The 71,282-nt window shown below is 33.7% G+C and overlaps 5 protein-coding genes and 8 non-coding genes across 17 annotated transcripts; 3 read left to right on the forward strand and 10 right to left on the reverse strand.

The window, feature by feature from the left end:
* Positions 1-32,475: 32,475 nt before the first annotated feature.
* LOC133690000 (probable beta-1,3-galactosyltransferase 12) lies at positions 32,476-38,127 on the reverse strand. Of its 2 annotated transcripts, none has more exons than XR_009841374.1 (8): positions 37,834-38,127; positions 37,020-37,586; positions 35,064-35,216; positions 34,897-34,979; positions 34,723-34,822; positions 34,498-34,611; positions 33,437-33,586; positions 32,476-33,046 (listed from the first exon to the last, which is right to left on the reverse strand). XR_009841374.1 is itself a non-coding variant. In XM_062110131.1 (8 exons), exons 2-8 carry the CDS (start codon positions 37,430-37,432, stop codon positions 32,958-32,960), a joined length of 1,095 nt encoding a protein of 364 aa, XP_061966115.1. In that variant the 5' UTR covers positions 37,433-37,586; positions 37,834-38,126; the 3' UTR covers positions 32,476-32,957. The 2 variants fall into 2 exon arrangements, 1 of the variants encoding a protein (XP_061966115.1); XM_062110131.1 differs by having other exon boundaries at positions 33,437-33,579; positions 37,834-38,126.
* On the reverse strand, positions 35,399-35,493 carry LOC133690408 (small nucleolar RNA snoR69Y). The gene has a single exon (XR_009841439.1). It is a non-coding gene; the product is annotated as a small nucleolar RNA snoR69Y (small nucleolar RNA).
* LOC133690404 (small nucleolar RNA snoR69Y) lies at positions 35,551-35,646 on the reverse strand. The gene has a single exon (XR_009841435.1). It is a non-coding gene; the product is annotated as a small nucleolar RNA snoR69Y (small nucleolar RNA).
* LOC133690406 (small nucleolar RNA snoR69Y) lies at positions 35,695-35,789 on the reverse strand. The gene has a single exon (XR_009841437.1). It is a non-coding gene; the product is annotated as a small nucleolar RNA snoR69Y (small nucleolar RNA).
* LOC133690412 (small nucleolar RNA snoR69Y) lies at positions 35,838-35,934 on the reverse strand. Its single transcript, XR_009841443.1, has one exon. It is a non-coding gene; the product is annotated as a small nucleolar RNA snoR69Y (small nucleolar RNA).
* On the reverse strand, positions 35,981-36,075 carry LOC133690407 (small nucleolar RNA snoR69Y). The gene has a single exon (XR_009841438.1). It is a non-coding gene; the product is annotated as a small nucleolar RNA snoR69Y (small nucleolar RNA).
* LOC133690405 (small nucleolar RNA snoR69Y) lies at positions 36,172-36,266 on the reverse strand. The gene has a single exon (XR_009841436.1). It is a non-coding gene; the product is annotated as a small nucleolar RNA snoR69Y (small nucleolar RNA).
* On the reverse strand, positions 36,356-36,450 carry LOC133690409 (small nucleolar RNA snoR69Y). The gene has a single exon (XR_009841440.1). It is a non-coding gene; the product is annotated as a small nucleolar RNA snoR69Y (small nucleolar RNA).
* On the reverse strand, positions 36,539-36,633 carry LOC133690410 (small nucleolar RNA snoR69Y). The gene has a single exon (XR_009841441.1). It is a non-coding gene; the product is annotated as a small nucleolar RNA snoR69Y (small nucleolar RNA).
* Positions 38,128-47,991: 9,864 nt separating the features above from the next.
* LOC133689717 (pathogen-associated molecular patterns-induced protein A70-like) lies at positions 47,992-49,336 on the forward strand. Its single transcript, XM_062109715.1, has one exon. The coding sequence runs from the start codon at positions 48,155-48,157 to the stop codon at positions 49,100-49,102; it is 948 nt and encodes a 315-aa protein (XP_061965699.1). The 5' UTR covers positions 47,992-48,154; the 3' UTR covers positions 49,103-49,336.
* A 4,179-nt stretch (positions 49,337-53,515) lies between these two features.
* LOC133688971 (uncharacterized) lies at positions 53,516-57,141 on the forward strand. Its single transcript, XM_062108648.1, has 7 exons — positions 53,516-53,868; positions 53,970-54,069; positions 54,167-54,287; positions 54,590-54,711; positions 54,833-54,954; positions 56,408-56,567; positions 56,947-57,141. The coding sequence occupies exons 1-7, from the start codon at positions 53,709-53,711 to the stop codon at positions 56,978-56,980; spliced, it is 819 nt and encodes a 272-aa protein (XP_061964632.1). The 5' UTR covers positions 53,516-53,708; the 3' UTR covers positions 56,981-57,141.
* A 6,504-nt stretch (positions 57,142-63,645) lies between these two features.
* Positions 63,646-64,953, forward strand: LOC133689853 (NDR1/HIN1-like protein 13). The gene has a single exon (XM_062109926.1). It carries the CDS (start codon positions 63,915-63,917, stop codon positions 64,743-64,745), a length of 831 nt encoding a protein of 276 aa, XP_061965910.1. The 5' UTR covers positions 63,646-63,914; the 3' UTR covers positions 64,746-64,953.
* A 2,739-nt stretch (positions 64,954-67,692) lies between these two features.
* On the reverse strand, positions 67,693-69,322 carry LOC133688345 (adenylate kinase isoenzyme 6 homolog). Of its 4 annotated transcripts, none has more exons than XM_062107805.1 (4): positions 69,154-69,322; positions 68,485-68,693; positions 68,210-68,355; positions 67,693-68,075 (listed from the first exon to the last, which is right to left on the reverse strand). In XM_062107805.1, exons 2-4 carry the CDS (start codon positions 68,686-68,688, stop codon positions 67,889-67,891), a joined length of 537 nt encoding a protein of 178 aa, XP_061963789.1. In that variant the 5' UTR covers positions 68,689-68,693; positions 69,154-69,322; the 3' UTR covers positions 67,693-67,888. The 4 variants fall into 4 exon arrangements, with proteins under 4 accessions (XP_061963789.1, XP_061963790.1, XP_061963788.1 ...); XM_062107806.1 differs by having other exon boundaries at positions 68,485-68,696; XM_062107804.1 differs by having other exon boundaries at positions 68,485-68,705.
* Between the last annotated feature and the right edge of the window lie 1,960 nt (positions 69,323-71,282).

The raw sequence follows: 71,282 nt of genomic DNA on the forward strand, positions 1-71,282 counted from the left end.
ATATTGTTTTGATATAGTGTTGATATATGCATATCACATTATTAATATCATATATATATAAGGTCAAGAATAAAAAAAATTGTAAAAATTATGATATCAACTTCGGTGATCAAGAATTTGTAATAGGATTTTGCCAAATAGACTTGTTTATGACACCTTATAATACCCATACAACCTAAACAAACCTAAAGAAACCAAAGAAAACCAAGAAAAGATCAAGATATAAAAAATAGACAAAATTTGGATAGTAGCCAAAACAGTCTCACCGTTTTGGAACAGAAAGTCAGTAGCCAAAATAGTCTAACTATTTTGATAAACGGTTAGACTGTTTTTCAAACCGATCTAGCCGTTTCTCAAAACGGCCAGTCTGTTTCTGAAAAATTTCTAGAAACTCTCGAGGTTCTTCAAAATGATTAGAGATAACGATTTTCTAATATTAGTGAAAAGGTTTTTGGTCTTTATCCCACAAAAAGACTAGGGAAAACAGTTTAATTCTAAGCTCGGAAAAGGATTGGGTTTGATCTTGCACCCATAAAAATATCATGTATCGGTTTGGTATCACCCGCTAAAAAGACCGGTGTGTGATAGTGAAACTCTTGATTGGAAGTTTAAATAAAGGAGTAGACGGTTTGTTGAACCTCTATAAATCTTGGTATAATATCTCTAAACTCTCTCTCTTTTATTTTCACAATTATATTGTTTATTGCTTTCATATTTGGTTTAGTGCTTAGAATTGCATGTTATAAAGTAAAAAGTTTTTAATTTATAGTTTTACCTTGCATACCTAGATAACTTTCTCTTTCTTAGGTGTTTGTGTTGCCTTAATTCTATAACAACAATATTTACATTTAAGATTTTATCTCTATTTTTTATTTTATTTTTACTTTAGCAATTTTTTAAATTGATATATTTTTTTAATGATTTCATCCTTCAATATTAAATTGAGTTTATTGAATGAGCATGAGTCTAGGATTTAACAGGTTGTAAATTTGAGAGATTAACTCAGGTTTAGGAGACTTGCTTCAGTTTATTTGTTTTTTTAACTCATATTTTTCAGTTTCATCATTTAGTAGTTGATTTAATTGGAGATTAGACTCTATTATTTTTTTATTTGTTTTTTATTGGATTTTTACTAATTTTGAAAATGCCCCGGATTTTCTCATGATTTTTAATTTTTTATTCTTTATTAAATTTAGCTTCTTTTTAAAGAAATATTTTTGAATTAAATTAAATAAATTTCTAATATATTTATTTTAAAAAATATATTGTGTAATATGTGATCTCTTCTTTCTTTCTTTTTTTTTAAGGTTAAGAAAAATTATTCGATCAGCGGGGCAGCGAAGATTAAAAATTTAGTTTTATACTTAAGCATTTTGATTTAATTAGAGACCGTAATCTGAAACTTTTGTATATATATATATATATTTTTATTAATTTTGAGAGTAATGCCGGTTAAATTTGATGCCAGTGATTGTTGTCTTTATATTTCCTTAAATGTGAATTTTATGAGATTTTTATACTATTTGCAATAAAAAGCAGGGACTTAAAAAATAATAAAAACGGATGGAGTGATCTACGTGAGTTTTTTTTTTTTTTTTTTTCTTATAAACTGGACTCCGAAACTGAAGAGAAAAGGTTGAAAAGACTAATTAATATGTTATGACCAAATTGGCCATTACCAACTAATGGTTGTTCGAGCATTATCTATTAATTTATGGGTAGCCAGGAACACAGGTACGGTTCCCAAACAGAGGACAAATTAATGCATTTCCATCTTAAGTCATGCCCTGTCTCAATCTTTGCTTGGAATTGCACTGCAAGTTTGCCATGTCAAGCACTAGCAGCATTGCACATCACAGACCTGCTCCTCCTTTATGTCACAGGCATCAATCCTGCATTCTGCAGTCTTTATTAGAACTCAACCTAGCAAGCTACCCACCTAAAATCATCGACGTTGAAGCTTCATACCCATTTTCTATCATTAATTTCTCTGAAAACAATTGGAAATTCGATTTATATTAGCTCTACTTAGCTTTGCAAAGAAAATAAAAGCCTGCCGATCCAAAAGGGACCTTTGGTTGTAGTGTGAATTTGCGTTCATGGACGTAAAATGTATTTGAAGGTTGAAAATAAAGGAGGAGGAGGAAATGACTAGAAGAGAAAGGAAAGTGAACCATTGATTGCTTCTGGCTTCATCTGGGCTAAGCTATAGATCATCCACGAAGAACAATCTACCAAAGCTAGTCAGACACAGGAGGAGAACAAAAAATAAAAACACAAGAAACCCACTGCACAATCACAAACCATTGACTGAACACTGACATTTCTTCTACTAAGCTGCTATGACTGACTATCAACTGTACGGACACTCCACTCCAACTAGCCCTAACTACGACCCACAAGATCATAAACATCAATTCAAGTCCACCCTTCAACCTCTACTGGGCCCCATCCCATCAATACTCTATCGAGCCACTGATCATCACCTAACTCCACCCCATCACAGCCGTCCATCATCATCCTTTCCGCAAGAAACCCTTCTCCAAGAGCAAACCCTCTCCTCTCCTCCCGAAGCCTATTTCCCGGCAACCCCAAATACCCTACGGCGAGCTTCCCGGCGACCCCGACGAACTCCACTCCGGCCATCACCGTCGACGAAGAGTCCGACACCGACGCCCCACAGCTCTCGCTCTTCCCATTGTCAACAAAGACCGGAGACGAAACATTACCCAACGGGGCTGACTTTGTACACGTGATCTCCTTGTACAAATCTTGCATGACCTCCTCTATCATCTCTTCTTTGATGGGAAACTCCGGCGAGTGGTCACCGTCCAAGTCAAAATCCGTCAAGTACTCATCAGTGACGTCATTTCCCGGAAAGATCAAAGATTCTTCTTCCATGTGTTGAGAGAGGGAGCAAGAGAGAGGATCACTAGTGAGGTGTGTGTTTGTAGTGAGCAAGGTATATAAAGCATGGCTCTCTCTGAGATTTTGCGAAGAGAGTGCCACGCTGGCAAGGGGCAGTGCCACGGAGGTAGTAGGTATAGGTTGGCGACGTGGCAATTTTCTGCAGCAACTGATAAATAGACGACGCCCAGTAACCAGCCAGAAGTTTGTCTGTATTCAGTCTTGGGTAATGTAATCATGTTTATTTGGTGGTCTAATGTGTATCCATTTGGTTGTTTTGGACCACTGGATTTTCTTGATCTTGATCTATTGGTAATCCGGCGGCTAGGAGTAACGTAGATGGAAAGCTTGAGAGTGTGGTGGAAAGTTCGCGAGAAAGGGACAAGATTTGCATTGGGAAACGCGATATCAACAATTCACGAGACTACCCTTTAGTTTCGTTGTGTACGATTTCCTTTAATAACATAAATTATTAAAAATATTTAATAAAAGTAGATATATAAATACAAACATTCAATATTGGATTTTATAAAATAAACTTAAATGTCGTTATTGTTTTAGCTATTTACAAATTGAATAGTAGAGGTGAACAATATGGTTAATTTAGTTTGATTTTTCAGCAAAAATAGATATTATCTTGATTAGTACTTGTGTATCTAAGTTAATACATTCAATCATGTAAGAACTTTAAAGTTAAACGTGTTTGGACTAAAATAGTACTAAAATAAATATTTTTTTGAGAATTATTATGCACTCTAACCCATATATAAATGTGTGATTGCTAATGAACCTTAAATTAACGGATTCTTTCTCATCATTTGAATCTTGAAAGTGGTTTTTCACCTATGAAAAGTATCCAAAAATGTGTAAAAAATATTTAAAAAAAATAGTACCTTGATTATAGTAATCTTGGTTTTTTTTATTAGGTTTTCTTGACATATATGCTTTTTTTGTTTTATTTTGTTTTTATGAATTTTACTAAAAATAAAATAATCATGATGTACCTAATAAAAAATACCAATGTATTTAAAAATCAATGTTTTATCATAAATGATAAGATTGGACTCAATCCATTGTATTTTAACAAAATAAATCCTACAATTAAAAAAATAACTGAATATAAACGTTGAAATAAAAAAATCAGTTAGAACATATATTAATTTTGCAATCAACCATTACAAGAACCAAGTTTGTAATTAACTCTCATGAGATTCACAACATGATGAGCTCATTGTTTTGTGCCAATTTGTCCACTAGACGGATCTCGACAATTTTCAAATGGATTTTAAAAGCACTTCAAAAAAAAAAAAGCAAACATATAGACTTGAAAAATATTGCAATACAATTCGTGAAAATCTAGGATAACATATGTTAGGGATACTTCAATTTTTAAAAAATATTATATATATTATACAAAATTTTGAAAGTATAAATTAAAATAATACTTGAAAATTAAATATAACCAATAATAATGTTGTAGACACAATTTTGTGCACCTGAAATTAAACAAGCACACGTGTACAAATATATGATTTTATTAAATATATGAATGGGTACAATCTCTGTATAATATATTCTATCAAAAGAATATGGCAATCCTCTAATTCCTCCCTTGGATTTGATGTATGGTGACTTGATTTATTTGAGTAATCAAGCTAAGATTTGTGCTTTGCAAGAACGCGAATTTGGGCGTGTATTGCGAAGCGAGATGTTGTGATTTGATGCTTTGAAGAGTACCTTGATTTGTCTTCAAAGTGTTGTTGAAGAACTCTTATGGGGCGTTTTGGCTTGATCCAACAGAGCTTCGTTCTTGTTAAACTTCAAGCATAGATGAAGGAGGCTTGAGAACTCTTTGAGAGAGAGCTTCCTTGCTTGAAGAGAGAGAGAGAGGCTTGAAGAAAATTTGTATCCCTTGGAATCCAATCCTTTGCCTTTAGGTTGAAGCCCTCTATTTATAGAGATCTGTAGGGGCTCTCAGGTCCTTTTCCAATGCCCCGTGGCATAATTTTATTGGTTGGTCTTTATTGACAGAATCTTGCCTTTATGACAAGATATCTTGAATATCTCATCTCAAGTGTCAACTTTTCATTGGTCAAGAAATATTTGAAGGCTCATTTGTTTTCCATGTCATTTATTTCAATTTTATTTTATCCTTTATTTTAAAGAATAAAATAACACATGGTGAAATTTGATTGGTGGAAAATTTATGTTTCTACAGATGCCCCCTCGGGACAAGTTCACTTACTTTTGGAATAAGTGGGCATGTCTCGAAAAATATGGCTGTGAGAGTTTTATATTTCCGACTAAAATTTGATTTGATCATATTAGATTTTCACAACAAGCAGATAAATCTTATTGTGAAAATAAAATATAATAATCAAAAATTGAAAATTTATGGATCAATCTTGATTGAGATTTATCAAATCAAATGATAGAATATTCAGGTCCAATTGCTCATTTGAAACTGCTGCATATACAGGACCAAACAAAATTTATCTTTATACCCGAATAGCAACCAACACTTTGACCGGGCTGCATGAATTTTATTTTCACTGAAAATGGTCACTGTAACATCTTGTTTTAAAGATCTCGTTATTCTGAATCCAATAACGCAGTCTGTTTGTGATTCCGAGTAGCGGTCAACAAGTTATGAATTATGAAAGTTGCAACTCCCTTTTCTCACTGCTTTGGGAACCGTGCCCTCCATCCTTAATTAATTTCAACCTTTTCCTGGAAGAATGTCCAGAGAGCAAAATAACTTTTCACGTAAATTGCTTTGTTTAATTGACTTTCTTTTCTAAATGAATTGCTTAGAGTGAATTAGCTGCTAAGAGTAAACAAAAGATCCTCCCATACTGATAGCCTGACTTAGCTTAATTGACCCTTTTTTTTTTTTAATGAATTGTCCAACGTGAATGAATTACTAAGAAAGAGACCAACACAATCTCCTGTACTGGAAGTCGACTTTGCTATCACAGAATAAGAAAAGACTTTGTTTTAGATTAGGAAAGAGTCACTGAGGCGGCTATAAAAGAACATTACATTGCTCTTTTCCTGTTACCCACCACGCAGCACTTCATGTTGCTTTTTTATTAACCGCGTAGCATCCACCTGGTAACCAAACGTCTCGCTTCAAAATCAATATCCAACTTGATGCTTTGTGAAGATTGTCAAGTGTCTGTCAGTATCTACGGGCAGAATTGGTGATATCATTAAACCAAGTGTGGTATTGCTCAAGTTTGGATTTAATTAACGGTGCAGCCTCAACCTAGCAATACTTCTGTTTCTTCACTAACAGTGCAACCTTCACACAGCAGTCCTGGTATGCACGTCCTCATTCCTCATCTTGTTTTATTACAACCGCACCTCTTTTTGTTTTGTGTGTATGCAGGATATAATTCTGGGTTGTATATAGATTCAAAAAAAAACCTATAGAATTGGATGTATTCGTCTGTTATAGACAGATTCCACATGATTTATATGCAGAACCTCATCAAATATTAAAGTTTGGATGCGATACAGATTCCACTTAATCATTCTTCTTACTGTTGTCAGCATTGCAAAACTTTTAACTTGGATGTCCATTGTGCTTACAAACTAATCGGAGCAGAATTTCAACTTTGTTGTTTCAGCCTGTGAACTGGTTTCATTCACGTAGTTTCTCAGGCTTTATTTGTGAATTTACATGATCTTCGAACCAGTGGTCCAGAATTGCAAATTCCTTGCTCATCAGGCATATTCCTGGTTGAAGTTGTTGCAAGGGATTCAACATCCTTGTCGCCAGTGTTTCCTAATCACTGCTGCCATAAATTATGATATATTCTCGGCCCTGAATTGATAGCTCATGTGGTGTTCTCTCAGCTCTGGTTTATTTCTGCAAACATTGCTAGTTCAAGGCGAGTTCTCCCATTGCTCTAGAATTCATCAGACATGAGCGCCAAAGCAATTCTACCATCTCAGCCTTATAAATAAAAGAGCTTCTGCAAGTTTTTTTTTTTCTTCTTGTTTGCATCAGAAATCAACGTTGTTTGCGTGTCTAGTCTTATAAATTCTTCCTGCAGCTTTTCAATGTTGAAGAAAAGCATATTGTTGACATGTGCGTGTTAACCAAAAGCAACCTTTTATGCTTCTGCAATTACATGATCGATGGCGCGAACTTGTTATTGAAATAGACTTGGCTAAGCCTGATTGAGTTATTTGGTGAGCCCACCTGTTTCCATTAATTAACATCTATTCTTATTGCAGGGCCGCAGGTTTCTTTGGGTGATTTGAATTCTCTTGCCATAATACTTCACGAGCCTTGGTGCTTGCCGAGTTGTTTCTTAAGGGTCACGGTTGCTTTTTTTTTTTTACCACGTCATCAATTTTAGCAAGTCATAAATTTCTTAACATTGGAGCATTACTTTTCTTTGGCTCTTCATCAAGGTAAGTTCTTATTCTCTCCCTCTTTTTTCAAATATGCATCTAATTCATGCATTTTTATATGTCTTCCTTTTCTTTTTTAGATGGTGCTTTACAGGAATTCTTCTTCTTCCACTAAAAGATTCTTAGTAATTGATGAGAAGTACCGTCGGACAAGCCTACGCGTATATGAACCTGCTATTGGTCCATTTGCTAAGAAGCGGTCTTCTGAAAGCATCAAGCATTTGACTTCCTGGTCATTGGAGACTTCTTATGAACTTTATGGTCATGGTGGTTTGCCTCAATCAGTTTTACAACTTCAATCCTCCTTTCCACATTCAACAACTTTTCTAGCTGATCTGCCGTCATTAGACTATCATAAACGTGATGGAAATGCTACTTGCAAGGATTATTTCCCAATCTCCGATGCACTTGAGTATACTCCCAAGTATTGGGAATGGACAGAAGATGTTTTGAAATATTACGAGCCAATCCTCGAGAGGGCACATATTCGAGACGCTATTTTTGCATCCCTTTTTACATATGACTGGCAGATGAATGTTATCCTTTCTTTTTATAACCATTGGAATCCTGCTACCAACACGCTATCTACCCCGAATGGCGAGGAATCCATATCTCTTTGGGAGCTAAAATCATGTAGCGGCCTTCCTATTTTTGGCACTTTTTATGATGAAGTCATCCCTTCTGCTGATGAACTTAATGAAGCTGACAAGAAAGGACGTTCTTTTCTTCCAAAGAGCTGCAAGTACCTATTCATCGCCTTTCATAAAGAATGTCGGACCATTGATGGTGACCATGTAATGACCCTTCAAGATTGGGTAGATTTCTGGTTTCGAGATGACTTGAGATACAAGGTACCTTTTTCTGTGGGCAAGTCTAGCGGATCCAATAAGACTAACTATCCTTCTGGCTCAATTGATAAGTCTCGTGTTCGCTCCAGCAAATTCATTCATCCTTTTAAGGAGCTTAATGTCCCTTCTCATATTCAGGATGAAGTTTATGTAGCGGCTTTTCTTTCATGTTGGCTATGCAAATTTGTATTTCCTAGCAAGGATGTTGGTTTCATTCGTCCTAGTACTTTCAAAGTAGCATCCATGATGGCAGCTGGAAGGCAATTCTCTCTTGCGATACCAGTTCTAGCAAGTATCTTCAAAGGTCTAAAGGAAGTCCAATCTGCATTAAGTGTGACTGCACGAGACATCCCTTTTCCTATTCATTTTCTCAGCAGTTGGCTTGCAGAAAAATTTGGCACCCATCAAACAACAATTAGCCCTACCAAGTTAGTTGGGATGACGAAATATGCCGGCGTGGGGTTGGCAAAACATTTCAATGAATCTCAAGCTCATGCTCTTTTCAGAGATCCCAAGAGAGTCATATTTCCTGCATTACTTCCTCTGGCTAAAGTTGGGGTCTTATATGATGATGGCAACTTGTCAATCCTCGAGAGTGACTACTTTATGTGTATTCGATCCGGCTATCTGACTCTTCGTTATGATGATACTTTTATTATTGAATCTTACTGTCCTGATAGATTCAGTAGACAATTTGGGTTTTGCCAACATATTCCCCGTGACTTTGGAGGGAGAACTGGAGTCCCAACCTTGGAGGATGTATCTCATCTTTGGCATAGTTTTACTGAACTCAAAACTCATTCCCAGTGCAAGCTTCCGTTGCCCTCAAATGATAAACTTCCTTTGGTAACTAAACGTTACATGGATTGGTGGACTCCGAGGTGGTCCAAAGTTTGTTCTCCAGAGATGAAGATCATTCTTAAAAGTCCTGCTAATGTTGCCATAGTATCACGAAGGACAAAAGAAAAGAAGAATGACCCTCTCTTAACCAAAAAGAAACGATCTTCTCCTACCTATAAAAGAGACAAGCGGGTAGTTGATGTTGATTTAGGCAAGGAAGATGGTACTCGAACATCTGCCCACATAAATAGGACACCACTTGTGATTCCTAGTGTAACGAGAGTGAGTATTTCAAAAGATCATCTTAATAAGAAATCTTCTAACTCCTCAGGGGCAAAGGAAAGGAGTGCACAATCCTTTTCTCCGCAATTGGTAAATAAATACTCGTCTTTTTTTTTGTGCCTTATTAATTCCCTTTTTTTATTGAGGTGCTCATAAGGATATGCATGTAGCAGGAGGAGGAAGATAATGTTGAAGCAATCTTAAATGTTGAGGATAGTGAGCATGAAAACAGTGATCATCATTGGAAACGTTTAAAACGTACCAAAAAAGTGTTCAATCCTTGCAGCTCGGGTTTTCTCCATGGATTCCCTAGTGCATCAATCATGCCAGAAAATATTGATGAACTGGTTCGACACTTTCCCTTCTTTCTTTTTTCTTTTTTTTCATATATTAACCCCCCCTTTTTTTTGTCTCAGCTTGGTCAACAAGACTTGGGGAATGATTTTGATATGTATATTGGGCCAGAAATGAGTGTTGCTTCTGTTGCTAGCCCTAACCCTTTCAATATTTTAGCTGCTGGGATTGGAAACTCTCAATCTTCATTCAGTTTACCACATGAGCAGCCTAATCCACCTCAACCGATCTTTAATATAGCGACCAACTTGCATAATCTTGGATCTACTACTGCCTTTGAACCTTCAGGAGTCACTAGGTATTGTGCTGATGACATAATAGGAGAGATAAGATCTGAATTTGCTATCAAGTGTTGGGAGAGCATCAGAAATAAGATTGCTCGTACACCGATCCATTATATTCCTAACCTGGCTGGTGAAGTTGAGAAGATCCTCCTCTCCATTGAAGATATAAAGGTTGATTGCTCTTCTATCAGAAGAATGGTGACCGAGGTGATTGAGGATGCTAAAAAATTTATTCACTTAGAGTCTTCATTATCTCCTATGCTGACATCAGAGCAACGAGCCTTAGATGTTGAAAAGCTTGAAGTGCAACTTAAAAATTCAGAAGCTTTTGAAGAGGAGGCATCTACATCCATTTCTATTACTCATGCTGAGATAACAAAAATAACAGGACAGTTGATGGAGTTGCAGAGCAAGAAGACTGAGTTAGAGTCATCTCTCAAGGCGTGTGATGAAAAGCTTTCTGAGAGAAAAATCATTACCTCTGGCATTCGAGCAGAGATCACCACACTATCATCTTCCCCTGTGATAAGTGAAACTGACGCAGTCATTCTTCAAAAATTAAAAGGATTGTTGGAGACCAAACAAAAGGAGATGGAAGGACATAACTGGAAACCGTAGTATGATAATGGTTTATTATGCTTTGGAATTTTTTTGTTTTGGTAACATCGGCTTATGACTTTCTGTTGAGGCTACATACTTTATGTAATAGAATTCTTCTTTCTATTAATAAAGTCTATATTTTGCCTTCTCTTGTGTCTTGTTACCTAGATTTCCATGTTACGATTGTGTTTTGAGATTTATTTGTCCCTCTTCTCTACGTGAACAATCATATGGGTTCAAACAACTTTAAAGGATGGTGCGACTGTACTTAGAATAATTTCTAAGTTGCCTACGTACCTTTATGGATAAAGGATCAAGTCACAACGTAGTTCAAAAGATTTTTTTTTTTGCATGACTGTACTTGGAATGAATCCCAAGTTGCCTACGTACCTTTGTGGATAAAAGGATCAAGTCATAACGTAGTTCAATTTTATTTTTTTTTTATGCCTTTCACAGTTTTAGCTCGTGCGGGTCAGGAGCTACATCAGATTTCAAGCATAGTATCTTTTCAAGAATTTGCCATTGATAGGCCCAATCCTCAATCCATTCTCATCAACAATCTTGTAAGCTCCATTGGTGTAGACTTCTTGAACCACATAAGGGCCATCCCATTTGGAGAGGAACTTGCTGCCCATGCGTTTTGACATGATTATCGGGCGTCGTACTGCCAAGACAAGATCCCCTTCTTGAAAGGAGCGTGGTCGCACCTTCTTGTTGAAAGCTCTACAAAGTCGTGCTTGATAACATTCTAGTCGTTGTTGTGCCTCAAGACGTTTTTCATCTAAAGCTTCAAGCTCTTCAAGGCGTAGGCGAACATTGTCTTCACTGGAAAGTCCTTCTTGGATCGCAATTCTTAAAGATGGAATTTGACATTCTAGTGGAAGAACAGCTTCAACCCCATATACCAGGGAGTATGGAGTAGCTTGAGTTGGTGTTCGGAATGTAGTACGATAAGCCCATAGCGCCTCCCCAATTCTCTCATGCCAGTCCTTCTTTGAGCGATTCACCACCTTCTTGAGAATGTTGCATAAAGTCTTGTTAAAGGCTTCCGCCAAACCATTAGCCGGAGCATTGTACATAGAAGAGTTATGTTGTTTGAAACTGAACTGTGCACACAACTTGTTCATGGCTGTATTGTAGAATTCCTTTCCGTTATCGGTTATGATGTATCTTGGTACCCCATAACGGTAAATGATGTTTGTTCGGATGAAGCTTACAACTGTCTCTTTCTTGACCTCTCTTAATGCTGCAGCTTCTGCCCACTTGGAGAAGTAATCTGTTGCAGCCAATATGTAAAGATGCCCCCCGGAGCTTTTCGGCAATGGTCCTACCACATCAAGTCCCCAAGCATCAAAGGGCCAAGAGGCAACTGTCGGGTGTAAAGGCTCGGGTGGCTGGTGGATCAAATTAGCATGCAATTGACAACTTTGACATTTTCTAGCATAGTCTATGCAATCCTTCACCATTGTTGGCCAGTAATATCCCATTCTTTTGATCCGGAAGTGAAGTTTAGGGCCCGATTGGTGCGCTCCACAAATCCCTGAGTGAGTTTCTTCTAGTGCTTTTGTTGCTTCTTCTTCTCCGAGACAGCGCAAAAAGATTCCGTCAAAAGAGCGTCGATAAAGAGTGTCTTGGAAGTATATGAAGCGAGAAGCTCTTCGCCTCACCTCTGTCTTATGGCGTAAGTCTTTAGGTAGTTTTCGATGTCTCAAATAATCGATAAGCGGCTGACGCCAGTCTTCTCTTTCAATCTCGTAGACAGAAACTACGCCCACTTGTTCTTTCACTTCTATGTCATGGCTTAGTGGTGGAACGACCCATCTTTGACATACAGGGACTTTTATCTCCTCACTACATGATGCTAGTGTTGACGCCAGATTTGCCAAGGCATCAGCTTGCTTATTCTCTTTTCGCGGTACATGTTCTAAAGTGACACAATCAAGTGATGTTATCAGTTTAAGTGCATACTTGTGATATGGGATGAATTCTGGCTTCCTGACTTCATATAGTGAGAGGAGTTGTCTGATGACTAATTGAGAATCACCAAAAACTTTAAGGCGAGACATTTTTATATTCACTGCCATTTCCAACCCAAGAATCAAAGCTTGATATTCAGCCATGTTATTAGAACAACATTTGGTAAGTGAAAAGGAGAAAGGCAAAACCTCCCCTTCTGGTGTGATGAATATAACCCCAGCACCGGCTCCATCTTGTCGTGCTGCGCCATCAAAGAACATTTTCCATGGTTCTGACAGTTCAATAAACAGAACATCCTCATCAGGTAGGTCTTCAGAGAACTTCCATTCATCGGGAATGGGATGATCAGCCAGAAAATCAGCCAGTGCTTGCCCCTTGATAGCTTTTTGTGAGACGTAGACAATTTCAAATTCTTGAAGCAATAAAGCCCATTTTGCCAATCTTCCTGATAATACTGGTCTTGAGATGATGTACTTGAGGGGGTCGGCTCGGGAGATTAATCTTACTGAATGTGCTTGGAGGTAATGCCTTAACTTCTTTATTGCAAACATCAATGCTAGACATGTCTTCTCTATTGGGGAATAATTCAGTTCAGCCCCATTTAATGTCCTACTAAGGTAGTAGAGAGCACTTTCCTTGCCTTCATCATTTTTTTGTGCCAACAACACTCCTAAGGAACGTATTTGAGCCGCAATATAGAGGATAAGTGGACGTCCCTGTACCGGTGCTCGAAGGACAGGTGGGTTCAACAAGTATTCTTTTATCTTGTTGAAGGCATTAGTACAAGCTTTATCCCAATAGAATGATGTATCCTTCTTCATTAAGTGGGTGAATGGTTGACATCGGCCCGCTAAGTTAGAAATAAATCTCCGTATATAGGCCAACTTTCCTTGGAGACTCTTCAACTCATGGATGTTTCTTGGCTCCGGCATTTTTAGAATGGCCTCGATCTTAGACTGATCAATCTCAATTCCTCGATGTCGAACTATAAACCCTAGGAATTTGCCTGAGGACACACCAAATGCACATTTCAATAGGTTCATTTTTAGTTGGAATCGACGTAACCGTTCAAACACCAAACGAAGATCCTGCAAATGATTTTCCTTTTCTTTTGATTTCACCACGAGGTCATCAACATAGCATTCAACATGTTGGTGAAGCATATCATCAAAAATCTTCTGCATCGCCCTTTGATAAGTGGCACCTGCATTCTTTAAGCCAAAAGGCATGACTTTATAACAATATATCCCTTTTGGAGTTCGAAAAGCTGTTTTCTCCTCATCTGCGGGTGCCATTCGAATTTGATTATAGCCAGATGAACCGTCCATGAAGGTTAATCTCCCATGACCCGTGGTAGCATCTACCATGATTTCAGTAATTGGAAGTGGAAAGTCATCTTTGGGACAAGCATTGTTAAGGTCTCGAAAATCCACACAAACACGCATTTGGCCATTCTTCTTTTTTACTGGCACAATATTTGAAATCCACGTAGGATACTTGACCTCACGAATGAAACCTGCTTGGATAAGTTTATTGACTTCAGCTTCAATCTGTGATATGAGTTCAGGACGAAAGCGACGCTGAGTTTGTTTTACAGGTCTAGCCCCATGTTTCACTGCTAGTTGGTGGACAGCAACCCTTGGGTCTAAACCTGGCATTTCATCATAGGACCAAGCAAAGATATCTCGATATTCCATCAGAAGTTCCATGTAATTCGCTTCCTCTCCAGATGATAAGTTTGCATTGATGAAGGTTGGTCGTGGGTTTTCAACAGTTCCTAAGTTAACCTCTTTAAGTTCATCCATTGTAGGCTTATTTTCTGATTCAAGGGAAGATGGAGCCTCCTCAACATCTTCTTCGACGACAAACTTATCATTATCATCTTCTTCAATAGTGATATGATTTGAAGTGAGACATATTATTTCATCTTCTTCTTCTTCATTAGAGGGGTTTGTTATCACTATTGTGCGTGTTTTTCCTTTCAATGTCTCTTCAGCACTCACCACCCATTCACATTGTCTCTTCATGCGTGAAGGTATTTTGCTACGAAGAACCTTTGAATCACCCATCAAACTTGTTTCTTTTGACATGGATTGTCCAAGTCTTGCAAAGACTGGTGTGCGTTTTAGCACCCTTCCATTATTTTGGGTTCCAATCCTAGTAAAAACAGAAGCACGACTTGTAGTTCCACCAAGACGATCCCAGACTGAAGCTCTAAGAGGTGTCGGCTGACTTTGTTGTTTGTCCTTCACTTCTTCCGCACTTATATACCATGAGGCTTCTTTATTAATATGAAAATACAGTGGTGTGGAAGACTCATATCCAAGACCAGCCCTCAAAGTTTTGCTAGAAGTTTTCTTCTCTCTCCATGCCTTTCTAGTCCTTGCAGAAACTTGTTTATCTTCAAGTTGAGTCGTATCACCATCCTTTGATATCTCGTTGATGTCTTCACGACTATAGCCAGCCCTGGCTAAAAGCTTGTAAGCATTGGGATCAAAACCATTTGACCGTTTATCAGGGAGCCCTTTAAGATTTATCACCACCGACTCAGTTTGATGAACAAACCCTTTTAGTAAAGGTTTTGAAACCTTGTTCAAGGCGAGATTAGTAGCTGGCAAGGTCAAGTTTTCAAGCTCTTTATTGATCTTTTCTTCATCCTTTGCAAAAGAAGACTGACCCTCTTTTCTTGCTGATACTGGAATATATCGGAGTGTCGTGGCTTTACGTGGTGGTTTATTGTCAACAAAGTTTTCTACCACCTTTTCTTTTCCTTTATTCTTTGTTGGCTGAGACACCCCTTCATTTGCAGATGACTTATGCCCTTTTGAGCTTTTAGAGTCAATTATTCCCTCTCCTAAGTGGTCAGGTGGTGATCGTAGTTCTTCCATCATATTTGACTTGAAATAGAATTTTGCGTCTGCAAAGTGAGCTTCAGCTATTGTAAAAGGATCGGTGTCTGCCATTATCTTTCTTACTTGTCCATCTCGGCAGTACTTAAAACATTGGTGGAGTGTTGAGGAGATGATACCATTTTCATGTATCCATGGTCGCCCAAGCAACATATTGTAGGTAGTTTTGGCATCTATGACATGGAAAAGTGCATTGGATTCCATATCTTCCATGTGCATCGCAAGTTTTATCTTTCCTATAGCATTTTGCCCTCCTTGATTAAAACCTTGAATCATCAGATGACTTGGGAAGAGTTCATCCATAGGAATCCCTAGCTCTCTCATGGTCTTAAGAGGTAGTATATTGACCGCCGAGCCATCATCCACCAAGATGCGATTCACTATCTTTTCATCAACATATCCTTTAATGAAAAGAGGTCGGTTATGGAGTTTTGATCCAAGCAACAAGTCTTCATCGTTGAAGGATATCTCTGTTGTGCATACACCGTGAGATAAGTTTGAAGAGTCATCATGACTTTTCTTCATGACATAATCAATAGGAGTTTTCTCTTCATCAACCTGATAGCAAGCAACAGGTACATTTTCAATTCTTTTCATTTTTGTTGGCATGTACTCATTCAGTGTAACAGGCTTTCTTATACTTTGAGCTGAAAAATCCTCCTTTCTAACTGGTATGGATTTTTGTTGAGTTTTTCGGCGTATCGGCTCACCAATTAGCTTCCTCACCATTGAGATCCTCATTCTTGTTGGCTTTGTCATGTGCATGTGCTTCCTCCTTCCTCTTCTACGTGTGACTAAAGTCCATCCTTCATCATCATAATTTTCAGACCATTCAGGCTTTAAGTCGTCAACTTGAGGTGTGAGGGTTATACACGGAGTTTGACTTGAGGATGCAGTGAAGCTCATCGGGAAAATGGCATCAAGTCCTATAGGTTCACAGGAGCCGAAACTTATTGTAGAGAGTGATTGACATGGTCCTAAATTGACTGTGGTTGTGATATTAGAGGCTGCTATTTCATCATCAAACACGATATCTCCATTCTCGTGTAGCCTCATGATCTTGTCTTTCAACACAAAACACTTCTCTACGGGATGACTGATTAAGCGATGATATTTGCAATAATTCGGATTATCTACTTGGTTTGCTTCTTCAGGGCGTTTCACCTCCGGCAACTCAATGATATTTGCCTCAAGCAGATCATCCAGCATCCTAGATATGTCTGAGTCAGGGAATGGATACACTTTTTCTTGTCGCTCTTTCAATGATGGTTTCTTTCTTTCACCTTTTTGAAAAGTAGTCGGCGTTGTATGATCATTCCTCTTAACTCCAGTTGGTACCCTTACAGCAGTCGAGTTAACTACTAAAGATTGCTTTCCCTCGACCTTCAGAGTGCTCTTTCCGAATCTACGACCTTCAGGCTTATTTCTTTTAGGCTCTTGCATAGGTAACAATGAACTTTCAGCCGCCGCAATGCTAAGTTCCATATCATGTGCACGAGTAGCCAATTCTTCGAAAGACTTTGGTTTGATGCCTTGTAGGATATATCGTAGTCCCCAATGCATCCCTTGAATACACATGTCTAGCGCAGAAGTTTCGGTGAGTCGATCTCTACAGTTGAGGCTAAGGTTTCTCCACCGATGAATGTAGTCGATGACAGGCTCTTCCTTCCACTGACGTGCATTAGTGAGTTCAATCATGCTAACCACACGACGAGTGCTGTAGAAGCGGTTAAGAAACTCACGCTCCAACTGCTCCCAAGTATCAATCGAGCAAGATTCCAAGTCAGTGTACCAATCAAAGGCATTACCTTTCAAGGAACGAACAAACTGTTTTACCATGAGATCACCATTAGTCCCGGCATTGTTGCAAGTCTCCACAAAGTGAGCTATATGTTGTCGAGGATTTCCCTTGCCATCGAACTGTTGAAACTTTGGTGGTTGGTAACTTAGAGGCATCTTTAACAGGTCGATTCTTTGGGTGTACGGCTTCGCATACGAATATGAGGGTTGAATTGAGCTTTCCACTTGGTCTGTGATGGCTTCCTTGATGAGTTCTTTCAGTTGATTTGTGGTGAAGATGCCATCAGTAATACCATGTATATTCTTCACAGCTCCGATTGCAGACTCCTCAATGGCATCTAGTTGATTTACTTGAAAAGCCTTGGTAGTCGAGGTTTGGCCTCCTTCGTTCAAGCTCTCCAATTTGTTCATCAACTTTGCTATCTCGTGGTCTTTTGCCTTGAGTGAAGTCGAAAGCCCCTCGACGAGTTTTGTCAAGTTAGCCACTTGATCCTCTAAAGATGTTGTCTCGGTCATCATCACTGACATGGTGCTAGAACCCGAAGCCTTACTTGGTGATTGACACGGAGAAGTTTCCATAGGTGCATTGTCAAAGTCGCCTTGAGTGCTGAAGACAATTTCGCGCGCCTCACTTGACTTTTGTAGTGGAGTTGCTTGTGGCTTCATCTTTGAGGCGACATCTTGTGCCCCTCTTGCATTTGAAGTTGATGTTAACTTGAGAATCGGCCTAGTTTGTGCATACAACTCGACGATGGATTTTGTTTTCAATGGCGGGGTTGAAGAATCTTCAATAGTATGTTGGGGACTTGAATCAATGGCCTTGTTGCTCTTTGAAGCGACAATGGTGATCATGTTCCTCGTAGTTGCCATTGAGAGTTTTGTTGAAAATTCTTTCTTGAAGGGAAGAGATGAAAGGTAGAGATTCCCCAGTGGAGTCGCCAGAAATTTGTAGACACAATTTTGTGCACCTGAAATTAAACAAGCACACGTGTACAAATATATGATTTTATTAAATATATGAATGGGTACAATCTCTGTATAATATATTCTATCAAAAGAATATGGCAATCCTCTAATTCCTCCCTTGGATTTGATGTATGGTGACTTGATTTATTTGAGTAATCAAGCTAAGATTTGTGCTTTGCAAGAACGCGAATTTGGGCGTGTATTGCGAAGCGAGATGTTGTGATTTGATGCTTTGAAGAGTACCTTGATTTGTCTTCAAAGTGTTGTTGAAGAACTCTTATGGGGCGTTTTGGCTTGATCCAACAGAGCTTCGTTCTTGTTAAACTTCAAGCATAGATGAAGGAGGCTTGAGAACTCTTTGAGAGAGAGCTTCCTTGCTTGAAGAGAGAGAGAGAGGCTTGAAGAAAATTTGTATCCCTTGGAATCCAATCCTTTGCCTTTAGGTTGAAGCCCTCTATTTATAGAGATCTGTAGGGGCTCTCAGGTCCTTTTCCAATGCCCCGTGGCATAATTTTATTGGTTGGTCTTTATTGACAGAATCTTGCCTTTATGACAAGATATCTTGAATATCTCATCTCAAGTGTCAACTTTTCATTGGTCAAGAAATATTTGAAGGCTCATTTGTTTTCCATGTCATTTATTTCAATTTTATTTTATCCTTTATTTTAAAGAATAAAATAACACATGGTGAAATTTGATTGGTGGAAAATTTATGTTTCTACAAATGTATAATCAATTAAATGCACAAATATAAGAAGTTACAGGGAAAAAGATAAATATTATGCTATTTATATTTTGTTAACAATGACATATATTTGGACATATAAAATTCAAATTATCTTCATATTTGTTACGATGATGATCAAAAAAGGATAGGTGATAATTTCCTCTTTTTTCTCTCTTTCAAATTTATTTAATTAATTAATTATATATAAATCCATTGTATTTTTTATTTATAATAAAATAAAATAAATTTAAATTTAGAAATAATAACTAGGCCGGTTAGTTTCTGAATAAAAAGAATTCAAAATAATTTTTTTTTAATATTAAAACAACAGTATAGTTAATTGACTCAATCAATCCGTCAAACCACCGAGCTCAATAATATTTTTTTTAAAAATAAGATATATAATAAAAAAATATACATCATGACCTTTTTTTGAATAATTATAAATTTTTTTTATAACATAATTATATGATAACTTAATATTTTCAAGCACTCCTAAAAACTAAAACAAGAAGAAAAAAACGAGCTTACAAAGTGGACCCCATGGAAAAAGAGGAATGAACCTTGAAGAAAGAAAATTGGGCAAATGTGGAAAACAGGATTCGAACCTGCATGAGGAAAAATCACAAATTTGAAAGCCCATTATCTTTTTAAGCAATACTTTTTGACAGGTCACCTGTGAAAACCCAGAATCCAGAAACTACAGATGATGGTGGTTGGAAAATTGAGGGGGTTTTTTTTTTGTTAAAAAATTAATTTTCAAGTTATTTTTATTTAAAAACATCATAAAATCCTTTATAAATCACCCAATAACTCTAAAACAATAAAAAAATCAGGCAAAATATCAAAATCAACCAAATAAAAATCAAAACTACATTCTGATCCCTTGTTTTTTATTTTTGTCTACCATTAGTAAATTTTGACAAATTTATCATTAATTTGGCCACTGAAAGCTGCAATTAAAAAAAATGAAGGCAAAAAATATAAAATATAATTGTCAAGTGCTACAGTGATTCTTTAAGGCATTTTAGTATATTTAGTAATTAGTAATATCATATTTTTAATAAAACTTACAAAAAAAATTAATAATATTTTTATTTTTATTTGAAATATTTATTGTATAAAAAATATGATGATTTCTCATTATTGATTAATTAACATTATTGGAAAAGATAATTAATAAAAAAATATTGAAGTCAAGTTTTGTTTAGTTAAATATCTAAGTTTTTCACTCAAAATAAACTTAAAATAATATTTGAACCAAGTTTTTTTAATCATAAATTTGGTTTCAAAAAATTATCATAGTCTTATCTTTTAGGTAGTATTTAGTTACTAGATAAAAGAGACAGACAAAAATGTGTTTGGTTGAATAGACAAAGACATAAAAATAAAAATAAATCTATCTCTTGAATAATTTAGAAGTCAATTTCTGTACTTCCAAAACAGGAGGTATAGAGAGAACATGTCTCTAAAGACAATATTTTTTATTTTTTATCTCTAAAATATTCTTGTAAAAAACTCTCAATTCTAAAATTGTTATCGAAGGTCGATCCAAGGAAAATCTTGAGTCACTGGTCGAGGCCCGGGTCACGGGTCGAGTTTACTCAGGTTGACTCGAGTTATTGTAAGAATAAAAATGGTTATTCTTTAATTTTAAAACTTAATTCAATGGTCAATTCAGGACAAAGCCTAAGTCATAAGTGGAGTTGATCATTTACCCAAGTCAATATAAAGACAAAGATAATTATTATCATAGTTTTAAAAATCAACCCGAGGGTCAATCCAAGATAAGGCATGGGTCATGTATCAGGATGGTTAACTCGGGTCAATATAAATAAAAGTAGTTATTATCATAGTTTTAAAACTTGATTCGAGGGTTAACCCTAGGCAAAGCCCGAATAACAGATTAAGAGGTTAACTCGGGTCAATGTAAGAATAAAAGTTGTTATTATTATAGTTTTAAAACTCGGCTCAAGAGTCAATCGGGGCAAAACCTAAGTCACAGGTCGGGAGGATCAACACGGGTTGACCCGAGTTAATCTATGAATAAAAGTAGTTATTATTATAGTTTTAAAACCCGACTTGGGAGTCGACTTCAGGCAAGGTTATCATGGATCGGAAAGGTCAACTTGGCTTACCCAAAAAAAAAATAAGTTTTTTTTTCAAAAAAGTCAATGTGTTTTTTACTCGTGTTTTATTCCGAGTTGACCTAGGTTTTTAACCGGGTCAGATCAAGTCAATCCTTCTATTGTGTTTTCTTAAACTTGAGCCAGTCCAAATCTCGGGTCAACCCATGAAGTCAATTATAGTCTTGTAACTAGGGATATTATAATATTATTAATTTCAACATTCAATATAAACTAAAATAAGAAAAAATATCAAAATATTTTTTAAAAATATATAAGTTTCAAAACAATATATATTAAGGGTAAAATAGATTTTTTCATATTTTATTTTATGTTTTCCACCATAACAAAATAGGATATAGAGACAGTCATTTTATTTTATATATCACTACCAAACACAATTTTGTCTTGGTCTCTTTTTTTGTCTTGTTTTAATTGTCTTCATTGTCTATGTCTCTTTTATCTATGGACAGTAACCAAACGCTATATCATGTATCGTATTCGTACATGCCACATATCTTGTTGTGTCTCTATATATCCGATATGTATTAGTGCTTCTTAGATCACTAACTCACTTTAAAAAATAAAAATCTCAGTGTCCTTTTTTCTTGCAATGGGATATTTGTGATCCTAAGTGATCATGTTTCAAATGTTACTAATTATTTTTTAATTCAATAATTTAAATTGAAAGAGAAACAAATTAATAGATAAATTATTGTAATTTTAAACATAACCTTCATGTCATTTGTTTTTAATGTAATAATTTGGATTCAATAAATATAATCAAATATTAATAAAAACCAATTGTTCTTGAAAAAACATTGTTCATCAAGCGATATTGAACAGTAAGAAAGTTATTGTTCATTAGAACAATGTAATGACGGTTTTGTTTTTCTTAAAAAAGTCCTTGAAATAGATATTCGAGGAAATTCGGTCTTTCTGCAGGGTCCATTAATCATTATCAGATTGGTTAGGGACAACTTGATTTTTTTCACATATCTTAAGCAGTAAAATGATCAAATTACTCTTAAAAACATAATTTTAAAAATTGATATCCAGGGGATTTTTTGTATTTTCAACCTTTTTTTATTTATAATCAAGTTGACTGGGACAATTTTATATTTTAACAAATATTAAATATAATTAAAAAAATCTAAAGTGATTGTTTCGTGCAATACACGCACTAGAATGTGAGACACCCGCGATCTTCTAGCAGTGCGTGCGATATCACCATGTGATCAAATATTTCTTTCCATTGTGTTGTTAGAATCATTGCAGTGTCTTCTTCTTATTGGGGTGGCGTGTGGCGTTGATGGAGGGGCAGGTTGTCACTGACGATGCTTTCTTTATTTTTTTCCCATTTTTTTCGTCTCCCATTGAAATTCATGCTAGCCATTTAAAATTTTATAATTGTCCTCTTATTTATTGAGATTTCAACTTCGATCCTTATTCTTTTGACTTTAATTTTTTTTTCTTAACATTTTTTGTAATATTTTGATTTATTTGCAATTTCATCTTTCAACCTCAATTTATGATATGTTATTTTTTCCAATATGGTTCTCAATCTTTTGATTTTTTTTTTGTTAAGTTGATTTCTCATTTTAATTTCACCCTTTAATAAAAAAAAAATTAGTTGTCCTCTAATTTATTTTATAATTTAATTTTGATCCCCCATTCTTTTAATTGCTATTTTTTTAATCCTTTTGTATAATTAATTTTTTTCACTAATTTTAAAAATAACTCAATTTATCTTGGGTTTTTTTATTTGTTATTCTTTGTTAAATTTATTTTTTAAAACAATATTAAATTTAACAAAAACAAAAAAAAAGTTTTTGATTTAAATTATATTAAGTTACTAAATATAAGCATGAGATGCTCACTCTATGATATTTTATTTGGTTTGCTTTTCCAATCATTACTATGGTGATGTGTGCGGCCTCTTTCAATGTTCTCATGCAACCTTTTACAGTGGTATTAGAACAGTCTCAATGAACTCTTTCTAGTGATGGGATAATGTCCACGTTGGATAGGTAGCAATTCTTTGGCAGCCTTTTCTTTCTTCTCCTCTCGAGTGTGATTTTGGTAGCTCATTTTTTACTGCTAATTTGTTTTGTTCAATTTATCTTTTGTAGTTGCTTATTTTTTGTTATATTATTTAATTAGTCAAGCTTATTAGGCCAAATACGACTTCTCTCCTTGTGGAGAATAAAAAAATATTTGGTCTAACCCATAACATAACACTAGCAATCAATCTAGTAATAAAATGAACATTAAAAACTCTGAAATAGTGTATTTTTATGCCTTTTTAGATCATCGATATTGATCCTCTACAAAGGTCATCTATTTACTAGAATGAGATTTGCACTTAAAAGTTCTATTATCGATATCCTCTATATACCACAACCCCAATAAATTATCTCAACCCTATGTAGTCTTAAACTATATTGTTGGTTTGCATTGCATTGCGGATTGGATTGTTTTTTTTAACATAAAAAATATCTAAGTGTTGCTAACGTGTTTTAATAAGATTTTTTTTAATCATGAACTCAAAATACGATGCTTGTTGGATGCCATCTTTTTTAAATATTGATCCAACGACCTATTGGGTGATATTTTTTAAAAAATATTAAGATAATGACATACTGAATCGACCTAGGTTAACCTATAAAATCTATGACTCGATTCATAAGATCGTGATAACTTTATAGAAAGCAAATTAAAATAAATTATTAATACTAATTTCCAACCAACTCAATATTAAAGAATGAAATAAAAAAATATTAAATTAAAAAAGGATAAAAAAACTACTTGTGTCAACTCAAGTTAACATGTCAAACCCCCAACTTAGGTCATTAGATCAAGATAACCTCAAATGACAAAGTTCAATTTCCAACCAACCCAATGTTGAACAATGAAATAAAAAAAAATACTTACAAAACAACAAAAAAATAATATGGGCTAACCTGTTAAACCCACAACTTAAATCATGAGACTGAGATAATTTTATAAAAAAACAAATAAAAAATTATGAAGCTTCATTTACAACAGCTTTAATGTTGAAGGTTGAAATGGATAAAAAAAAAACTAAATCCTTGAGACCAATTCTTAAACAACTTAATATTGAAGTACAAACTTGAAGAAGAAGCAGATTGAATTATTGGAGGTGAAATTGAAAAAAATATTCAACTAAAAAAGGATAAAAAAATAAACCAAGTCATCTCGAGTCAACCTACCAACCCATGACCTTGGTAATGAGATCAAAATAACCTCATACAAAGCAAATTAGAACAAAATATGAAGCCCATCTAAAAAATATTCAATTAAAAAAAGGACTTAAAAATTAAAGAGAGTCAACCCGGATTAATTTGTCAAAGCAGCAACCTAGATCTTGAGATTGGATAACCTCATAGAAAGCAAATAAAAAAAATTATGAAGTCCAACTTCCAACCAACTCAATATTTAAGGATGTAATTGCAAAAAAAAAAAAGATTAGAATAGACGACTAAAAAAATATCCTGAGTCAACCTGGGTTAACATGTTAAACTCATGACCTGGTCATGAGATTAGAATAAATTTATAGAAATCAAATCAAAAAAAATTACAAAACCTCACTTCCAATAGATCTAGTGTTGAAAGTTAAAATCAAAAAGAAAAAAACTAAATACATGGGACTAGTATATCAAGAAAATTACGAAGCACAATTCTCAAAAAAACTTAATATAAAAGGATAAAATTAAAAAAAAAACTAAACAAAAAAAGAAAAAAAATACAAAATATTATTATAATAAATAGTGTTTTATGCGTGTAGCTACAATAATTTATCCACGCCCTTTAGTGTTTTATTAATTCTCAAATTGTTATTATTAATAAAAAAAATCTCTTTGTTTTTTCCTTTCCAATATTATGGGATTTAAGGGTTTGTTAGCAATTATACTATAGTTAGTAGTTTAATTAGTTGTGTTCAAGTACTAAAATAAATATTTATAAGTTTTTTGTATCTCATACATAAGGATAGCAATAGGTACTCATGGGCTGAATTTTGTAATATTACCCGAACTTGATTTAAAAAAATGTACCCGAACTCGAACCCGATTTGGTTTGGGGTATCTATTGGCATCCATGTCCAAGTAGACCTGACCAAACTTAACTCAAACTCGACTCGATTAAATTTGCATTGATAAAAACAGAGCAATTCGAGAATCAATTAAATTTGCATTGATCAAATTCATTAATACACAATATTATAGAAAAAAAGGATAAGCCTCATGCATCTGAAGCATCTCAAGAAAATAAAATCCATCAAGATCAATACCAAAACCAATATAGCAAGTTAGCAATAAAGAACTTTATATACCTCCATTTGAAAATAAATTAAAATCATCAGAACCAATATATTAAAAAATAAAGCAAAATCATCAAAACCAATAAAGAGAACTCAATATACCTCTTAAAGCTCTTATCTTGTTTTACATGAGAAAATAAAACCCATCAAGATTAATAACCTAAACGAATATAGAAATAGAAATCTCAATATACTTCCTTTTTAAATAAAAAAATCAAAATCTTCAACCATATAATGAAACACACTTATAATCCCCACACAATATAAACAAGAAAACCACAAAAAATGGAAAAAAAGCTTCAAAGAAGTCACTAAACACTTACTACTAGAAAAAGAAAAAAAAACATTTGTAGTTTAATGGCAGACTTTGATGCATAAGAACCCATACTTTATCTTTCTTTAAAACACCGCCTTCATCACTTTATAAATCCCTTCCTTCAAGAAAAAAAAAACAAAAAAAAGGCTTTGGAGTTATTGTAAAGAAAAGGAGACTGAAAATAAAGCTTAAAAGAAAAAATAAATAAATAAGAGAAAGAGAGGCCTAGAAAGGGAAGTATAGTTAGGGAAGGATAAAGAAAAGAATAGAAGTCAACTGAAAGGGCAGATGGGCAACTAGGAAATGACAACCCTAATTAGGTTTGGTACAATTTTAGTTTTTTTAGTCTTTAGGGTTTATAATTTAGTTTGGGCAGGGTTTTGGGTCGGGAAAGATAATATTCATATCCTACTCAAATCCGACTTTTCTACTTCGAATATTACCCTAACCTGAACATGTAAAGAAATTCATACTCATATGGATCAGGTCGGGTTGGTATCCAACGGATAGGGGTAAATCTTTCATCCCTCCTCATACATGCCCGGGGAGAACTAAATTTATTTTTGGCAGTGTAATGCGGTATAGTTGAAATTGTTTTATTTTTTAATCTTAATTATAGTTTTAAAAGTGTTCAGTTGATTAATAGAGGTTAGTTTTACATGTACTTGATTGAAAACCCTCCACTTAAAATCTTGATTATTAAAAATTATATTTTTTAGATTTTTTTAATTTATCTTTTTAAATTGTAAATGCAAGAACTAGTAAGATGTCAAAAACACGCCAAGAAAAGAGGGGCGACCTTAATCGATGCCTGAGGGTCCCCAAAAGCGAAAAAGGGACAAAAATGTTGTTCGTTAATGTTATAACATCGTCTGTGAATGTACGACCCATTTCACATGCGATTCACTTATTACAAAGGAACTCCATTATTGCACTGTAGCAAGCACATAGGACACCCATCTTTTTTGCAACATTCGAGGCCTGCCTTTCGACCAAATGTACTAGGAAAATTCAGTAGAGCGAAGACCACTGTGCACTGTGCCCTACTTCAAGAAGTTATCAGATGAAACGTCGTAAATTGTTCAGAATATTGCATTAAATGAAGACAGGGTGATTGATTTGATAAGCTTCTCCTTAAAAATATGTTCATGATTACCATCTTACATTTTCAGTTTGTTTGCGAGCCTCGTTAGTTTTGTATCTCTTGCTTCTTAACTCATTATCGCAAGCTTGCAGCCCAAGGAACTACTGGCAAGTTTCGTTTCCTTGTCCACACCAAATGCAAGCTTCAAAAGACATGTTCATGTTCTTCCTGATCAAGGACCGCATACATAAATTGGGTGGGGAGAGCATCATTTTCAAAATAAAAACAATTTAAAAAAAAATTAAAGGTGTTTTTGGAAAGAAAAAAGCGTGGAACAGAGTAATAATTATCTTGCATTGAAATCTCGTGTTGCTTGTTGGAGGTGATCGAAACATGTCAGGTCAGTTTCAATGTAGAATTAAACCCACACTATATTCTTTTTTCTCCAATAAATCGGCTCCTTTTGCCTGCATATGCATTTGGGCCATGGCAAAATCCTCATGCCTTTTCCACCACCCTGCGTCCAAATCAAATCTTATTGATTATTTTTAACCAGTGGAAATTGGAATGTTAGCTATATATATTTGGTGGTTAGTAACTTTATTTCATGATTTGCAGGGAGGGAGTAATTAGTGGTATTTTATTGATTATTTTTTATATTTATCTTGAAGAAAGAGACAGACACAAAGAAAAAAATAAAATGAAACTAAATGATAATAATATCTCTTATTATGATTCCTCTCTCTTACTTTCATCTATTTTTTCTTTAAAATGAATCTAGACAATAACTAATAAAATACTACTAATTACCATAAATTTTCTTATTACTAGTTACTCTTTATAGTATTAGTGCTAGGGATGCATTTGAGCACCACAAAGAGTTGTAGAACTATATTGTAACTTTAAAATATGAGGTGATGTATTATGACCCGTATAAACTTATAATTATGTATTTAGTTAATAACATAATATATTTATACATCTCATTCGCATACTATAAACTTATAAATTATGTATATAAATAATGTGCTAGAAGGTTAAGTGGGCCATGATCATTGATGAAAAATATTACCGTCGAGCTAGCGGGTAAGGCGCCGAGCCCATTAACAACTCGTCGCCTCCTGAAAAACGAGCAGTTTTTTTATATGTGTGGCCCATAATACTCTCTTTGATTTATTTATTTTTAAAAAAAAACAATTAAAGAAAAAATGTAATTGCACCTAGTACACAATAATGAGCACAAAACACGAAGCGTCTATCAGCATATGATGCATTGCTGCATTGGTCAGAACAATCACTCTCACGTTTTAATTTCAATTTCAATTTCATCTCCGGAGTGGACAATGTCCGCAAACTTCCTAAAGTATTCCTCCTTTTTCACATATATTAACAGAAAACCAAACTAGCTAAATGTTTCCCTGTAAATTTAAATAGTATAATGATTTTATTCTTTTAAGACAAAATTATTGGATTAGCTAACGGGTTTTATTTTATTTTTTTATATTTTTTTTTATCATTTAATTTATTTCAGAGTTGATTATTTTATTTAATTTATTTTTACATTGAGTTATTTTAATCTCACAAATAATGCTTGAATTTAACACGTTAACTCGAGTCATATTTTTTTAATTTTTTAAAAAAAATTGATTTTGTTTCAATTTGTCCTTTGATATTGATTTACTAGTAATTGTGTTTTATATTTTTTTTTACTTTTTTATAGAATTATTTTATTCTCATTTAATTTTTGTTTTTTTATCAAATAAAATTATTAAGACCTTTAAAAATTATTTAGAGGATATCTTTTTTATAGTAATGATAAACGTTTTTTTTTTATTAATCAATGCTGTTTTTCTTTTGTTTTTTTATAATTATATTTTTAAATTAACCAAACTTATTAAACTCATTTAAATAATAATCCAGATCCCAGATTATTTTGTTCCTTTAAAAATATTTTAATAGTTTGATCGGTCCACATAATAGTACACATATCACAACGACCTAGCTATCTAGTGAAATCTATATTCATGTAGCTATCCACCATGTCTTATTCTTGTATCTAGCTAAAATGAACAGAAAACTCTTGGAGTGTGTGTGTGTGTATTGTTTCAATACATGTATGCTTGCAATTGTGATGCAATTCGGCTACAAATTTGCAACCAAATACACGCAGTCACAAAGTCTCTTGCAAATTGTGCCAGCTTTTGTAGTTTTGCCCCCTCTCTGAAGCTCTGAGGTTAACAGGAAAGTGTTTGCAATTACATGAAGCAATTTTTTGAGGGTCATTCAGCAGGGGACGATGTCCTCAACACCGAATCGAAAGACTAGATCTTGAGGCTTTATTTGCAGTCACAAAAGCAAGTGCCAGCCAATTATCTAAGCAAGAGTTTTCTCACTGCTTGCCTTTATTTATTTGCTTTCTCAACTTTTTTTTCTGGACAATTAATGTAATATAAAGTAGTAAGATAAAATCTATAGAGACCGATCAAAAGATTCTTTGGAGATTTTGAGAACTGCCAAAGAAGCCTCGAGTCTTTTTTTCCATCGAAAGGATTTTAACTAGTAGAACTTCTATGTACTAGAAGTTTATCAAGGACGCCATTAAGTTTATTAAGAACTTCCATGTGCTCTTGCGAGACCAGGACGGCTACTCCTCCTTGAACTGTTACAATTTTAACTGCAATACCTACCAGGGATGTTGTTTGGTGCCGCCAGTGCCAATGCTTCTCCCACAAGATGATAGTTATGGCACTCGTGGTGGAAATCTAGCCCCATCGAACTCCTCCAATGGGTTGATTCTTCTTTACGATTTTCCTGCTTTCGTAAAGGAAATTCCTCGTTTATTGTCTATGACCCTTCCAATGCCGATTACATCACCCTCCCTATAGCTCCATCTCTGGTTGAAAAACCAGATACTTCCTTAAGAATCAAAGGGTTTCTTGTATATGGCTTTGCCTTTGATCCGTACTCTATCAACCCTAAGTTTACTGTTGCAGAGCTTACTGATGACGGTGGTTTTATACGAGTAAATATCTACACTTCCATTAGCAAAACATGGACGACAGGTACTTATCCTGCAATTGAGCCTATGGACAATTTTATGTTGTCTGGACCCTCGGTATCCTTTACAGATGCTCTTCATTGGTTGTTGGAATCATCTGGTGTGATTGCCTATACCATCAGGAACAAAAAATCACACGAGTTCACATCTGTGCTAGGGGATTTAGCCTGTGTTGATGATGAAGGGTATTGCAATTGTGTTAGGAAGATGATGGATTCTGGCAGAGATGGTTATTTCCAATACAAATGCACTTGCAGGTATTTAGGAGAGTCTATAGATCATCTTATTTATGTTTGAGCTACCGGGAATGCTGAGTTTTCGGTATAGACTCTCGATGATTACTATCGTAGCATCTGGTCTCCAAGGCATTGCATTGTAATCAATAACCTGCCGGCCGACTCACTGTTATATGGGAAGTTCCTGGCTTTTGATAGAAAGGATGTTAATGTTATACTCTTTAGGGTGAAGAGACAGGTTTTTTCATACAATCATATCAAAGCACAACTCAGGGAGGTCTGCAACATTCAAAAAGAATATGAAGATGATGAAATTTGCTCTGGCTTCATCTTGACTTGCGAGGTTTCAACAATTCCCCCTCCCTCAGGTCAATTGACTCTTCTTTTATTTTTTCTTTTTCCTTGACAATTCAATGAATGGAAGTTTGCAGCTAATTCTGCACAAATTCCTCCAGCCAATGTATCTTGCTGATCATATTTCTATCCTTAGGTATGCCCAGGACAAAGGCAGAAACAGGTATTGCTGTAGAAACATCAAGAAACACATATGTAAATAGCCCAGAAAATACAAGGATTCTTGTCTATTTCCATGAAGGAAATGCTGAACTGGCCAGGACAGTCACTCTTACCCATCAACCTGGGTTCAATTGGATCCCGGCGTATAATTTTCAGCGTCCATTTTGAAGATATTTTAATGTCACTTCTACAGATGATCACCATATGCATCGTAAGTAAACTTCTTCTGGCTTGAGCAATGCAACACAGGTATTCTATCCATTTGCTAATAATAAATCTTCTTCTTGTTTATCAGTTGCATCAAGTGCTTATAATGATTTTGTTCGAACTGAAGCTTCCATTTATGGATTCCTCGGAGGCCGCAAGTGATCTTTTGTATCTATTAATTTCAGCGGTTTTAAACGCAAGCCATGTGATTGTTCTAATTTGAGAAGTGGTGGGCAGTGCTTTCATTTCGATTTTTATTATGTTTCTCTGAATCTTCTGCTCTGCTGCTTTCTCAGGTTGTCGCCGAAATTGATGAAAAGGTACTCTTGCAGCTTGAATTTTCACATGGCCAAGATGAACTCAAGCCTCAACATTTTACAGTCCTGTGTCTTATTGGAGTTCTGTGGCCATGATTGCCTCGTAAGCTCCTTAGAAAGAGTTTTTTCATGGTTATGTCTTGTGTGAATTTAGATACATCACTCTAGTTAATGTCAGGTGCAAGAAATACTCCGGCGGACTACGGTTTGCCTTTGTAGCGTCAACCTTCTTTTTTTTGCGCATTCTTTATCCTTTCTCTAGGCTAAGAGGAAAATTTTTAAAATTTTCAATTTCTGGGGCCACTGATATGGCTATATGGATGCATGATTTTATGAGATGTAGCTCTGCGTTGGATGTTGATTTTAGGGATTTTTGTCTCTTTAAATTATATATGGCAATGGTAATTGAAACTCTTCATGTTTATTGTTTATTTAGAGCATAGAAAAAATTATATTTCAAAGTATTTTTTGCTCAGAGATGCATTAAAATAATTTTTTTTATTTTAAAATTTATTTTTAATATCAGTATACTAAAATAATAAAAAAACACAAAAAAAATTAATTAAAAACAATCAAAAAATGGTGAAATAATGGTTCAACCGCAATGCTAAAAATGCTATTAGTCATTCAAACCAAACCGAATAGTTAGTGTTTTTTTTTATTTTTCTTTTTTGGTTAAAAAGTAATTGTGATTTGATTTTGGTTAATGAGTATTTCAATTTAGGTTATGGTTTTTATGATAGCCGAAACAAAAGAATCTTATGTATTTTTGATGTTTTTATATTAAGTATTGAGATTTTACAATTATTTCATTTACTATAATAATAACTCATTTCATGCCTTAAATATATTTATTTTATATTTTTTTATCATGGTATTGAAACTTATTTTATGTTGAAATCATTTATTTGATTGTTAGTAATATAAATAGATTTTTTTTATGACTTGAGAATATTTTAAAAGGCAAAACCTATTTGGCTGTGATTATTATATTTTCTATTATTGTCCACTCAAGTTTTATCGAGAGAAAAAAATAGTGGATATTCAAATTGGTCAGCCATTCCAGTTACTGTTATTATAGCTAAAACGCCTACTTGTTTTAGATGTTAGGACCGCAAGGATCCTTAAAAGAGAAGCACACGTTGAATTTAACTCGTGAAGAATCCAGTGATGCAGTAGATGAAACCCTAACTAGCATAGCCCTCCTTTGCCTTCGTCAGCAAAACACAAACTGGATAAGCTCCCAGGAAATGATGGCCGAGCAACATGAAACTTATTCCATGTGATTCTTAGACAAGTTCATCACAGGCAGCCAAGGACGTGACAAGCGTTAAATGAACAAAGAGAGCACAAATTAAAGAGAACAGTATGATTTCATTTCCGTGGAGATATAACAATTACGAGTACATACAAATTACACACCATACTCCTAGTCATATGGGCAAGCCCAAAAACAGTGATCAGATCACTAGTACAGGCAGATATCCTCGCTTGAATCCTTGAACAAACTCAAAATCAGTCTCCTGACCCAGGTGACCATAATCACATGGTGCTGGTATTCTACATGTCTAACGACACTTGCTTATTCTCGTGATGTTCGGTGTTTTAAGAATCAAGCATTCCTTTAATAGTGCTATTAACTTATCTAGCAACTTGAAGATAATGCATTGCATGGCTATACAGTCTTTACATGGAGAATAGAATGGCAGAATACAAAAGCCCCTATTGCTCTTTGGGGAAAGATACTTGTCCTGCAGAAACCCAGCACACTGCTTAAAAAACAGCCTCTATTGCTACGTCAGTGTTATGCAATCATAAGTTCTGGCTGATTGGACCCTATCTATCATCAGGGGGCAGTGTTGGACTTTTGGAGCACATATCAATCTTGTGCAGCTCCTTCATCCGACTAGCCGGATTGCATAAACCTGATATTGTTCATTGATCCATTAATTAAGGTTTTAGAAAACAGCAGAAAATAATACAAGCATTCGCCATATTTTGGTACTACATTTAATTAAGAAAAAATCCTGATATTGTCTATTTATTAGTTTGCATTCCATAACATAACTACAGTCAAAATGTATGGCTTTGATGGCTACTGAAAGAAACCTTAATGGCATACAACTACAGAAATGGTATTGTTTTGTTGTAATATGGGAGCTTCAGATTTTACCATATACTAGTTCAAGAAACTGATATATTCATTCTTCTTGTGTTTCCACAACAAGAATTCGATGGACCAGAGAAAATGCATTTGCCCAATCGCTTGCATGAAAAGGGCAATGTCTTTAGGAATTCAAGGAATAGAGAATTACCAGAACATTTAGGAATATCCCAAACTGCTATAGATGTTGGAGTGCATCGGGGATCACATATGGCTCGGTTATCTTCATGATAAACATTCATTGCAAGCATCCATGATCCAATGGTGACATCCTCATTGCTGAACATTCTCAAACTGAAAGCTAGAAGATGCATCTAATTACCAAGAGCACGTCCAAAGGAAAACAAGACTACAGCATGACAATGACTTGAAGAGAAAGGAAGAGAATAAAAAGGCTTCTGTATAAAAACTTGGTCGAATAAGCAAATTCAGTAGCACTTGATAAAGAAAAATATTGCCACTGAATCCAAATGAAATTTGGATCGGTATGCAGTTCAGATAACACAAACCAGAAGAATTAGTGGACATCATCTTTTAATCCAACCTAATTTTTTCTATGTTATGGCAGAATAGCTACAAATCTAACTAATGTAAGGGCTTGTAACTGCAGCCATACTGTTTCCTCTTTTAAAATAGCTTCTATATCCAAGAGATCTGCTCCTGATAAATAAGGTATTTAGATAATGGCCTAGGGGACAATTGAGGAATCGGGATGATGAGAAAGAACACCAAGGAGAAGGGAGTCAATCATCTTATCATAAACAAGTTCTCAAAGACAGGCATTTAAAGTTGGACAGTATATTGAAGTGAGGCATTGAAGACATAAAAGCTACCATTGGCAAGCATAATCACCGAGAGTAAAATTTAATATGGCAAGATTAAAGAATTAAAGGCTCTAAATCAAAACTGAATTTACTGGTGTTTATAGTTCTAAATTGTAACCCTTTTCAAAATCCATTTCTTGTGATCCAACTTCAAACTTGACATGAATCCGATTTTCAATTTGCACATAACAATTAACATGGAAAGCCATCAACTGATCAATAAAAGAAAATTATGCTGAAGTCTACTGAAACCTCCATCAAAACAATAATCATACTTAGTCATGCAAAGTATGTTATTAGAAGTGCAGATTATTAAGTTGGCTGGCTGGACACATAGAATGACAAACATAAGAAATCAATGCAAAAAAGTCCTCCATAAATGACAGACCTGTTATTTCTAGCAGATGCTAATGAAGCCACAACCTCTGCAGAAAGAACATATATAGGTCCATAAGCATGCAGGAAGTACTCATTTCCAATCAGATGTCCTGATTTCTCAAACCTGAAATTGTTGAAAAATTACCAAAATCATGCAACTGGCAAGAACTCATGCCAACGAACTGTAAAAAATATTGACAAATCCAACAGTAAAAAATATGTGATGATTAGATACCATTTCATTTTAGGATCAGTGATCACTGGTCCTTTCTTCATGCATCCAATATAAGTTAGTGAATGGGTTCTTTCCTTAGCGAGAAGAGTTGCAAGGCGATCTAACAAAGAAAAAAATATCAACATTAATTGCAGTATACCTCGCTAATAAACCATTACACTTGCTATTGTATACCTGGGCGCAAATAGATATCATCATCAGCTTTGACATAATAATCTGCTTCAAAAAGCTTAAAGGCTGCCTTGAAAAAGGCCAACCTAGTAACAGGAGAAAGGTATTACTCCACAAGTTATCAATTCAATCCACATTAGGAAACCTTAATGCAGAAAAGGAACTATTACGTTTTGTATGGAAGCTTTAGATATTCTTCCTCGACATCTATGAGCATGAAATCTCTGTACTTATCCACCTCTTTCTCAAGCTGGGCCATTTTCTTTGCATCCTTTGAGCGCCCTATTACGTACCTAAATGCTAAACCAGTAGCTTGCTCCAACCTACAATAATGCAGCAGTGAACTTGACCTTTTCAATAAGATCATAGCATGCTGGATCCATAAACAACCTGATTTCAAAGCAAAACTTCACAGCAGAAAAAAGACTCTAACTAGGATAGAGAAAATATCGATAAATTATGTGTGAGCAAAAAACAAAACATTGCATATCTGACTTGAACAGCATTATAGGCTCAGACAGAAATTGATAAAATCTATTCCTCGACCTTCAAATTGAAGAGCTCATAGAGCTGGGATTATCAATGACATCACTGCCACCAAGTTCCTAAAGACTGGAAATTATCAAAGTATAATAAAATATCTTACTCTTAGAATGTTATTAGGCTCAGGCAGAAATTGAAAACATATACTCCTCGACCTTCCAATTGAAGATCTCATAGAGCTGGGATTATCAATGATCATCATAGCCAGCAAGTTCCTCAAGACTTGAGATTATAAAAGTACAATGAATGAGAACAGTGTTATAGGCTCAGACAGAAAATGATAACATCTATTCCTGGACCTTCAAATTGAAGGTCTCATAGAGCTGGGATTATCAATGACATCACTGCCACCAAGTTCCTGAAGACTTGAGATTATAAAAGCAAAATGAACTAGAACAATGTTAGAGGCTCAGACAGAAACTGATAGCATCTATTCTTGGACCTTCAAATTGAAGATCTCATAGAGCTGGGATTATCAATGGCATCACTGCCACCAAGTTTCTGAAGACTTGAGATTATAAAAGCAAAATGAACTAGAACAGTGTTATAGGCTCAGACTGAAATTGATAACATCTATTCCTGGACCTTCAAATTGAAGATCTCATAGAGCTGGGATTATCAATGACATCACCGCCACCAAGTTTCTCAAGACTCAAAGAGTCAAAATTACTAAATTATAATCAAATATCTTACTCGAAGAATGTTATAGGCTCGGACAGAAATACTAGAACAGTGTTATAGGCTCAGACAGAAATTGACAACATCTATTCCTGGACCTTCAAATTGAAGGTCTCATAGAGCTGGGATTATCAATGACATCACTGCCACCAAGTTCCTCAAGACTCAAAATTACTAAACTATAATGAAATATCTTACTTGAAGAATGTTACTAGGCTCAGACAGAAATACTAGAACAATGTTATAGGCTCAGACAGAAATTGATAACATCTATTCCTAGATCTTCAAATTGAAGATCTCATAGAGCTGGGATTATCAATGACATCACTGCCACCAATTTCTCAAGACTCAAAATTACTTAACTATAATGATATATCTTACTCAAAGAATATTATTAAGCTCAGACAGAAATACTAGAACAGTGTTATAGGCTCAGACAGAAATTGATAACATCTATTCCTGGATCTTCAAATTGAAGATCTCATAGAGCTGGGATTATCAATGACATCACTGCCACCAAGTTTCCCCAAGCAAAATCTTACTAGAATGTGTTGCAAAAGAGAGAAGACATGATATTCATCTCTCCTTCCATTAACTCATGGCCCCATTTGGCTCCCCCGAATAGGAATGAGATGAGGATGCGATTTTCATTTAATAAAATTCAGATTTTCATTATTATGAAATGCAATCTACACGGCCTATACAGAGTAATTTCTTCAACTTAAAAAATAAATCGGTATTTATAGAATTACCCCATATAGTAAGAAAACAGAAAAGAATATAAAAGTGACTAAACAATTAAAAACATCGTATTTGCTAATAAATCATCATTGCTGATATTGATTAAAAAAAACATAAAACACCTCTCAAGTTCTCGACTTTGTACACAAAAATCATGATTTTACCTCAAAAGTCCATCTGGGTCAGAAGGAAACCAAGTACTTCTAAGTGCAGCCCGGCGATCACCCGATTCAAACCCGGTTTGAATCCCGACAAAGCCAAGAAGCTTAGGCCTGTCAATCAATGCCCCGTTATCATCACCTCGGGTTCTACCCGAACCCGAATAAAATGCTCGAAAAGTGTCCTCGGATCTGCCACAGCGAAAAACAGGAACAGGTTTGGGTCTGCGGATCGCTGAGATAGCGAAGATCGTGCCAGAAAGTCCAATGAGAAGGGAGATGAGTGAAAAGACTATAAGAGGTAGAGGGTAGCGGGTTGAAGGAGGTATAAAATTGGGTTTTGATGGTTTTGAAGTTCTGGGATTGATGGTGGTTGGGATGGCGGAGGATGAGGGGTGGCGGTGAGAAAAGAGGGGCATTTGATTTGGTGGAGAGAGCCACCGTGTTGGGTTTTAACTGGAAGAGTGGAAGTGAAACTGAAGTGGAAGTAGGGTTTTAAGGATGGTATAAATACTGTTACCTACTTATAAGCACCAACGCTATGCTATTGCCTGATTTACATGCTTTTTTTTACTGCACAGTGGTTTGGTAAAAGTAAAAACAATTAAAAAATAAAAGAGAGTTTAGTAGTATTTTAGAGTGTATTTTATTTAAAAATATATTAAATTAATAATTTTTGTATTTTTAAAATTATAATTTTAACATTATCACATTAAAAAAATTTCAAAAATACAGTTTGTACGCAAAAACAAAAACCACCTTACTTCTCACAGCATTGCCCTAATATTTGAACACCATGGCTAAAAAACAAAGAGGATACCTTCTTCTTAATGAAGGGACCATGTTGACGGATCGTTCTTCCAGTTCTTTGAACGATTAAACTTTCATTTTCCTAAAAGGCATGGCCTTTACAGTTTACAAGCAGCATCTAAGAAGGATGTAGCTACTTTCGAGAGAGAAAACACTCAAGGAGGCTAGAGGCATCGCCGCCCAAAGGCCAACGAATCCCATTAAAAGAGGATTTGGAAATGCTTTGGGTTGTGAAAGACGATTGATTCCACAAGGAAGGAAGGAAGAGGGTTCTGGTAGTAATGAGCGGCTGTGAAGTGGAAGAGAATGGCGAGGAAGATCGTTATGTATTTATAGCAGGGTTGCACATGTTAAAGACTCGTGATTTTAACGTTTTACCCTAGCCGTAATTAATATCCATATGGTTGCCAATATACATGTCCGGGTCGGTTCGGGTCGGGTCGGGTCGGTTTTCAAAATAATGACCCATGATCTGACCGATAGATCCATTTTCCAGCATTTTGGGTCCGGATTTATTTGTTAATTTAGACTGCATATATTTTTCACTAGCTCTCACGTTAGCACAGTGAAATAAACGCAGCAGTTTGGTTGATATAGCTGCGGTACTCCCTGAAAATTTGAGTTTAAAATACAGATTTTATACAGTTTTTATATATTTTTTAATTAAATTTTGTAAATATTCCATCTACTTTTTATTATTTGTAGAAAAACCAAAATATTTTATCTAAATATTTTATATATACTTTTTACTGTATATAAACTTTAATAGCAATAATTTTGAAACACGTATCTAAATCCAATTAATTATAATTAAAATTAATTTTTTAAAATTATAACCATAAACATTACCTCGGAAACAAACTCAAACTGTAAACCTTGAAAACTCCCTTTTTATTCTCCAGGAGATCAAACTGAAATCAGTTGCAACTCAAACCTTTGTTCCTTAAAAAGATAATATATAGATAACAAACTACTTAACCAAACCAAACCTGCTTATGCACTAGATTATTGCCACTTTCTTAGCATTCTTTAATGGGTTCTTCTCGTTCAGTTCGGAAAATTTGAGATTCAATGTTGAATCTGGGTTTTTAATTAAATTAAACAACAAATTAACATGGTAAAACTTTTTTGATCTGACTAGAATTTTAGTAATTTAGCTAACCTGTTTAGACTTGATTTAATCAATACTAGATAAATAAAAAATAAAAAAATGACACGAGATATTTTAATAAAAACAGGTGACCCAAGACTCAAAAAAAATACTCTGAATCATGCAGATCATAGTTTTTAAAATGCAATCCTTGCATGTTCTCATAAAAATGCAGTACTTGCAAACAATATGGCTGTAGCAAATAAGATGGGCACCGCCCTCGTGAGTGGCCCAGCTAGAGCTTCAGCCTTCAGGCGGTAGATCTTAGGATGCTACACAGAAAGAAGATGAACCATTTTTTGTTTATCTAGTTCACAGACTGCCTGTCCTGAGCGGAAGAAAGAAGAGGTTTGATCTTGCTTTAACTAGGTGGATGAAAACAAATTAACTTGGCCGTGACTTTTTCTTCTCATCAACTTGAAGAATGGATATAAATTTTAATCCTTTTTGTGAGATTGGGATTAAAAAGATCGAAGGAAACGGATGGAATTAGTTCATCTCTGTTGCTTGATCACATTCCTGGATAAAAAGTCTGGGGTTTGGGTTAGAAATTCACTAGGAGCACGCCCTCTATGTCCCCAGTTCAATTAATCAACTCTGTTTAGTGCATGCACACTTCTAAAAGAATTGGATTGTTTGGAATTAATTCTATAATATAATTAAATTCAATTATGGTATTTGATTCGAATTCAATTAATAAATAAATTAAATTTAGGATGAAATAAGATTCAATTTATTTTATTTTATATATTATTCTTATTATCTTCATCTTTTAAAAAAAATAATTTCTAAGAAAAGCAGGTAAATAGCTATTATGGAAAAATTAATTTTAACATTGATTTTTTCTTTTTAAAAATTATAAACAAGAGAAACTAACCTCTAATTTATTTTTGTAATATTTTTAAATATTAAATTATTTTAAAAAATCAATTCTTAACGCTTAAAAAAATTTCGGCGACCCCTCCATGAAAGATTGGTTTAGGGGCCATTTTCAGAGGTAGAGGTGTCCCCATCCTGTGCGCAGTGAGACCCCTCCTAGCTCCTATTCTAATCTTGAAACCTGAGCTACGTTAAGGTGAGCGGTCCTTGTTTATATTCAACTCTATTTACGGCGCAATTGGAACTTCTAAAATGATGGGAAAATCTCTGGTCCAGTTGTCGTGGCGGATTGGCGATTACATTTGGAAGTGAGGCGAGAAAGCTTATTAAACGCAGCCCCGCAAGACTGCTTGACCACCCCCTCGCCTGCGCGCCGCGCGGTGTGGTCAGCCCACCACCAGGCAGGTACCCAGTTTCTTCAACTCCGTGCTAGGACCCCGGAAAGGAAAAACGAACAAGAATACGAGGCCCAGGCTAAACTTGTTATACTTACTATATATAAAAAAAAATGGCTAATCTTGTTATGCATTGTTTTCATCCACTGTTATCGTAACTCAACAAGTAACGAAACCGCGTGCTCAAATACACTATAAATATAATTTTAGAAGGCGGAGTTTTTTTAGTATGCAAAATTCTACTGTTCATCATCTTGTATATCAGCATGACGGAACTCCTCCCTCGACCATGGTTTTTTTTTTTTTTCCTGAACAATAATATCAAGCACCGTCCGTCTTATTCGGTGTAGCTATTTAGCTCATCGGAATAATTCCAAAACTGAAATTTATCATTTTCGAGGTCCTTCACTGCTACTACAATCGTTATTATCTTGTTAGAATTTGCATGTTTCAGGGACGAGCAAAATAATCCACTAATCGAAAAAACTAATTTAAAATTAACAAAAAAAAATGAATTGAGAAATTAAACTAAGAAGCTAGATTAAAAAATAAAAAATAAATCAATTTGATTTAGTTTCAAAATCAAATTTCAAAAACCAAAAACACCAAACTGATTTTTAAAAATATTAAATCAAAAAATATATAAATTTATTATAATCCTGTTTATTTTCAAGTTTCAAAAATATTTTTAAAAAAATTTGAAATTATTTTTTATTTTTTTAAATTATTTTTTTAATATTTTTTAAATTATTTTAATATATTAATATTAAAAATAAATATCAAAACTTCTCTTGATGGCCCAGTATCAACGGACTTATTCAATTTTTTTAAAATAAAAAACCTAAAAAAGCCCACACTCATAACATCAAAGCCTCTCGGAGAAATCCAATTAAAAAGAACATGGATTTATTTGGTTTTCTTAAATATAAAACCAAACAAAGTTGAACTGAAACATTTGGTTTGAATTGATTTTTTGTTCGGTTCGGTTAAAAAAGAATGAAAAATGGATTCAATTGGATTTTTTAATCGAAATCATATGGAATCCACCAATGCTCGCCCCTGCCAGGTTTGATCCAGAAAGGGCTTTACAAGTTGAGCCACGCGTCATGCAATGTAGCTATCACATCAGTTGCAACGAATCCATCACCAATCATTTATAGTTTGATATCAACTGATATTTTAACGAATCTAAGCCCACATAAATATAACCCAAGGCTAAATACATGACCAAATAAGAATATCAGACCAAGTACGAAATGGCCCAACGTATGAACTGGGAAATAAGATCATGTAACATGACAAATAAATTAAAAGGAAAGGGGTGACAACAGTGTCATTTATTGGAGCATTAGACTTAGGTTTAACGTGAATTGTAATAGCAAAATTATAATCTTGCTCCTAGTAATATAAAAACTTGGCCTAGTTAATGAAGGTATTTGAGTTTTTTTTTTTTTTTGAACAGTAAAAATACCATTAGAACCAAAAAAAAACACGGGCCTGGTATATAGGGGTAGTTTTTGCATTTCAACTTCGAATTCACAATTAAGTTACTGGGATGCCCTTCAGGTAAAAACAAAATATTATTTTTTTCATTTTAACATTGTTTTTTCCTGTTATTAGTAGGTAAGATTGATAGCAGATTTGTACTTTAATATTTAATAAGTATTAAAAAAAAAAGGGCTGACGAAGTTATTGGAATGCTCTTGAGGTAGGAAAAAAAACTTTTTATATTTATTTTTTTTTAATTTTATCTTTTAATATTTGATATATCAAGGGTTGTGTTTCGTGGTTTTTTCATATATGGTGCTTCTAGTTTAATAATCCGAGTCATGAGTTTGGAAAATTAACTTAAGTCAACATTTTTTTTCATGGCTTATTTTTTTTTTTTGATTTTTTTGTTCAGCATTATTTTTTTAAAAAAATAAATTTGTGGTTTTTTTTAATTTTTTTATATCAGGTCATTCCAATCTCATGGCATCGACTATGATTTTTACGAGTTAATCATAGCTGACTTGCCTCTTGTTACTCGACTCATGCTGGATTTTTTTATTTGTTTTTATCCAACTCTATACTTCTACGTGCTTTTTCTGGTTATTATGGTCTATTTTAAAAAAAAAAAAAATTATTGGTTTACTATCTTCGCATGTATTGTTATTATTTAATCAAAATAAAATTAATTTATTTGATCGAGATAGAGCTATAACCCGAATTGTTAGTTTTTTTAATTTACTTGAAACACGCTCATGGCATCTAAATATCAATTTTTATATAAAAAATAATAATAATATAGATTCATGGTATGTATTAGACCAACGACGGAGCGCAGGCAAAGGGAAGAATTCTACTTACAAAGCCCAGTTGCGTGTAAGAATTTCATGAGTGGAGTCTCTATAGATATGATTATGTATGTGATGTGAATAAATGATAAACTCTCTTTGTCAGGACTAACAAGTCAGATTCCAATTGTCTAGCCTGAGTGGATGACTTAGGCACAAACCAGAGTCATTACCTAATGTAAATGGACAAGTTCGAGGTCCTTTCAAGTAGATAGAAAAACATGATCCAGTTAACGAGTCTGGAAAGGATCTGCACATTACAACAACTTGGAGAGGCTCACATTAGTCTTGACTGGAGGAGAGAGGAGAGGTGACTTTTTATTATTATTATTAAAATGGATATCCGGACAAGTTTACGTATATCTCGACCAACTTTATAGGTCTTAAAGTTAACAGTCATATAAGTTTTTAATGATTCTAAAGTTTATAGGACTCGAATTGATAACCTTTAAATAGTAAACATGGGATATAACCAGTTGAGTTACGTCTCTTAAAATTAAAAGATGTGACTTTTTTTTTTCCAAACTATTATACATGACAAGAAAAAAAAGTATCCAAATTTCATCGCCAATGGCATGTTTAGTTTTTTTTTTTCAAAATAGCAAAAATGAAGAAAGAAATATCACATTTCAAAACTTAATTTAGAAAATAATATAATTTAATGAATTATAAGTGGCATTTACAATTTACAAGTTGCATGTGACATATGCAGTCTCTAAAATTATTAAATGAGCTGATGATAAGAGAAAAAAATATAAAGAGAAAAAACATGCTGGAGATGTACTAAAATATCAATTGCAATACTATTTAAAAAGATATTGATGAAATAAATTAAATAAAAAAAAATATCATTAACAATAAATAAAGTAAGTAACGTTTATCATTTAAAGATCTGAAGACTCGTGTGGCTTGCTATAACATGATTTTTTATATATTTTTAAATTTATTTTGTTAAGATATTTTAATAGTATCACTATATCATTATGAATTTTGATGTGATTTTTAAAAAAATTTCTTTCATTTTTTTTCTCTTCACAGTAACTCGTTTAAAAAGCCGTTTGTAACACACACGGCTCGTAGATACCATAGACTACTCGCTAAGCAATGCTATATCTCAATTATAACGGTGTTAATTTTGTTTTTTACTGTGCTAACTTTGAAAAAAGACAGACAGTCGCATCTTGGTAACACTATGCCCTTTATAGGCCCTATTAATTATTGTGCCTTGTTTATTTGCTGGTGGGACACATAAGCGTGTGGTGCTCATGGAGGTATATCCTCAGCCGTTAAATGTTGCCCAATCAGGGGAAGTTTGAAATAGTGCTTCAAGTTATTTTTTACAGTTTTTTAATTTAAAAATATATTAAAATATTTTTTTTATATTTTTTCAAAATTATTTTTATATTATCAAATTTAAAAAACAAATTCAAAATCTTTTGAAACTCTAATTCAAAGACTGAACATCCCCTGGATTTCTTTCATTCTTTCTTTATTTTTTTCAATTTTAATGCTTAAAAAAAACGTATCATTAACAAATAAAAAATTGAATTGAATTACTAGTATTGTCACCATGATATTCATTAATTATTCATTTTTCTACTAGGAAAAACCCATATTAGAAAATAAAAAATTGACAAAATACTTTAATGACACAATAAAAAAAAAAGGTTCGTGTACCGAAATTAAAAAAAGGCTTTCTATGCACTAGATTGAGATAAAACGAAAATTAGCGTATCTCTAGTGGATCAAGGTTAAAGGACACGTCATTAGATAATGGAGCAATCAACAAAAAGTAGATGGATGAACTTGATTGTAAGTTTCGTGGGAGTTGGTGTACTCGAACAAAAAAACATTGAAATCCATGTACTCGATTGAGGAAAATTACAAAGTTAGTGTACTGCTAGTGTAATTATTAATTTACTTTCTTGTAATCATGGTACAAGACAGTAAAGTTAACACACGATTTGATTGGTCTGGAAAAAGTTAAATGTATTACCGTGTACTACTCGGTTTGATAACGGTGATGGTGTCACAGTAACGTGTGAAAATATATTAGAATGATTTTTTCATATTAATATATTAAAATGATTAAAAATAATTATTTAAATAAATAATATATATTTTTTCATCAGGCTCATGATGAAGATTACGGAATAGCTGGCAGGTGGTGTGGTTCACAACTCTTTGTTTAGCAAACGAAGAAGATAAGTCATTATCCATCAAGGAAGTAAATAGTTGACTTTTAGTGTTAATTGGATTACATTTAACTATTCACTCAGCGATATTTATGAACAGTGATTAATGATGGGAGCGTAATTAGTGGAACAAGCCAGATTTTTTAAAAACAAGAACAGAGAGTGCGTCTTTGACAGCCGTGCTCTTATAGGCAGTATTGCCCGCGTTTTATCACAGGACGGTAAACTTTCTTTTCAACATAGAGAAAAATTTTAAAAAATAATTCCAAAACCAGATCCCCCAAGCAGTTGGAATTCAAATAAAAAAAATATAACAACAAAAAAAAAATCAGCACAAGTCGATTCAGGGTATAAAAATATAATATTAAATAATAAAATTATATATATATATATATATAAACTTGGTCAATATAGGTTAATTCAGAAACTTCATAGGATGGATATAAGATTTAGAATAATCTTGTCGAAAAAAAAGTTAAAAAAAAAACAGCGTGAAAGGAAAAAGACAAAAAACACAGATCAATCTTCAATAAATCAATTGATGAATAATAAAATTTAAATAAATAAATTTAATAATGATAAAAAAAAACTAACTTGCGTTAACATTTGAAAGTGGTGTATCATAAATCCGAGATTAACACTATAGAAGTCAGAATAAAAAAAAAAGACAAAGCAAAACTCTAAAAAAAAACAACTTAAAAAAAGGAAAAAAAACTAAGCAAATCTCTTGAACTTGATCTAATTTTGAAAACTTACAACTCGTGAATTCTTTGATCTAGGTTAAATAAAGAAGCTTAATTTTTAACTAATTTAATCTTAAATTGTAAAATCATGAAAAAACATGTCAATTTTATAAACTTGTAAAAAAAAATAGCAATAAAAAAAATATATGATAGGAAAACAAACCTATGGAGAGTGAAATTGTATAAAAAAATTGAAAATGTGATGATAATCAAAACAAATAGTAATAAAAAAAGTGGGACTAAATTTAAAAGATAAAAAAAATAAAAGATGCTGAAATTAAAAAATATTTTGTAATTTTGTGATGCAAACATGTTTTATTTTTTTTAATGTGACTCGGGGCATAAACATGACCAAGAAAAAAAATCGATACATTGACAAATAAAAAAAAATACACAGTTAAAAAGATCACATGGAACACAAGTAAACTAAAAACTAAGAAGAAAAAAATCATAGCCCAATCATTAATGACGTAAAATGCCTTAATAAAAAAACACAACGTCCCTAAGTAACATGCATTGTATTTTTTTATGGTATTAAGTTTTTATTTTTACAGAGAAAAAAAAACAAAATAACAAATTTAACCCCGTACAATCTATAAAGGACTGTTATGTCACAGTGAAAAGACGACATTACCTCTTATGTCTAGTTGAAAGGGTTTTTTTGTGAGCAGTGATATCGTCAAATCACTTTTCTAATGAATAGTAATTTAAGTCTTGAATTGCAGTAATTTTCCACTCACTTCTAGTTTTTTTTTTTCCAATCTTGTTAGTAGATACTAAGACAACAAAAATAAAAATGTATTTGAATGAAAAGATAGGGATAAATACATAAAAATAAATATATTCATGGAATAATTTTGAAGTGTTTTATTGTATTTACAAAATAGAAGGTACAAATACAACATGTCTCCATAGACAACAATTATTATTTTTTACGTATAAATTATAATTATAAAAAAAATTTTAATTTCAAACTTGTCAAACTAGGACATGTAATGATAAAAAGGTATCATTATCATTTTTTCAAATCTGACTTGAGGGTTAGGTTGGGTCATGGGTCGAAGGGTCAACCATGTTATTTTTTTTGGTTGAAAATGAGATAAAAACAACACTGTTTTGAGCATTTCTTTTTTAAAAAACAAATCAAATAGTTCTTCTAGTCGGGTTGTACCCTTGTTGGACCGGATTGTGGGAACAACTAGTGTTTTTGATCGAGACAAACTAGTTCAATCATCTCTCTACATTTTTTTAAAAAATTTGGACGGGTTTAAGCACTGAGTTGTTTGGGTCTCGGGGCAACCCGCCAAGCCGATCCATCTTTTATATGCATGGTTATTATATTGTTATTAATTTCAATACTTATGGTAAATTAAAGTTAAAAAAATAACATTTAATTATTTTTTAAAATATATAAGTTTGAAGGTAATTCATATTAAATGTTAAATATAATTTTTTTATATTATATTTTGTTTTATATATCACCAATCAAACAAAATATAAAGATAATCATTTTGTGTTATAGACCACTAACAAATACAATTCTATCTTCATCTTTTGTTGTGTTCTGTCTTCCTTGTCCTTAATAGTCATCTCTTCTGTTAACCAAATTATACCTTAGTTCTTCTTGCTTGGACTAAAGTTGATGGCACTAACATAGATGCGTGCCTTTTAAGAAAAAAATTATAGTGTATTTGAAGCATCTAGTGACCTAACACTAGTTATTGTTTTAGTTTATTTTAAAGAAATAGATAAAAATAAAGAGGAGAGAAAAAATAAAATTTATAACCCTTAAAAAATAATGAAAATATTTATATCTAATATTTATGTTTTTTATATCTATATATATATTTTTCAAAATGAACCTAAAAAGATGACAGCTTGCTGGCACGAATTGAGGTAGGGTGACTTCATTTTTTTCTAGTTGGATAATTATGTTTTTTCCAACGACATCATCAGGATTGCATCGTTTTCTTCTTACAGCAAGCAAGGACTTTTCTCTAAATTTTATAAGAGTTTCTTTTGTAATTTACTAATTTTTCTTGAAATTAAGTAGATCATGAAGTATATATTTGCTATTATGATTACAGTTTTAAAAAATAAAATTTTAAAAAGTTATGAATTGCAGATTTTTTTAATTAAAGTTTTGTTTTTTTATTAAGATGCATATAAAATTATAATATATATTAATTAACTCAATACATTTAAAATTACAATTAAAATCGCATACCAAACTGGCATAAAATATAACTTCATATTTAAAATTATTTTAAAAAATATCAAAATAATACATTCTTTTTTTTTATATAAACAAAACAAACGCAGCGTCGGCATATAAATCCAGCTGCAGGTTTTCGCTCTTCGGTCTTTGATTTTTGCCTGTCCCCCTCACTTGCCCTTCAAACAACTACAGCCTCACATCCACATTCTGAAGCGTGTCCCTCGAGATTCTATAAAATTAAAAAAATCATTTTTTCTCTCAAGCATCCAAAATATAAGACGACAAAATTCTAGTGTGTCCATTATATTTGTGCTCAAACATTACTCGTCCTCCTCCCATTCTTTGTTTCTCTTCTACAATCAACAAACACCATCTTCATTTCTCTCTAAGTTTGCGTCAATCCCAGCCAAAAATCATGCTTGAAGAATCCATATCAATCTGGACTTCTATGAATAGTTGGTTAACCCCAGCTGTTTTCTTTGTTCTTCTCAATCTAATGATTGGCACCATTTTTGTATCTTCAAGACTAGCCACCCAGAAACCTGGTGACCAACGTCAAGAACAAGAAAAACATGTTCAAGCACAGTATGGTCATGGCTACCAGCTTACTAGATCTCCTTCTGTACTGCAAAGACTCAAATCTATCAGCTTACATAGCTATAGATCCCAAGAACCTACAACCGTGACTTTCGAAAATCCTCAAGACTCTGACCAACGTTTCACTTTTCATCAACAGACCTCCCAACAAGATTATCAATACCGCCAAGATCAAAACCAGCCAACTATTTCTAGTTCTCCTTCGATGTTGCAAAAAATCAAGTCCATCAACCTTTATAGTTACTTATCTCAAGAATCATTTAATCCCACCAGTACTAAAACCCACGAAAACGAAGAAAGCACGCCAACCCATTTCACTTCTCAACAAATTTATAGCCAAATACAAGAACATGATGAACTGCTCCAAGAAGAAGAAGAGGAGGATAGATTTCAAGATGAAGAAAACGAGCAAATCCAAGACCAAGAAGAGACTTTTGAAGAGATATACAGCAAGTTACAGGGAAGTAAACTGAGCAAATCCATTTCAGATACAAAACCAACTTCCGGTGAAGTACCCAAAAAGCTACCAAAGAAAATGAGGAAATCTGCAAGTGCAAAATCTGCCTTTTCTCATTTTGAAGAGGAGGACATCGTTGAATCTCGCAGGCCAGCTACTGTGAAAGAAGGGAAGACCACCACCGAGGTTGGTGACACTGAAGTGGATGCTAAAGCTGATGATTTTATATACAAGTTTAAGCAGCAGCTGAAGTTGCAGAGGGTGGATTCTATTATAAGGTACAAAGACATGATTACCGGAGGGAGTTGAAAGTAAATTTGGTTTTTTTCCCCGGGCTGTTTTTAATTTTTTCTTTTCTGGGAGCTTTGTTGGAAATTAAGAACTTCATTGGGTGTAGATCTCCATTCTCCTCCCTAGAAATTTACTTGCTTAATTAATTAGTATTTCTGTTTGATGACCTATATATCCACAATATGGTCCAATATTTCTTAATTTCATGCATTCAAGTACTACATGGTAATGTGAATGCTGTTGCTACTGAAATCCCATTGATTTTCATCTAATATATATATATATATATATATATGTAGAACAAACAAAGCAGAATGATTAAGATGGTGGGCAATTTGATTGATTCCTGGGTACTGGCCATGTTTTCAATTTTGCTTTTCAAGGTTTTGTTTCCAGGCTGGGAAAGAAGGTTGCCAGGCTGGGAAAGGTAAAAGGAGTGGTTAGGCTGATTTTTTTTTTTAAAAAAATATTAAATTAATATTTTTAAAAAAATTATTTTTAATACTAAAAATAATTTAAATAAAAACAATTAATTTTTTTAAAACACCGTTTGCAACTTTGCATTATGCAATTTCAAAATGATCAATGATAGGAGCCCATTTGCGGAAGATCGAAGCCCTGGTTGCGGTGGCACTGTTGCAGGAGGTGGTGCTTTTTATTAAGAATATATTAATGGTTTTTTTTTGGTTTGGAAATGGATTAAAATTTTTATTTTTTAAAATATAAAAAATTATTTTTTTAAAACGCCGATTAGAAAGTTCGGAGCCCCAGTTGCGGTGGCACTGTAGCAGGGAGCTTGTGCCTTTATTGTATTTTGACCTATTTGCCCAGTGATATTTCGTTGATATCAACAGTAAAGCTGTGGGCAGTCTGGGCAGTCAGCAGTTTTGTGTCCCCATTTTGCTTATCCTTGCATAAAGGTGCTTGACTGCTGTCTGGTCGTGAATTCCCATGGGAGATTTTTATCATGGTACTATGGTATCCACATCTATATTTATTGTGCATGTCACTTATAATCGAATGACACGTACATCAACAGCAAAGTACACCATATCTGAGGCTGTGGTTGCATGGAATTTCAATAAATTTTGATTTTTTTATTTTAAATTATTTTTGGATATTTTATTGTATTAATGTTAAAAATAAATGTGGAAAAATAAAAAATATATTATTTTATTGTATTTTTTTAAAATATTTTAAAAAGTAATCTTAACTACATTCTTAAATATACTTATAATGTGTTTGATATATAATTTTTTTAAAAAAATTTTTCTTGAAAATTTTTTATTTTTATTTTTGATATGGTTCATTAAAGTTATTAAAAATATTAATTTAATGTTTTTTAAATCAAAATATAATTTTTAACAAACAATTCCAAATGCAAAAAATAAACGATGAAGACAGAGAATCTTGGAGATTGAATGGTACTGCCACCATCAACAGGGTGTAGAATCTCAGGAGGTGAAGGTGAGATTTCACCAAATTTGAGCATCGGCATGCCATAAATATCAAGGCAGGGGGTGCCACGTTGCCTTGCCATATCTTCTTCGATCCAACCTGATGATGATGGCCGTGGGGCTGAAATGTTTCTTTGCCAAGGGGCAATATCCTCGAGTGCCATTATTATTATTTTTTAAGATTATTGTAGATGTCCGGATCAACTTGCGAGTATCTCGACTAATTTTATGGGCCCTTAAGTTAATGACCATATAAACCTCCAGTGACTATCATATAAGTGACCACGGGGTTCGAACCTGAGACTATAAAAAGAACAAACCTTTTTATTCCAAGTTCTTATCACTAAGCCACTATATAGATAGCTCCTTGATTGCCATTATTCGATGGAGTAATGCTGGTCTAAATTTTCTTCTTAGCAGGTAAAAAGCATAACTCAATTCATGATATTTTATTTTTGTTTTTTAATAATTATGATTCTTAATAGTATAGTTACGAGTCTGAACTTTTTAAAGATAGCATGTAATTGTTAAATTTAAAATCTATAAAATTAAACAACTAATTCAGATATCAATGTTAATAAAAAAAAAATCTAAAGCTCAGCCGATGAATTCAGAGGCACCGTCTTGGAGGATCGGACCCAGGTAGAATTGGGTGTGAATGTGCTAATATGCTGTGTTAATTTCACCGCTGATAGTCTGGAAAGGGACATGCTCTAATTGGAGCTGAAGCAAGACCAGGCATAGAGCATGTGGGCTGTGGTCTGAAATGGTGGGGAGATGCCTAACTTGTCTCCACAAACTATATCCTCTCATTATAGTCATTGGATCTGGTTAGAAAGTTGCCACAACATTCAAGACAGGCAGCACTCTTCCTCTATGAAACCGATTCAACTGCGTTGATCCGAGAAATTCAAAACTTGAAGTGTAATTGAAAATGAGATTTTAACTACTTCATTAAATTTCAATGATTAAATTAATAATATTTAATTAATTAATAATATTTAATTAACTGGCTTAAACCCAATTGGATAACTAGCCATATATATATATATATATTATTTGAATAAAATAGTTAATTTAGATTAATCTAATTGTCAAAGAATCATCTCAACTATTAAATGAGGTCTCAGAATATGATTTATATTATTCTTTTAACATTGATAATTCTGAAAATCTATAATAAATATTAAGATATTGAAATATCTAGTTCAAAATTAAATAATGTATAAAAATCAAATAAATTAAGATGAAAGACAAACCAAAACTTTTTAATTTAGTCACCAGTACGATTACAAGTATGTTATCAATGTATTATAGTACAAAGATTATTAAATCGTTCATAATATTATTGTATTAAGATAAGTTGCTGATGATTAAACCAAGACATAATCAGTTCGTCTTTTGGAGACGACATGCATCGTCTACATCATATATATTGTTTAATGCAGCAAATCAATATTATTATGCTACAAGCCATCTTAGAGATACAATAACTTAGGCTATATTTGCCATAACTTTATAAAATGGCACCACTTATAAAGCTCTCATACTGTGCTAGAAGATCATGCATGATATCAGATTAAAATAGACCATATTGTAAATATAACTATTCTAATATATCAAATCATCAAATGCGAGGATCATAGCATATAGAGATGTAGGTTCTACCAGCCATTTAAATCACTATTAAAACTTGTCACGTTTGGTCATGAAACATGGAGGTGCCAAAACCTTAGTATTAACAGTGGATATTTATAATTCTAAAGGGTATAGCTCAATTAGTCAAGTTCTAAGTTTGTTTTTTTAGATCATCAGTTCGAGTTCCACAAATCTCAAAGTTACTGGAGGCTTATATGGATGGTAACTTTAGGATCCGTGAGATTAGTTGAAATACGCGTAAACTAGTTCGGACAATCACGTTAATAATAATAATAAAACAATGGATATTTGTAGGTTAATGAATTGAGACAACCACGTAAAAAAACCTAAAATAATTATTAATGAATATTATAATTAAAAAAATCATAAAATACATAAAATTTAATATGGTTTGATAAGGTGTCTACATCATTAAAATGAGAAGCTTTAGCTTTTTACTATATTAAAATGAGATTAAATAGTACGTACGCTCAATAAATCTCAATCATCAAAGAAGTATTTATAACCTTTTCTGGCATCCCACCTTCGAAGCCCCGCCATCCTCTCCTTCCCCTCTTTTCTTTGGTGACACTCTTCTCTTCCATCGGAGTTGTCGTTTTTGGTACAATATCAAGTCATGTGCATGACTCGTCATAATAACTTGGACGGGAAAGGCTAACGAAATGATATATTAAAAAGTTAATAATTTTATAAAAATAAGATTTGCTCAATTAAGAATACAAGAGAGCCATTTTTCATATTTTTATTCATGCTTTTTATACTAATTTCCCATAGAAATCAATATAAAAAATATTATATATAATTACATCAAATTTAATTTACTTCACATGGATTTTTTTTTAACTTATGACTCAACTAGGTATTGTTTAGATCAAGTTAATCAACATATTAAAAGATATAATTGACATGAGTGTAAAATAAACTAAAACTTTTCATCATTAATATAGTAATGATAGTTTCAATTATGAGCATTATTAACTCAATCTAACGTTATATAATAAATTAATTCTCCTATTTATTCAGGAATAAATTTAGCTATCAACCTTAATTATAAAAATAATCCAACACCCTTACCATTAAAATGAAAAAAATATATTTCACATTCTTTTTGTGAAGGACCATATTTCTTTATGGACTTATTCGTGGGCTGATTACTGGGCCTATTTTCTAAAAGAAGCCTATGAAGCTTCAAAATGGGACTGATACAAATAAATAAAAAAAATCATTGATTAACTTCAAGCGACGAGTCGCTATCTCGTAGATAAAGTACGAACAACTGCCGAACAAATAGCTGTAGTTGTCAAAAACTACAAGCCGTCTAAAATTCTAAGGCAAAAACGTCAAAAACAATGTCATATTGTCTGCTGCTGCTGCTGATACTCTTAAGTCTTATCTCAATTCCCCCGAATGTTGTTAATGAAAGAAATCTAAAGACACTGTTATGAAACAGATACGTATCTTTTGAAGGAGAAAGAAATAAAAAAAAGGAGAGAACTTTAGAGAAAAAGATGGTGTGGATGGTAAATAAGCAGGTGCAAATAGGGAAAGGGAAGAGATGTCACTTATGGTTAGGGGCATTATTATGCTGGCTTTGTTTCATGGTAGTCACTCCTAAAATCACTTTATCTCACAAACCTCTCCAGTTTGCTGACATGAGAAATTTCCTTGGTATGTTTGATTTTTCTTTGTAAAGTTCGTATCTTTTCAATCTCTTTTGATCATTTCCTTGATTTTACTATCTGGGTTTGATTGTCTTTTTTTGGGTGCAGGAGTGCCTAATACTTTGAATGTGATCACCAATTTCCCTTTTTTGCTTGTTGGTGTTGTGGGGTTTGTGCTTTCTCTTCAAGGATGCTTTTTTAACATAAGGTAATTTGGTATTAACTATTGTTGGTGTGTGTGAGAGGGGGATTTCTATGAGTTTGGTTTTTTTTTTTTATGAGATTGTTGTGGTTTGTCGCTACAGTTTGAAAGGAGAGGTTTGGGGCTGGGCACTATTTTACGGTGGAATAGTGGGTTTGGCTTTCGGTTCTGCTTACTATCATCTCAAGCCTGATGACAGTAGAGTAATGTGGGACACCTTACCGGTTAGCATTGCTATTTTGCTTCACAATTCTCTTTGTTTTCTTGCCATTTTTTTCTCTGTTTTTGTGCTAAAAAATGTATGAAAGGAAAGTGAAATAGCGGATATCACTTTTCTTTAACCGCCACCGGACTTGGGTAAAGCCCCGTGGTGCACTTGCCGGAAACTCGTTGCCGAGGGCCTGTGCACCCCAGGATTAGTCGGGCCTTGGCGTGTTTATCAGCTCTTTCTTTTATAACCACTATCTTTTTGCTTGCACGACATGTTTTTGTTAATTTATTTCTTAATGTGCATTGCTAAATGCAGATGATGATAGCATATTCTTCGCTTTTCTCTAGTTTCATGGCAGAGAGAGTGGGGCAAAGGGCTGGATTGAGTTGCTTGTTTGGATTACTATTTGCTGTTTTGTTTAGCACAGCTTATGCAAGGTTGGTTTCTACTTCCTAGTTTCAATGCTGAACCAGTTGTTTAGTTGATTGTACGTCATATGTCAAGGAATATCTATAGCTTTCTGCTGAATACGAGTTGCTACTTGCTAGTTGGTTGCAGAACATTTAATGATCTTCGATTGTGCATGATGTTCCAGTTGATTCCATGCGTAGCTATACCGGCCATGGCTTTTTTATACCCACCCAAATATACGCATTCAAGATATTGGCTTTGGGCAGCAGGTATCTGATGCTCTATCTGATTCTCTTTTAATTGTTATTCTTAGTTATTAAAGAATGCAACACATTGAAGGTGCATCTGTGTATTTCATTACAAAATGCCTCTATTTCATGATTTTTGTACAAATAGAGTGAAGTGAAATATTGGTAATTGAGCTACTCAATGGATCTATGCAACACATTTATGTGCCAACGTATTGATTCAAAAGACAACACCATTTCATAATTTGTTGTAAATTGAGTGAAGTGAGAGATTGGTAGCTGAGCAATTAGGTGAAGCTATAAGAATATTCATGAACTGTTAAGTAGAAGAATTGTGAAAATCTGAACTTTTGATGAAGGGATGTTCATATAATGAAAGATACATTTTTTTGTGATCAGTAATAAACAAATATTATAATTTAAAACTGAATTTTACCAACATTAAAACAACAACAACAACAACAACAACATATACTGCAACCCAGATTGTGGACGATTTATATCAAATGAAATCAAACTTGCTCTCTCCTTCTCTCTTTATCTCCCTGTGCCCACATCTTCAAGTTTGAAGTGTTGATAAAAAGTTCTGGTTATGGCGGAACAAATTGTATGAACTTATCCTCCCATGCCATGCTCTCAACTAATATCTTGTTATGTTCCCTAGCATGCTTTACTTAGTACATCTCTGTGTGAACTTCTGTTGAAAACAATTTGGTAGTCAATCACTGTCATTTTAACTTCTTATGTTGACCTTTTATTTTCACATTGCTATGTGTTTGGTTAATATTACTTTCAACTGCATGTAGAATATCCTTCTCATATCCTAGAGTGTATTTAGGAAAAAGAAAAGGCCAAAAAGCAATGCAATTTGATCTGCAGTCGTAATTAGCCTTGTTATAAATGAGAGTTATGAATATAACATGTAGGGTATATTCACTTGGCTCAAGTTTAGCTGCTTTAGGTGTTTGCTGTTTGATTGAATTAAGCTTAAATTAGATTTGTTGGATATTTGCTTGATGCTTGAATTTCATCTTTTTAATGGTTTATGGGTAGTTATCTCTCACTCATATGAATAGTTTTGACCTTTGTAAAAACATCACTTGTGCAAAATTTGCTTGTTCAATAAGAAAAGCTATTTGTGGAAGATAAATGAGATATTCAGTACTACCTGAAGATTTTTCTCTATTGTTTATGATGAGAAGTGATAGGATAGGCAAGAGTATTTGGATATGCACCCTTCTAAACAAAACTGTTAGTAAAAGAGCTGCAAACATTTAATTGTATATTCCTTTTTTCAGTTTAGTATTCTGCTTCTTGCACCCCTGTTTTTTCTTTTGACGATTTTTTCCTTGAATGCCTTTTAGTTGTAATAAATAATGCATACTTGGACAAACTCCGTATAGTTGTGGGTTTTGGTAGCTTTTTTTTTATTTCATGCTCATCTATTTCTAAATCTTAACACCTCGGGCTACAGGTGTTTGCCTTTTAGCCAAGTTTGAAGATGCTCTTGACAAGAAAATATACAATGCAAATCGGTACCTTATCAGCGGTCACTCCTTGGAGCACTTGTGCTCGGCAGCAATTCCTGTTTTGTTTGCAATTATGCTCATACACAGAACCATTAGATGTCAAAGGTATGTAAACTCTGCAACTTAATGAATTAGATAAGCTGAAGTCAACTTGCTGTCACGTGGAATTTGCAAAGGAGTCTTATTAGTGGTACATAAGGCCATTTCTTTTGCATTATCAAAGATGGCTGAGGTGCACTGTTGCGCCACGAATATTTTCTTGCTTTATAAAACCATTTTGTATGGCCATGTGTAATTGTTACTTCTTTTTCTGTCATAGCAATGGCCTTGTCTCCCTTTATTCTGTGTAGATGGTCCTCTCTTCACATATGATCTCAACTGCCTCGAGTTGTGTTTTCAGTCCATTTGTTTTGTTTTGTTTTGTTTAGATCTTTTTGCCAATAAAAGGTTAAATAGGCACTAACATGTTCCTGGCTAATAACAGATTAGGTGATTTGAAAGAGCGCCCGCGTCCTTGAAGAAAATGGAGTGAAGACTTACATTTCTGGTGCTGCTGCCAACAGGTGCCTTAGCAAGCAGTGTAGGAAGAACATTAAAATGTAGAAACCAATCTACATGAAATCTTTTCCCCGATGTTATTTTCAATGTGCAAGAAATATCTTCATTCCGAGTTCTCACACGTTTCTATGGCCCCTCCATTCCAACCTTTAATCTTCAATTTTCCTGGCAGAATGCAGTAGAAATAAAGTTCATATCACGAACAATGCCCCTTACATCAACTTGATTTTGTTCTTCGACATGAACTGCACTCCTCCACCCAGTAGCATTTTCCCTGGTAACATAATGGCAGTTGCTGTAGAAAAGGACAGTAGAGGTTCTCACATAGCTGCATTTCAAGCACAGCTCATAATTCAGATACAAGGTCGATGTGGCCTTCATTCTTTGTAGGCCTTAAACCAGTTATTTCATGCCCTACGTTGTTGACCCATAATTTTTTTGAAAGTAATTTTTTATTTTAAATATTGAGATTAATTTATCGAACTTGTGATGAAGTGATGGACTTTAATGAGTTCAATATATATATATATATATATATATATATATATATATATATATATATATAAAGACCTATTTAAAATAAAATTTTAATTTTTTTTAAACAAAAACCCAATATTGGGCAAAAAAAAAGAGTTCGTGCAAACAGAATGAAATTAATAGCACTGGGGCAAAGGTTTTTTTTTATTATTAATATGAATGTAAGAGTTAATTATAATTTATTTTTTATAATTCCTTGAAACTATTTAATTAGCCATTATAGTATAAAAATTAATCAAATGACGCCTTACTTTGGCTCTTACATTTTATGTTGTTAATATATTTATTAATACATTTTAACATTATTTTTTAAAAAATAATTATGTTCTAACAATTTGAATATACATTTAATTATTAATTTAGTTGTACACATATATTAGGTTGTGTATTTTGTTATGGCTTTTTTATAGGAAAGCCAAAAATAAATCTTGTCTAGAAATTCAAATGTCTAGTGAATAAATTTTTAAAAAAGTTTTAAACTTTTTCGTACTCATATATCCACATTTATCTTGAATGTCATTTTTTTAAATCAAAATGTCCTTAGAATCACTAAAATAAAATTTAATTTTCAATAAAATAAAACAAAATAAAAAATTAAGAAACTTCAAAACCGTATGGAAATAAAAACAGTAGAAATCTGCATATAAAAAAAATCATTGAGAAAAAACAAGATCGGCCTAGCCTGAGTATCTAGAGTGCCTGGATCTTTGAAACAAAACACATGTGAGTGGATCTTAGTCATTTGTCAAATGTTTTTAAATAAATAAGCAGATAATATGTCTTCTGGTTTTTTAAAATTTGGCCACTATTGTGGTTGTCAAAAATATAGATTTATTTTTTTTTTTATCTAAAAACCAATTTCAACTTAAAAACACTCAATAAACATTTCTAAAACCTCTAAAAAACCTTCAAAATGGTTCTAAAACCAAATTGAAAAAGAATTTTCTACTTAAATCCTGATATGTTTTTGTAGGCAAGATTAAAGTTTGAAACAACCATCATCAAATTACCATAATTAAATAAAACTCGTTGACACTAAAATTAATAATTTTCATACTGAAATCAATGCCAATAAATGACTTTCTCCTTATTTCTCTTTTCTAACTTACGGGCACTAAAATTTAAAAGAAATGAACCTTTTGTTCAAACTTCAAACTACAAAAATTACAGACTACAGAAACTATTTAGTCACCTAATGATGAACTTATAACTAATCAAGCATAATGATCAATAATGGGGATTGGAAGATTAAGAATTGTATGGCACATGGATGGCACACACTGTGGCTGTTCTTCCAAGACAAATATGCTCATGCTTTCACATGTAATTTTGTTGCTTTTCGGCTAAACTTTTCTGTGGCCATGTATCATATACTAACATGCATGTTCACGTGCATTTGCCTAGAGGGGCTGCGGCCTTGTTATGCACTGCGTACCAACCTGGAGAAGACGAACCAAAATCACCTGTGTTAGTTCGATCCAGTTTGTCCTTCATCTTGCAGGTGTATCTCTTTTATTTATTTATTTATTAATAAAGATATCCGGATTAGTTTACGTGTATTTTAATTAATTCTACAAGTTCTAAAATTAACAATCTTATAACTTCCTGGTGATGGTGAATGCTATCTTCAGAATCTCAGAATCATGCCAAGTCTGGTAATGGTGCCGAGCTTGCTATCTTCAGAATCTCTTCTTCTCTCATCATCGAGGGATGGCTATATGCTCACACTTCACATCATTGCGTATTGCAGCACTACTTTTGCAGATAAAACATGCATCCAGTCTGTGTGGAGCACACACAGATGCTGACATGAAACCCATTCTGGTGCCACCATAAGTCAAAATGTCTTTGTGGCGTCGGTGGATGTCTAAAAACGGGTTTTGTTGCCGGTGAGAATCCGAACAGTGTTCTTCTCACAAGAAAAACTAGCTTCTTACCGCTAGACTCAACCCTTGCTGGTAGGTAAAAATATGCTAGTCACCGGAAAGAGTAAACATTCCTATTATTAATGATTTTTTATGTGTTTTTTTTTATCATTTTTTTAATATATATTGAACACCTGTGATACATTTCATAAACATAATGTAAACACTGTAATGGAAGTATGAGCATTTGCATTATGACAGCTTGGTTGGGCCTTGGCCCACAATCCACAGATTCATGGGCTGGCAATTCTAATGAATATGAGCCTGTAAAGATGATTGCTGTCTATCTTCTCTATTACCTCCTCCTTCTTATACTGTCACGTGACCCGTCGCATATCCAATTTTCTTCATATAAATTATAGAAAATTTCTTAGACCAAGATATAATCTTAAGTCCTTTAGGTCAATTGCGAATATTCTCACTCAATACCCTTTCTCCATTTTTCTTTAGGAAACATGCATATTTTTTTAATCAATTGTAAAAATACAAAATCAATATTAATATTAAACTTCATTAATAGTTAAATAATGAAGTTTAATATTAATTGTAAAAATACAAAATCAATTTTTTTAGGAAACATTTGCCAATAAAAACTTCATTAATTATAAAATAAACTAGATAAGAAGAGCATAAATATTATCCAAATAATACTTGAAAAGAAGAAGAAAATAGTTAAATAAGGGCCAACCTTGAAATTCAAAAAATATATTGCAGTATAAATGAATCTTCTCCATGAATAGAACTAAAGTATAATTTTTTCAAGAAATATCAATATTATATATGTACATTTTATCACATGATGAAAATTGAATTAAATGAATACATTTTGTCATGTAGTAGGGATTAAAAAATAATTAAATGTATCATATTAGAGATTAATATGCATTGATCTAATTTATCTTATCCCTTTCTTTTTCAAATATTCCCCTGAACATATTAATCTAAATTTAACTATGCGTAAAACTTTCACTTATCAGTCTCAAATTTCTTTTAAGTAAATGCTAACTTTTTAACTCAATTCATCAAATATATTCACTGAAAATATTTCAGTTTAGATAAAAATATTTTTATTATTTTTGATGGACTCTTAGAAATAATATTTTCTTTTATTATACATCCTTTTATTTTCAATTTACATTAAAAAAAGTTTATACTTATACTTGCTTTCAGCTCATTATAATTTTTTTCTTTCTGAAAGCCAGATGACGCGGGGTACCAGCTGGCGAGGTTATATATATATATATATATATATGCGCGTGCAAATTGTGACGGTGAGAGGAGAAGCCAGGTGGTGGTGTGCAAATATATTTTTGCCCCACCGATCAATATTACTGCCTGGTTTACAATGTCTGAAGGTGACAATTTTTTTATGTATTTTTTACAAATGAATATTCCAATTTTATATATAAATTGAAATTTATACTTTAATTCTCTTTTAGTGTTTGCAATTTTTAATTTGCTTGAAGGGTTTGTTTGAAATTGTGGTGGTAATTGTTATTCAAAGTTTTTTTTGCTTAAAAATATATTTAAATAATATTTTTTTAATTTTTTAAAAATTATTTCTAATATGTATATTGATTTTTTAAAAATATTATTTACACCGAGACTTTCTAAACAAGCTCTACTAAAAAAACAAAAACAAAACGTCAAATGTATTATGGGAATTGAGTTTATACTTTTTTTACCCATAAATTCAATGAAAGGTATCCTTCCTCGTATCATCGACCTGGACTTACCATACACATTAATTAAAATGGACACGACCTAGTAAATAATTCATATGCCACTCTATTATTTTAATTAATAGTTAATTGATTCCTAAGTACCACCTTCATATTTTAATTGAGATGCTTCTACTTTACTATTATATACATTATAATAGAATATACATGGACATAGATTAGATGGATTTAATACAAGAGTTGATTTAGTGACAAGAGCTAACACTTCATATTTATGAGATTTGAAGCTCGACATTTCCCAAGGCTTTCTTGTGGTCGCCACGAGGTCAAAAACTTTTAAATATTGTTTTTCAAATGTATTTTTTTAAGAAATATATTTAAATAATATATATTTTTTAAAAATTATTCACATTAAAAATAATTTTAATTAAAAAGTTTAAAACAATTTTAAAATACTATTTGAAAGACTATTTCAAATGATTGTGAGAAAAAAACTAAAAAACTGATTAAACCAAGAAAACTAGTAAAAAATAACTGAAAAAACCGAACGGTAAAAAAAACTGATTAGAATTTTGAAAAAATCGATTGGTTCAGTTTTGGTTTTATAAGGTTAAAACAAAAAAAATAGAACCGAACCCAAACAGAAAAAAATCGAAAAAAACCAAGTCAAACCGGTTTGAATAAGTTTTTATTCTAAAAAATCAAACCAAAACCGGTCAGTTTGAATTGGTTTCAGTTCAGTTTCGGTTTTTTTTTAAAATTCAGTTTTGTTATTTTTTTTAATAAAAATCATATCAAACCAAAAATAATCACATTTAATTTCAATCAACCCAAAATATAGAAACCCTCACGTTGCAAAAAATATGAAAGAATGACTAATATGTCTATTAAAAATAAAAATAATAATTTTAAATTAAATAAAAGTTAATTTGATATAATCTAATTAATTTAGCCAGAATTAAAATAACTTATAAAAAACAATATAGTTTCAATTTTTTTTTTAAAAAAGATTGAATTAACCACCTCTTCTTTTTTTTTTTCTTTTTTTTCTTAAAAGTTAATGTTAAAGTTGAAAGCACTAGTTCGTTCGTAAGAAGAAAAGAGAAGAAAATCTCGAGCCCGCGAAGGGCTGAGGCATTGACACATCGTCCTCATCGTTACTGTTTCTCTTTATTCTCACAGGATTTTAACACCACAGCTTCACGCTAGTGTCGGTGGCCCTGGCTAAGTACAAAATTCGTCACTCGTCTTGGGCTTTTCTGCTAAGAACATGAAAGCTTCCTTCATAATATATATATATATATATATATATATATAATTATGAGACACTCATTCTGACCTAATAATCAAAAGGGCCTTGCAAACAGAACCTCGAGAGCAGCATAGTCAATGGGGTAATTATTGACTTGGGATTTAAGTTAAGTTGGTGTCTGGTGACTGTCTGGGATTCTTAAGTTATTTTTGCCTAGCCTGAAGCAATGCCAGGATTTTGATACTATTTTCGAGAGACGTCGGTGGTTTCTCAGTGCCCTTCGTGGGCAGGGATTTGGTAGATCTCTAGCTACCATTTCCAGTTGCCTTCCATCCATCAGTAACTTTGGTCTCACTACTGCTACTCCTGCTGTTCTTGCCTTTTGGTTCTTGATGACTGCTTCTTGAGTGCTTAGTTTTCTGTTAAGTGAAAAATATTTTGAAAAACAATTATTATTTATTATTATAATTGCAAAGAAATCTGAACGCACACCAAAGCAAAAGCCCAGATATTAAATGCAAAAAATCTCTACTGACTTGATTCTTCTCCATATCTTCAATGGCATTAAAAAGGAAAGAATATATTACATTTCACGCGGCCATGGTTAAGTTTTTTCCAAGATAAATCATCCAACATGATAGATTGGCTGGAGAAATTCTTGTGATTTGGATGGTAGAAAATCTTTGATTCTAGGATGAATTATACGATCATATTTTTTCTACTTTCTTCTTTAAATTCAAACTCAACATGTAATTATACTCTTTTTTTTTAAAAAAAAAAAGAGAAAACACCCGTACTTACAGATTCACAGCAGATAGAGGAGGGTTATGCTTGATTGCAAATTAAGGCAGGTTGTGAATATCATTAGAATTAGATGGGCTAACTTAATTGCAGATCTGTGAATAATACTCCTCAGTAAAGACCACAAAATCATGGATTCAAACCAAAGATCATATCATTACAGCTATTTCCCAGCGAGGCTTATGAAAAAATTAGGGCAAAAAGTCAATTTAAGGTGAGTGATTAGACATGGCAACAATACAAATCATCTTGGCATACCATAAAAATGTTCAAACTGCAAAATTAAACCACAAGCCGTATAGGACCACGACGACGGCAAATATAACAAGACCCCACCCACCATCACGTGTCAAGCACCGAGCCAGACCCGAACACCATGCTTGGCTAGATGTCCCTCCCATCGAGATTACAAAATGGAAACTTGTCCTAAAGGTAAGAAAACACTGCAAGTAATCTCTAGTCAAGTCAGTAAATACTAGAGACTAGAGAGAGACTAGAATGAGAGAAAGAGATTGCAGCTACCCCTCTCAAGAACAAAAGCTTTGCTTGCCAAGATTCTAACTTTGGTCTGCTGTAAGCATCCTTCCCTTTCTTGGTGCTTTGTCCCTATCTTCTCTTCCCTTTACATCCCCTCTCCTCGTTCTCTCCTTCCACAATTCACACACAACTCTTGCCTGGCCAAAAAAGAAAAAGAAAAATGTCGGACAAGGTCTTTCCTTCTTCAAAACCAGCAGCCAATGGCACCGCCACTAACGCCACCACAACCACCCCAAACAACCCACCACCTGCCACCACAAACAAATCCCACCTCTACAACCCTACTTCCCGCCCACCTTACCGTCCACAACCTCACACTCGCCGCCACCGTAGCCGTAGTGGCCGAAACATCTGCTGCTGCTGTTGTTTCTGGACAATCCTCACCATCCTCTTGCTCCTCCTCCTCGCTGCCATAGCCGGTGCTGCTCTTTACATCCTTTACCGCCCTCACCGCCCTTCCTTTACCATCACCTCCCTGCGTATCCACCGCCTGAACCTCACCACATCTCCCGACTCCTCCAGTTCCCATCTTTCCACTCTCTTTAACCTCACAATCATTTCCAAGAACCCCAATTCACATATCTCGCTAGACTATGAACCCTTCACTGTTTCTGCATTATCTGATGGTAATGATGTGTTCCTTGGGAATGGTACTTTACCTGCTTTTAGCTTGAGTAAAAAGAACCAGACAAGTTTTAGAAACGTTGTGATTTCAGGGTCGAATGACCTTGACGTGGATGCAGTAAATTCATTGAGATCGGATCTGAAGAAAAAGAAAAGTGAAAATGGATCGGTAATGTTGAAGATTGAGATGGATACAAAGGTGAAAATGAAGGTGGGTGGATTAAAGACAAAGAAAGTTGGGATAAGAGTTACTTGTGATGGGATCAAAGGGTCTATACCAAAAGGTAAGGCACCAACTGTTGCTGTTACTGCTAAGTCTGAGTGTAAGGTTGATCTAAGAATCAAGATTTGGAGGTGGACCTTTTGAAGCTTCTCCTTTCTGTTTTGTTTGTTTTTGTTTTTCTCTTTGGTTTTATATTTTTGTGGTTTGTAAACTTTTGAGAAGTATGAAAGTGCAAATTATGGATTGAGAAAAAAAATGATTGAAATTGTGAGTAGGTTAATGAAAGGAAAAAAAAAAGGTATTGAAATTAAGAATTCTTTAAATTTTAATTATATTTTGGTGATTCAAGTTAGTCTTCTGTGTTCTTGGCTGATGTATGTTTAGTATTTTAGCATCAATGGTGTCTTCTTTCTTTTACAGTAATAATCCTTGCTCATAACTGGGATTTACCAGTTGTGTAAACATTGTTAAGCAGTAATTTTAGTGTATTAAAGGCCCTGGAACTGCTCTGCTCCAAATCTGGAGTTGTCAGATTCCAGAAGAGAGCAAAATGGGGTGGCTTGCTTGTGTTTTTTTTCCTTCAAGAAAAGGAATGGATGGGTCAGTGATGTGGGCATTTTTGGATCTTTCTTAGTGTGATAGTTGTTTGATCTGATGACTTTATTTTCGAAGAAGTAGCTGGTTTATTTGGAATCATGTGTGGAGGTCACAACAAATGCAAGAGCACTGAAATTGATGGCAAAATCACTTTTCAACAATTTATGCAAGCAAATTGTGGAGATCTTTAATGGGGTCTTTCCCTGTTTATCGATGTTCTCGCTTCCCTGTAACCTGCAAGCAATGAATATTTTACATCTTTCTGCTAGGTAGCTTTTCTTTGATAAAATCATAAATGTGATGTTGTGATCTATGTGACATGCTCAGTGGAGTAGAAATTCACATTAAAGTTTGGTGTAGCAATAGCATGGACAATTGTCCTTGCATGGTGTAAGATCCAAGGCACGAAATAATGAATTGGAATTTAGCATTGCCTTTTTGTAAGTCTGTATCTACAGAAACTGAGCTGTTTAGGACAATCCAAGATGGGTGGTAAGAAGGACGAGGAGATTTTGGATATTTAAACAGGATGAGAGCACACATAAACTTGTGAGCAAAACTCACTGTCTTCTTCACTGGATTAGTGTGAAATCTGGGTTCCACATCATTTAAAACAACTTGTTTTCCTTCTGATACATGGCACTCCTCGCTCTCTACTTGATGCGATAAAAGCTTAGCTAGATGAATCGTTGTTGACCCGTTTTGTGCCCTCAGCTTTCAACCAAGAGTTCAGTTTCCAATTTGCGAGGCAGGAGGGGGCAGAGCATGTGAAAGATGTGCATATAGTCAAATCGTGGAGCACGAATTGCTTGATGGATATCACAAAATTAAAAAAATAAAAATAAAAGGTCACTTTCTGAAATTAAGGAGGAATAGAGTCTTCATTTTCAGTTTAGACTGAAGGCAAGCTTTCTCGATTGGACATGGCACCTAAATTTCTTTCTCTTGCTCCTTTCTTGAATTCAAACCGAGAACAAATCCCACTTCCATTAAACTCATGTCTCCAAGATTTGCAATGTTATTGCATGAACGCGTGTATTAGCTTCCTTACTCGGTCGTACACCTTTCCCCCTCCCTGATATCTTTTTTCGATCATAGTTACAAGATTCAGCCTCACAGGTTGGGTGGATCAATCCATGGATTGACGATTAACCCAGGTTGTTTGAGGAAAAACTGATTATATGTATGACTTAATTAGTGGATGTTTTTACCGGTGGAAGAAGGTTAAGCCCAAAAAAAAGATCTGATCCAGTCAAACCAACATAATAATTAAAAGAGACATTTTTTATATGACCATTAAATCAGACTCAAATTCTTATTATAGAAAGCTTGGCTGGTCTATCCATTGCAGGAATTTGCTCAAATTAGGATTTGAAGATTCTATTTGATTTAGTTTTGTTATTTTTCCTTGATTGTTCTAGATCTTTATGATTTTTAGGGATCTTTTTGTTTTGTTTTAAATTCAATTTCAAGCCTATATAAAGATTTGCAACCCTCCTAGAAAGATAGATTTCAGATCAATATTTTATAAATAAAATTAAGATTTTAGATTTTTTTTATATATAGTTTAACTCTATTTCAATCTTTAAATGAATGCTGTTATCCTTCTTGTGCTCTCGCTTGCATCAATTACATTATGCTTTCCCCTTGGAAGATCCAAAACACCACGCTGCTGCTACAAAAATAAGGTTAGCAGGTGAATGAACAGGATTAAAATAAAAAAAAAAGGCATTGGATAATTGAAAAGGTAAAAGCATCAAACCAGCAAGGGAACAACTCGATCTAATACGAAATTTTGTCGTACAATTTTATATGTTATCTTTTAGGAAAACAAGTTTCATCTCGATCCCATGATGAGAAACGGTGTGTTTAATTCGGGTGCACGTGGCCTTTGTGTACTTGGGATTTGAGAGAGAAAAGAACAATCATCAATCACATTGAGCTCAAGGACACTTGAATTGGATTATGATCCTTCTCTTGCAAGTGAAAAGTGGAAAATCAAAAGTTTAACACGCACGATGTTTTTTTTTTTTAATTAATTGAGCTTTGCACTAAACCTCATTAGTTGGAATATATTCCCAGGGAAAAAGCAAGGCTCTTCTGATTGCTGGTCTCACTTTCATGTCCAGGAGGAAACACAAGATTCCTCCACTCTAGATCTGGTTTTATAAAGCTTGCCAGACTTGCTTTAGAAGTAAGAAATTCGTGCCCTAATGGTGGTGGGGCCTATTAATGAGTCCAAGGATGTGATAGTCTTATCAGAGACTTCATGGTTCAAGGTTATGAGTGTGTACTGATAACCTCAAGGATTTCATACAAAGGAAACATTCTGCCATTTGGTTCCGAGAGCTACTACTTACTACAGTCCACACCATATGTTCTCTCTACTAAAATGGCAGTAATCAAAGTAAAAACAAAAAAACACAGAGAGGAAGCTGAGGATCCCACTATGGAACAATTTGCCAAGTGGTGAGCCAGTGAGTCAGAGTGGCAATGGTTCAAGGTTATGAGTGTACTGATAACCTAAAAGGATTTCATACAAAGGAAACATTCAGCCATTTGGTTCCGAGAGATGGTACTTACTACTGTAAAGGAAGAACATCACCGAAAACATGTCCACACCATAAGTTATTTTACTAAAATGGTAGTAATCAAAGTAGAAAAGCACAGAGAGGAAGCTGAGGATCCCACTATGGAACATTTTGCCGAGTGGTGAGCCAGTGAGTCAGAGTGGCAATGTTGTTGGTGATGTCGTCGATGGAATCACTCCTTAACGCCACCACAATGCCTTCTGGATAACTTTCTTTTGCCTCCTCCAACAGGACTTGGAAGATTTCACATTCCATGTTGTTGGATATCTTCGTCTCTGAGTAACCTCTTTTGTTTTGTTTAAAAGAAAAATGAAGATGAAAAAAAGATTAATCCTGACATTTGCTACTGCAGAAGCTACAAAACACACACACAACTATACTTTTAAGGACGTTCAAGATGAGTTAGATAGGCTGAACTACCTCTTGCTTAAGCGATCGTACAAAACAGAATTGTCAGTTTGCAGAACCACAACTTGATCAAACCATCGCTCTGGAAAGAAATCACAACCATGATAGTCCACTATGTTTCCACCTTCTTCCATTATATCTTCGAGTTCATCACACACCTACCTCCCGCCCCAAAAAAGGTAATATAAATTTTAGAAAATGAACATCCTGAAAATTTGACTAACATTTCAAATATCCATGTCAACATAGGAAATGAGATTGAAGTTCGGTAATATATGGGGTGTTACCAGGTCTTCATTAATTATGTAGCAGTCAAACTGGTCATCCCATCCATCATGCAAGTTCTTCTCTTTGACCAGATCTCCAATATTAATGTGGCGGAACTGGGTGGCCTCTGCCAGAGCAGATGCGGTAGTTGTTTTTCCAGTTCCGGGTGTGCCAGTTATCAATATGTTTGGTTTCTTCCTCATGTCAGTATCTCCTTGTGCCATGCTAACTGCTTTTCTCACTAATAAAACTATCAATTTGGATAATTACACGAAACTAAATTTATAAAGTGAGAATGAAAGTCATGAGAGAAAGAGAGACTCAAAGCTACCGACAAGAAGCAGAGCCACCGACGAGAACAAGAAGGACACAGTAAGAGCATGTTGAAAACCGAAATCAGCTAAATTAAACTTATGCTTTTTCCAAAAACTGCACCCAACCCAGGCAAAAAATCCCTTTTGATACTCAAGAAATTCTAAAATTGGGGACATATGCTTAACCCTCCAAACAAATACAACAACTGCATACATTTAAACACCAAGAATTATTAAGAACACACACAGAGCCTTAACCCCAACAAAACATAAAGACCACTGCCAACGTATTTCATCAACAAAATTAGGAAAAATACCACATATCTTACAATCTACTAGCCCCTCAAACACTCAGAACAAACATAAAGATTATACCTTGGGGGTGGGGTTCTTAGGAGATTTTAGACCCTGATCAACCTTGGTTGGAGCTTTCCCCTTCTATTCCACGCCTTAACGCCCTCTGAAAGTAGTAGGTTTTCTGCTGCAGGAGGCAAGAGGAGCAGCGGCGGTTGGTGGCGGAAAATATTACTGGTGGCAGGTAACTTTAAATTGTTTTTATTTATTTATTAAGTTTAATTGTGGTGGGCCTCATGTTTTGAATATGGGCCTTGAATTTAAACCTTTTTATTGGGCTGTGAGCTTTTAAGCCCTAAAATTTGGTCATTAAGATGTTAATGGGCCACCGCCTAATATGACTTCAGAGGGTTTCTTCTTCTTCTTCTTCTTCTTCTTCTTCTTCTTCTTCTTCTTCTATGTTCTGCATGACCCATACTAGATATAACTCCATGGTGAGGACAGAGAACGATAAAAAAAACTCCTTAATTTGTGAATGTTTTGATAAAGACCTCAAGCTGTTGGAAAAATCTAGAAGACGTGACATTAAAAATATTATAGACCCAATCACAAAATATTACTTAAGCCTGCATTAGAAAAATCTTTATTGTAATTTATAGAGGGATGATATATATTATCTACTAATTAAAAGGCAGTATCAACATATTACTTAAGCCTGCATTAGAAAAATTTATTTTCCTTCAAATTTGTTCTTTGATGAGAGCCATTCGCATGTAAAATCATATATTAACTTGTTTTAGAAAAAATCTAAAATACTTTTCTAAATATTTTTACTTCAAAATTTATATATATAAAAAAGTTCCATATTCATCACTAATTCATCAATTTTTAGGTTATGGTTCTATATTATACCTTTTATATTGGTTGAGTCATAATTTTCAGATTTAGACATATCTTTAACATATTTTTAACGTCAAATTTAAGTCGATTATGTCAAATTTCGTCATATTATATCCCAAAATATTTTTTTTTCTCTTTTACCTCATTCATTTGGGTTTTATCTGTATTTCTTTGTTTTTTATTTTTTTATCATTTTTATGTTTTTTATTTTAAATAACACATTAACATTTTATTTCAAATTTTCCAAGTATATCATCATCTTTATGCATTAAATGTTCACCTTAACATTTAACATGGTATTTTTTAATACTGTGTGCAGAAAGCCAAATGCTCTGTTCTTGCTGTGAAGAAACCTGCAGTTTGAAGACTTCGCCAGATGCCTTGTTTGATGATTGATCTGAGATTTAGGTCTTGTCAAAAGGCATTATATATGGAATTTGTAAGACAAAAGCTAGCTTGGCTCTGTTAACATGGGTTACTAGCTAGCTTCGACTCTGTTGTTTCAGATCATTCTCGGATATGATGTGAATCTGGGCAACACTAGCTACATTTCCATACCTAAAGTATTAATCTTTTGAGAGTTTTATTTGATAGAATAATTATCTATTAATGATTAGTACTAGGGATCAATTTGATCATCATATAAATTGAAAAAATTTATCATCACCTAAGAACATGGAGTCGTAAGTAATCCAAATTTCTTGAAAGAGATTCAAGTTGATCAATAAAATTTTATTATATAATTTTTTCTTATTTAATAGACAATAAAAAAAATAACCATGAATTATTTTTTAATATTTTTAATTGAGAAATCATATCATATCCATGAGATCGGAAAAAAACACAAAAAATATAAGATCAATACAGGAAAAGTTTAATGTGTAATGATTAAAATGAATCATTTTTTAAATTTGAATGACTAAAATATATTTTCATCCTTTACTAAAAGAAAAATTAAAACGCGTGAGGGTTTCCCTGTAGCTCTATACACAAATTATTGTGGGTTGCTATAATGAAATTACCCTTGAGTGGAGAAAATTTAACTCTTCGAGCTGAGTTTTTCTTTCTTTCTTTTTAGTTTAGTGGTCATTAAAAGATTGTTTGGGAGTGTATGTGTTTTTTTAATTTTTTTAACACAGTAAAAATATTTTTTTACCTCTAGAGTCAACAAAATTTAGAACTGTTGACCAAAGGTTTTCTTGACTTTTCACAAGTTTCTTAATATTAAAAATACTTCTTTGCTTCCAAGATAAAAAAAAAATTATTGAACTGCTAGACAAGGGTATTTCAGGTTTTTACACTTTTCATCT

This window comes from Populus nigra, chromosome 3 (genome assembly GCF_951802175.1).
Source record: "Populus nigra chromosome 3, ddPopNigr1.1, whole genome shotgun sequence".
NCBI lineage: Eukaryota > Viridiplantae > Streptophyta > Magnoliopsida > Malpighiales > Salicaceae > Populus > Populus nigra.

What these genes read in the sequence shown, in the direction of transcription:
- LOC133689717 (XM_062109715.1), top strand. Translation starts at nt 48,155, where the DNA reads ATGCTTGAAGAATCCATATCAATCTGGACTTCTATGAATAGTTGGTTA.
- LOC133690000 (XM_062110131.1), bottom strand. Translation starts at nt 37,432, where the DNA reads ATGCCCCTCTTTTCTCACCGCCACCCCTCATCCTCCGCCATCCCAACC. An exon ending in TGATATCTATTTGCGCCCAG is followed by an intron (nt 34,823 to 34,896) that starts GTATACAATAGC and finishes TTTCTTTGTTAG; the next exon opens with ATCGCCTTGCAACTCTTCTC. An exon ending in ACTGATCCTAAAATGAAATG is followed by an intron (nt 34,612 to 34,722) that starts GTATCTAATCAT and finishes CAACAATTTCAG; the next exon opens with GTTTGAGAAATCAGGACATC.
- LOC133688971 (XM_062108648.1), top strand. Translation starts at nt 53,709, where the DNA reads ATGGTGTGGATGGTAAATAAGCAGGTGCAAATAGGGAAAGGGAAGAGA. An exon ending in TTTAGCACAGCTTATGCAAG is followed by an intron (nt 54,712 to 54,832) that starts GTTGGTTTCTAC and finishes AGTTGGTTGCAG; the next exon opens with AACATTTAATGATCTTCGAT. An exon ending in AGAACCATTAGATGTCAAAG is followed by an intron (nt 56,568 to 56,946) that starts GTATGTAAACTC and finishes GGCTAATAACAG; the next exon opens with ATTAGGTGATTTGAAAGAGC.
- LOC133688345 (XM_062107805.1), bottom strand. Translation starts at nt 68,688, where the DNA reads ATGGCACAAGGAGATACTGACATGAGGAAGAAACCAAACATATTGATA. An exon ending in ACATAATTAATGAAGACCTG is followed by an intron (nt 68,356 to 68,484) that starts GTAACACCCCAT and finishes GGCGGGAGGTAG; the next exon opens with GTGTGTGATGAACTCGAAGA. An exon ending in TACGATCGCTTAAGCAAGAG is followed by an intron (nt 68,076 to 68,209) that starts GTAGTTCAGCCT and finishes ACAAAACAAAAG; the next exon opens with AGGTTACTCAGAGACGAAGA.
- LOC133689853 (XM_062109926.1), top strand. Translation starts at nt 63,915, where the DNA reads ATGTCGGACAAGGTCTTTCCTTCTTCAAAACCAGCAGCCAATGGCACC.